This window comes from Rhododendron vialii, chromosome 1a (genome assembly GCF_030253575.1).
Source record: "Rhododendron vialii isolate Sample 1 chromosome 1a, ASM3025357v1".
Taxonomy (NCBI): domain Eukaryota; kingdom Viridiplantae; phylum Streptophyta; class Magnoliopsida; order Ericales; family Ericaceae; genus Rhododendron; species Rhododendron vialii.
The window spans coordinates 46,948,471-47,003,554 of NC_080557.1; the positions used below are offsets into that span (position 1 = coordinate 46,948,471).

At 38.9% G+C, this 55,084-nt stretch overlaps 5 protein-coding genes across 6 annotated transcripts; 3 read left to right on the forward strand and 2 right to left on the reverse strand.

Moving 5' to 3' along the window:
* The first annotated feature begins 423 nt into the window (after positions 1-423).
* Positions 424-3,150, forward strand: LOC131297980 (protein ANTAGONIST OF LIKE HETEROCHROMATIN PROTEIN 1). 2 transcript variants are annotated; one of them, XR_009190438.1, is made up of 3 exons: positions 424-762; positions 1,478-2,674; positions 2,778-3,150. XR_009190438.1 is itself a non-coding variant. In XM_058323229.1 (2 exons), the coding sequence occupies exons 1-2, from the start codon at positions 612-614 to the stop codon at positions 2,530-2,532; spliced, it is 1,206 nt and encodes a 401-aa protein (XP_058179212.1). In that variant the 5' UTR covers positions 424-611; the 3' UTR covers positions 2,533-2,731. The 2 variants fall into 2 exon arrangements, 1 of the variants encoding a protein (XP_058179212.1); XM_058323229.1 differs by lacking the exon at positions 2,778-3,150 and having other exon boundaries at positions 1,478-2,731.
* Positions 3,151-3,364: 214 nt separating this feature from the next.
* Positions 3,365-11,949, reverse strand: LOC131297990 (protein NETWORKED 1D). Its single transcript, XM_058323241.1, has 5 exons — positions 11,651-11,949; positions 11,091-11,174; positions 10,724-10,995; positions 5,520-9,409; positions 3,365-4,816 (listed from the first exon to the last, which is right to left on the reverse strand). Exons 3-5 carry the CDS (start codon positions 10,824-10,826, stop codon positions 3,671-3,673), a joined length of 5,139 nt encoding a protein of 1,712 aa, XP_058179224.1. The 5' UTR covers positions 10,827-10,995; positions 11,091-11,174; positions 11,651-11,949; the 3' UTR covers positions 3,365-3,670.
* Positions 11,950-19,927: 7,978 nt separating this feature from the next.
* Positions 19,928-32,004, forward strand: LOC131333777 (homocysteine S-methyltransferase 2). Its single transcript, XM_058368510.1, has 7 exons — positions 19,928-20,228; positions 28,799-28,855; positions 28,936-29,165; positions 29,634-29,763; positions 30,050-30,253; positions 30,925-30,996; positions 31,425-32,004. Exons 1-7 carry the CDS (start codon positions 20,049-20,051, stop codon positions 31,587-31,589), a joined length of 1,038 nt encoding a protein of 345 aa, XP_058224493.1. The 5' UTR covers positions 19,928-20,048; the 3' UTR covers positions 31,590-32,004.
* LOC131333781 (uncharacterized) lies at positions 31,749-33,339 on the reverse strand. Its single transcript, XM_058368525.1, has 2 exons — positions 32,791-33,339; positions 31,749-31,889 (listed from the first exon to the last, which is right to left on the reverse strand). The coding sequence occupies exons 1-2, from the start codon at positions 33,150-33,152 to the stop codon at positions 31,832-31,834; spliced, it is 420 nt and encodes a 139-aa protein (XP_058224508.1). The 5' UTR covers positions 33,153-33,339; the 3' UTR covers positions 31,749-31,831.
* A 6,174-nt stretch (positions 33,340-39,513) lies between these two features.
* Positions 39,514-43,245, forward strand: LOC131323395 (type I inositol polyphosphate 5-phosphatase 4). The gene is made up of 10 exons (XM_058355168.1): positions 39,514-40,196; positions 40,299-40,386; positions 40,746-40,814; positions 40,947-41,034; positions 41,128-41,232; positions 41,323-41,944; positions 42,026-42,219; positions 42,399-42,507; positions 42,658-42,806; positions 42,993-43,245. The coding sequence occupies exons 1-10, from the start codon at positions 40,167-40,169 to the stop codon at positions 43,216-43,218; spliced, it is 1,680 nt and encodes a 559-aa protein (XP_058211151.1). The 5' UTR covers positions 39,514-40,166; the 3' UTR covers positions 43,219-43,245.
* Positions 43,246-55,084: the final 11,839 nt, after the last annotated feature.

A 55,084-nucleotide genomic window follows, 5' to 3' on the forward strand; every position in this document is an offset into this window, starting at 1 on the left:
ACAACAATCGAAATGGGTTCAAAATAACAACTCTCTCACAACCAAAAACACTTACACAAAGTCACAAACACAATATACAGACATTCACATTCGTTTGGGGGCTCCACACTATCCGGTGTAGCGTGTGTGTGCAAAAAGTCTACGCGCTCAACATTTACCGCTCCCCCGCCACTCTTAATTTTTACCGTTCAAAATGTTTTGGACGGTTCAAATTTAAAAAAAAAAAAACTCTTTCAGGTAGAATTTTTTTAAAATTCGGACTATTGATTACCGAAACAGACGATGAAATGTTGAGTAGTGAAATGTGTGGGTCTCAACATGAATATAAGTGTATGTGTAAAAGTGTTTGTGTGGTTGTAGAATTTTTGCCAAAATATACGGAGATAGACAAAAAAAAATAAAAATAAACCTATTCTTGCAAAATAATTGGAGATAAACATCTAAAAATCATTTTTCTGAAAATTAATTTTGTAAAAGTTGGTTTGGAAGCCCTCGATCTCACTAAAATTGCAATCTGGCACCGTAAACTTCACTTTCTTTCCTGCAAAAGAAACTGATGCGAAAGAAATTTTCCCACCAAACGAACGAGCTGAGAATCTGTCTTGTGCTCAATGCCTCCTCTGAAGAAGATAAAGAAATCGAAACGGGATGCCAAGAAACTGAAGAAACGGAGAAGCGTAAGCGTAGTTCCCACTGACAGTAAAGCAGCCAATGACTCCGACTGGTGGGATAGTTTTTGGCACAAGAACTCTCCAACCTTAGGTTCTCTTTCTCCCTTCTTTCTTGTTTCATTTCGTAGTTAATTGGATAAACTTCGTATGTGCTTGTATTTTTGCATTTATTCATGTTGGGTCTCTGAGTTTAGTTCTAGGGTTTCATTATAATTCGTTCTCTTTCTATTGGGTTTTATTTGAGCAAACTCTTGATAGCTATCAAACTCTTATGGGTGACCAGCTTTAATTGGGCTCCCGCTAGTAGACGGTGGAATTGATCCCGGGATTAGGCTAGCCCAGAATCAGTGAGGTGCGCGTAGGTCTGGACACTTGAGTCATCAAAAGCAGATCATGACTTGCTTATGATCTTGATTTTTAGCTAGTTCACATTTGTTTCTTCTGGAACTCTCTCTCGTTTTTAATAGATTTTAACGTTACTCAGATTTTTATTATTGAAGAAACGGCAAGGACATCTTGTTTATCTGTGTAGATATGTAGACGAACAGACCAAATAGATGGATAGACAGACAGACAAAATAGATAGATTGATTGATGAGGTTCCTATACCCAGAATTCAAATGCAGAAAAGCATCCGAAAAAGTGTAGATTCAACCTAGTGTGGCTATAGCCATAGCATATTTTGTCCATACTCTGACATTTCTTGTCCATTTTCTGTGGTTTAATAGCTCTATGTATGCCTTTGTAGCTGTGTGCATAGGATCGTATTTACAGTTTTTCCTTATTTGTGCGAATTGAATTTGCAGAGTCACCAGTACCTTTTGATGAGGCAGAAGGATTCAAATATTTCTTTCGCATATCGAAGAAAACATTTGATTACATATGTTCACTTGTCCGAGAAGATCTTATTTCGAGACCGCCTTCTGGTCTCATCAACATTGAGGGGAGGCTGCTCAGTGTTGAGAAACAAGTTGCTATTGCCCTACGAAGGTTGGCCTCTGGGGAGTCCCAAGTTTCAGTGGGAGCCTCCTTTGGAGTTGGCCAGTCCACAGTATCCCAGGTAACTTGGCGATTCATTGAAGCGTTAGAAGAGCGTGCCAAGCACCATCTCAAGTGGCCTGATCCTGTTAGAATGGAGGAAATTAAGTCCAAATTTAAGGCATCTTTTGGATTGCCCAGTTGTTGTGGGGCCATAGATGCAACCCATATTGTCATGACCCTTCCAGCAGTTGAAACTTCAGATGACTGGTGTGACCAGGAGAAAAACTACAGCATGTTTTTGCAAGGAATAGTTGATGGTGATATGAGATTTCTTGATATTGTGACTGGTTGGCCTGGGGGTATGCCTATTTCTAGACTACTGAAGTTTTCGGGATTTTACAAACTCTGTGATGGTGGCCATCGCTTGAATGGAAATGCAATAACGACTCCCGACGGAGCACAGATTAAAGAATATATTGTGGGTGGAGTTAATTACCCTCTTCTTCCATGGCTCATTACACCTTATGAAAGTGGTGACGTCTCAACCGAGGTATCGGATTTCAATAGAATGCATGAGGCTGCTAGGTCGCTTGCAGTGAAAGCATTGTCACAGTTAAAGGGAAGTTGGAGAATCCTTAGTAAGGTTATGTGGAGACCAGATAAGCAGAAATTGCCGAGTGTTATCTTGGTCTGTTGTTTACTTCACAATATTATTATCGACAGTGGAGACAATTTACGTGCAGATGTTGCCTTATCTGGTCACCATGATTCGGGCTATGTCGAACAGTGCTGTAAGCAAGTTGATCCATTGGGGAAAACCAAGAGGGAAGACTTGGTTAAACACTTGCAGCTTAGCAAACAGAATGCTCTGCCCAATTAGTTTGCTTCCCATTGGACTTTCAAGGCCAATTGCGGTCATTTTGGTCTAGCTTAGTTTTCAGTCAGATCATCGTTCTTCAACTGTAATATAAACTGTGCTTTCATGTTGGATTTGATGAAATTTGAAAAAGTCGCTAGTCTTGGTAACCAAACCATCATTTGATCTGCTGGTTTTAATGTGAATTGTGGTTTATTTTACAGATTGCTAGTTTTTGGCTGAAATTTTATCGCATTCTTGGTTGGTAGGTTTTGTTGACAATGTGACAGAGAAGCCCTAGCAAAACAGTTAGATCCTCAAGAGTTGATGCAGGAGCTGTATCTGGTGTTTTTGTCCAAAAGACCAAGAACCGATATTCTATTCCCAGATGCCTGCTCCCGATAAACAGGAGTCTATGTCAGGTGCTGGCACAGGAAACAATCTGCAGTTCGTATAGAGGCGTGGTCTTTGTTCTTTTCAGGAGACAATTGCCAGGCCTATGTTAATTTGGCCAACCTATTTCCCTTGGTTTTTGATACACTCCTGTAACCTTTGATTGTGGAGCTAATATTCCTGAACTGGGGTTTTGGAAGAATTGGGATTGGTTTGGTAATTTACACTGATATTGCCCTACTGCCAAAATCAGCATGTTTCTTCTGCCCATGGAGATTCTGAATTTAGCTTGATGTGAAGGTTCAATAAAATCAATACCACTCGAATGACTTTGCTTAATAATTGAGAGGGGGCTTTCACTTTTTGGCACGCTTTAGTCCCTATGGCAAATTGTCATTCCGACTTGAATGTAACAAAATGCAGCATACGAAACCGGTAAGAAGTAAGAACAAGATTCTTAAAATTGTAGCAGAAAAAGGATTGATTTATGACGAAGCAGAGTTCCCAGACAAGATCAAAATTATTATCGTAAACTACAAAAAACAAAAGGAAACAAGCTCTCCTCAAGAGAAGCTTCTTATGATAGATAGGGCCTGACATATACAGCAGTTTCCCTGAACTATAGAAAGACAAAATCCTGCGATCAAACCAAAAAAACCCATAGTATTAAGTCTTGAAATAACTCTAGAGGGAACATTATACACAACACGAAAAAAGAAAAGAAAAAAGAAGAGCTCTACTGTTGTGCCGGGAAGATATATATAATAACTCAGTCTCCCCTCGTTGAAGGCTGGACACAAGCACAAAAAGCCGATCGCTTTTTCTTGTTGATGTTTCTCCCACCACCGTATAAATAGTCGCGTAGCAGAATCCTTCTCTTTGCTTCCGCGATTCTAGCCTTTGCTTTGAGCTCCTTTTCGCTTTCATCATCAAGTTTCAGCAAAACAAACTGTATTTTCTGTACTTCCAACTGCAACCGCCCAATTTTCTCAGACACTCTTCGCGCTTGTTCTGAAATCCTCCTCCTCCTGGCATTTCCACTCTCTTCTGAGTCCATCCCAGGTTTAGCATCAGCAGCAGAAAAGAATCCGTCTTCAACACTCTTCATCAATTTCCCATTAAGATCGAAAAACTTCATTATGGCCTCCTCAGCTTCTACCAGCTGCTCCTTCAGTGTATCACGATCGACGGTATCCTTACCCTCCTTTCCCTTTTTGCCCTTCTCAGTAATCTCCATTTTCCTCTTCAAATCTTGTACTGTGATTTGAAGGTTTGTCAATCTCTGCACATCAGAATTAAGCCTTTCCAACACCTTGGTCTTGTTAATTTCTCGACGGGGCTGCGAAAACGTCCTTGCAATCTCTAATTTGTCCACACCCAACTCCTTTTCAACCATTATTTCTGAATTGACTTTTTTACCCTTCTCTTGCTTTCCCTTCCCAACGGTAAGATCAATGCTTCCATCCTCATCAGCAGCATCCCATGACTCGAACCTCTGACTATCAGACCTCTGACTATCAGCATTATCCCATGACCCAAGCTTCTGACTACCAGCATTGAGCCTCTCTCTCTTGCTTACCCCATAGGATGAACATTCGGATATCTGATCGAGTACAATGTCCTTTGTCAGAAGTCCATTCTCCGATTCAGAGATCTCATGTGGTCGCTTGACATTTTCTGGGTTTGAGCCACCTTTCAATTTTAACTCTTCAATCTGTCTCATTGCAGCCTCTAGCTTGGTATTAGCGCTGATGTTTTCCTTTGTCACGAGCTTTTCTATTGCAATCAGTGCTTTCTCAACAACTTTGACCCTTTTTTGCAAACCCAGAAACTCTGACAATTCATCTGGAATCTTTTGATCTGCACTCAATTGTTCACCGTATTCAACATGATGATGGCTCGCCAATTCAGTATCCTGGAAGAAAGAAGTTCGAAAAATTACTTGCAGCAGTTAGACCAGAAAATTATCTCGACTACCTTTTTGGCTTACAATGGATGGCTGAAGCCAGAAAGTGAGAAACTAAGCAATCACTAGTGTGTAAATGGTTTAGCATACACACGTTTTATGCTCTGGGATTTATCTAGGTACTGGATTAGACTCGAGTAAATCATAAAACTGTTGGCATATTCCTTGGTCCAAAATGCGCAATCTTTGTACTAGCATGTGCAACTTCACTGATGTTGAACTCTCTAACGAATTATTTTAATTTAAAAGTCAATAGACTAGCTATGTCTAAAGGAACTTACATGGAACCAGGCATGTAACTATGCAAGGAATTCATATGCCAAAACTCAAACAACTAGAAAGAGTGCTTGGGATTTTAGGCTCGATGACATGACCAACCGACCAGTGGTATGGCTCCAAAAGACACTATTTCTCTGGCAACCTGCCGACCAAAATATCAACACAACCTATACAACTAGTCAACTACAGCTTTTTGAAGGAGGTTCAAGGTAGAAGATTACAGAAATGCATACTCAGACATACAAATTGGTTGTCAACAAAGAAGTAAAAGACAAAAGACCCAATAGTGAGGAAAGATGCCACAAGCAGCAGTTGCCCTTGTAGATTTAATGCGTCAGTTAAATTCAAATATTCATACGAATCAACAGTGTACCTTAACTTTCTCGTCGTTGGTCTCCTGAAGCTCTCTATGCAAACAGACAAGGTTCTCCAGGGAAGATATGCAATCCTTCAAAGAATTGATGGCAGGGGCATATGCAGCCAACTGAGCTTTAAGCACTCCATTTTCACCTTCCAAAGTGCTCTTTCTTTCTTCAAGCAGTTCTATGTGCGCATCTTTGGAAGCAGTTCCATCTTCAAGGCTTTTGCATGCTTCAGTGAGCTCAACAACCTTTCCTTCTAACACAGCCAGCAAGACAGTGGAGATCTGCACTTCACCAAAACACTTTGTGACCTCATCATGTTCCATTTTCATATCCTCCACTACTTTTTGCAACTCAGATTTCTCGTTTTCCATGGCAGTAAGCTTGCATTCTGCTTCGAAAAGTTTGACATCCTTTTGACTCAACAGATTCTTGCCACTTGCAATTTCATCATTCAACTGAGCACTGACAAATCTAACTGTTCTCAACTCATCCTCCGAGTTCTTCAACCGCTCCTTCAGATGAAAATTTTCATTTTCCACCTCTACCAATTTTCCTCCTATTGTTCTCAGATTGGCCTCAAGGGCACTATTGACACCATGAAGTTTGTCTAGATCTTCACCAACCTCTTTCAGTTCAAGAGATTTCTCATTAATAACATTCTGGAAAATCAAAGAGAGGGTGCTCAGAGACAATATCTCACCAATGATAGAAAAATTTTCCCCTTCAAGAGTACGATTTTTCCCCTCCAAGTTCGAGAGTTCCTTTGTCAAGGTTCTCTTTTCTTCAAGTGCATTTAAGTTCTCCTTCTGTAAATTCTGGCAAGCCCCATGCATATCTGAGAACTCCCCATGAAGATTCTCTAGCTCAGTTGTTAGTACTTCCTCTTTTTGGTCCCTCTCCCTCAGTCTTAATCGAAGTTCTTCATTCATTTCAAGAAGCTTGTTTGCCTCAAACTGCAATGCAGACAACTGTTCATTCTTGATTCCAAGTTCCTTATCAAGCCAGTTTCTTTCCGTTTCAAGGGTTGTTGCTTCCAATTTTAGATGCCCAAGCACCGTTACAAGAACCGACATCTCAATCGCCAGCTGTTGATTTTCATTCTTTGTATCTTCAAGTTTGCTTAGCATGTGGTTCCAATAAGTTTGGTCCTTCCCAATCTTATCTTCACACCCATGATCTAGATGAATGTCGAAAGCTCTCAACAGCTCAAACATCCCAATCCTAAATCTACTGGTTTGATCAGACAAGGATTTCACTTCCACCTGTTGCTCAAGATTCTCACGCTCTAATTCAGAGATCAGCTTTTCTGACAATTTGGATTCCTCCAGGAGCTTCTGAAACTCAATTGACAGAGACTGGCTCTTTTGTTCCAGATCACGTACGCATCTCTGCAAAATGAAAATCTCAAGCTGGTATTTCATGGATTTATCTAGCTCTTCTTCGAAATCTCTCCTCCTGCTGTGACCTTCTTCTTGTAAGAGACATATCTGGTTTGTCATAAAAGCCAACTGTGTCTCACTCATTTGGGCAAAACTCAAATTTTCTTGCTTTTCCAAATCCAAGGAAACACGTAGTTCTTCTATTTCACGAAGTTTGGACTCTTTCTCTTCCTCCAGAGCTGAGTATTTTTCTTCTAATTCTCTATATCTTTTGTCAAGGTCTTCTAATCTTAGCCGAGTCATTTCCACCTGAGAAACTAAGGTAACCTTCTCATGAATAAGACCAGACTTCTCATTTTCAAGCAACTGGCATGAATCTTCCACGCTTTTTGATCTTATCTTCAACCCTTCAAGTTCATCTTGTGCATCCGAAAGGGAATTCCCCAGAAAGGTGTTTTCATCAGAGAGTTTCCCCAAATTCCCAGTTGTCATCTGTAACTGAGTCATTACAGTTGCCTTCTCAGAAACAAGATTAGATTTTTCTTCCAGAAGAGATTGCAAGGACTCTTCCAGTGCAATTATCTTGCTTTTAGCCATTTCTAACTCAGCACAAGCATCTGAAAGTGACTTCTCCAAAAGGGCATTTTTCTCAATAAGCTGTTCCATGACTTCCAACTTCTCCAAAAGGGCTACTTTCTCACTTCTTTCTATCTCCCATTTTTCCTTCAGGCTCGCATTCTCGCCCTGCAGCTCCTTAACTGATGATTCAAAATTCTCTGTGCTGAAGCCTACTGCCTTAACCTGGTCCATCGTAGCCTGGTGATTCCAGTTCAGCTCCTTCAATTCCTCCTTAAGACAGTAAATCTCTTGTTGAAGAGCATTCCTTTGATCCACCCGGAGCTCAACCTCCTCTTGGAGTTTCCCTTGGGTATCCCTCAAGCCAAATATCTCATTTTGCATATCTTTTATCGACATTGTTGAAGACAAGTTAATCTCATTGAGGCTCTTGTTCTCCTCCTTAAGCTTCATGGTTTCATCCTTCAAACTGCAATTATGAGTTTCAGCATCCCTCAAGAGTAGGGCCCCATTCTGGAGCTCGGCAGCCAGAGTCCTCAAGTCTTCCTGAGTTTGACAGTGCAAATGCTGTAAAGTTTGGAAAGCAGTTTCAGCCTCCACAAACCGCAATCGCTCTTCTTGCAAGCATGCCCACAATCTTCCTAACTCCTTCTGCTTCTCCATAAGTTCTTCGCTTTGACCATTCACTTTCACGACCAAAGATTCCAACTCGGAGTGAAGAGACTGATTCGATCTTTCCAACAGAGCACATTGTTCTTCTGCACCCTTCAACTTAGCAACCCCACTTTCTATTTCCCCATTAAGCCTTTTTGCCTCCTCTTGAGCGAAAATGATTTTACTCTCTAGACTTGAAATAGTCTCCAAGCACTTCTGGTACTGAATAGCAGCAGATTCCTTCTCTTCAGTCAACTTCACAAGAGCTTGCTTTATGGTTTCTACTTCCATTTCAGCTTTGTTAGCTCTTTCACAAAGCCTTTTAGCATCCTCGTCGGCAAGCAGTAACTTGTTCTCCAAACTCGAAATCGTCTCCAAAGATTGTTTTTGTTGGTCAAGGTCTTGCTTTAGGGCTTGAGCTTCGTTTTCAGCTTTGAGGGCCCTCTCTTTGAGCTCCCCTGCATCTTCTTTGGCATGAGAAAGAATGTTTTCCAGATTGGCAATTCTTTCTAAACACTGCTGGTACTGAGCGAGGCTAGCTTCTTTTTCAGCTTCTAATTTAGCAAGAGCTTCCTTCAATGTTTGAACTTCACCTTCGGCTATGTTTGCTCGTTCATTAAGCGCTTTAGAATCCTCATGCGCACGAGATATATTGGACTCTAGCTCAGACAATTTCTCCAAACTCTGTTGGTAATGAGCTAACCCAGCATCCTTTTCAGCTTCTAATTTGGCAAGGGTTTCCTTTAATGCTTGAATTTCCTTCTCACATTTCCCCACCGGCACAGACTCAGAAAAGTCTCGATTTTGGGTCATTGTTTCTTCTGCCTCATGAAAATTGAGTCCTTTTCTCACCCTTCCAGACCCAAATATGTCATTGAACTGTTTCAAACCCTTTCTATTCCGTACTGAATCGGATTCATCAGTGAAAGCCCCGTTCTTCTTTAGAGCATGAAAAGGAGATGGAGTCAGTCCTGAAGCATCCTTATGGAGATCATCAGGATCAAAAAATGCATGCATTGGGGGTGGCATATCAGGCGTACGGGGATCCGTCTCAGAATCATCAAACGGGCCTTGATTTGGAAACACTTCTGCCATAGTCCTGTGGGCCTGCCGAAGCACCCCAGTTGCATTATCGTATCTTTCAGCCAATGCACGATATGCTCTGTAGAATTCTTCAACCAGTTTCATAAGCTCTGGACGTTTCTTGTAGTACATCTCCGCCCTCCTTGCAAAGGAATCAGCATCCTCTTCAATAAGTTTGATCATAGCTTTCACTTTGGCATCCATATCTGTACAAACCAAAAATCAAGAAACTATTTAGAGGGATCACAGCATGGTGAAGGAAAACAATACAAAATGAATGAATTGCAAGATTGCAAAATTGTGAGGCATGACTTGGAAAACATGGAGATGGAAAAAAAAAACTCCCACATATCCTAGAAACTACGCAACAGGAAATCTCAATTCCAGTTACTACATTACATGTGGTCTGACAATGTCATCAGTCAGACAAATTGAAGTATCATATCAGTCAACAAAATATTAGCCATAGACAATTCACCAGAACGAACATAGTTTATCACAACTTTTTTTATCCATTTAGATAGCATTATTGGTTTAAGTAAGGTTGAACTGAAAACATTTGAAATAAGGTCACATCTGATGGTGCAACCACAGGATCGAAATCCATAATGATGAAGCAACGACAGGTCACATCTGGATGCCAAGCTAGTAAGTCCCACACTAAGAGGCTGACAAATTTGTAGTACAGGATCAAAATTCAGTGTGACACTTAAAAGATACTATTAAGGTATCAGCTTTTCCTTATCTAGGGCAAAGGAATTCAAACTTGTACTCAGGCAACCACACAGTGAGACCAAATAATCACCTCCGGTTCAATTAGTTCTTTTATAGCACTACACCACTTCCATCCCTGATTATCTTTGGTACATACTAGCCAGCACTGATTTTGATATTACACAAATTACTGCTAGTCTTCCAGATAATAGTCAATTAAAGTTAAAGCAATTTGGGAATAATCTTGGTTGGATTTACTAGCTGTTCTACAAATAACATCATGTAAGTATGCATCTATAGGCTATAAATCACATTTTTAGAAGAAGATCTACAGAAACAATTTTTATACTTCTTGGTACACGTATAAACAACATTTTGCACAGGCGCATCAATTGTATCACATGTTGAGACAATGCTTAGAGGTAGAACTAAGCAAATAGGTCACTGAATGAGTGTGCAACGTAAGCCGCTGTCATCATGGTTTAGCTAGATATGACAGATTGCACACAATCAATAATCATGTGAGATTCGTGGACAGAAAGAGCAATGTTTAATGTAAGCATCTGCCATCATGATTTAGCTAGATATTCATATAATACATTTGAAATGAACATAATCATTTGAGTATAGTGAACAGACACATCATGTGCTATAAGAACCAAAATCCTACGAAAAACAAAAAAAAAGAAGAAGATGAAATTCGCAGCTTGCCAGATGCCTCCTTTCAAACAACTATAAATCCCACAAAAACCATTTCAACTATGAAATCATCTTTCAATAACCTGAATCTGGACAGAAAGCTATACCTGTAAGATTCTCCTGAAGCCATTTCGAATTTTTGGGGCTTATGTGGCTATCCCACCACCAAGAATACATGCGTCTAGATTCCGGATGTTTGAAGGATGCCATGACTCCAAACAGATGCTGTAAACCTCGAATACCAACCGCGCGAAAGCTCAATTCACCAATACAGAACCCAAGTAACTGACCCAACTACCACCAGATGTCTAAAAATGCTTTGACAACCCAACTGCCAATTACTGAACAGAATCAAGTTTTCAAGCTCCCCTCCTTTTACCTAGTAAAAATATTTAACAAAAATCAGTTCCAGAAATCCATAGAGAGACATATAGAGACCATGATAGAAAGAGCATAATTCAGTGTGCAAATTACCTAACAGAAACCAAAACCAAAAGCAGAAATCACGTACTACCAAAGAGTTGTTGCCTTCAGTTCACAGATTAGTCAATAAGTTACCTGATCAAGCACACCACAAATCAGTACAAAAGGTTATATATAATCAGAATTTCTTTTCTTTTTTCCTTTTCTGCCATGTGATCAACCGTTAACCGTTGGACTACATACTGGGTTCAGATGATCAGAATTCACCCAGAATTTCTAGAAATTACAACAACAAAAAAAAACAAGATGCTTCATAGGAAATTGAGTATTTTGAACAGCAGAAACGACTTATGTACGATCAAGCAAAAGTGAAACAGTATACTTCATAAGATCACAGACCCACAAGAATTATGAAAAAGTAATCAAAACCCAAAAGACAAAAGCCGTGATTAAGTAAATCTAAAGGAGAAGGAACCAAGAAACCGTGCAAAGTACGCATGTATACATGTATCTACACATATACAGAGATGTACTGATGTACACGCAAATAGAAATACGCCTACCAGAACAAAGTCTGTCTTTCTTTTTCTTTTCTTTTTTTTGGCACTCACCAGAACAAATCAATACTGGGTATTTGATTTGCAGCTGTAGGAAGCGTCTCCAGCTGCTCTGCCTTTCTTATCACCCCATTGACGGATCTGACTTCTCTCTCTAAAAAGTCCCTCTTTCTTTCTCTCTCCATATGTAGAATCTTTTTGGGGTTCTATGCTGTGCTGTTCTAGCAAGGTTGGAGGAGCCTTTGTGGAACTGTCGAATGGGAAAGAAGGGCTAAAGAAACAAGTAGGAGTACAAAATAAGGAAAGAAAACAGGCTTAATTACAGCATATTTCCTTTCTAATGCCTCTCTCAAAATCTTTTTGCCAATAGTAACTCCAATGAGATTTATGGAATCATTAAATTTCGAAGGAGACTATTCGCAGCCCCGTATTTTTTTCTTAGCCCGTTAAATTTTTTAATTATACTCGACAGTTAGTTACCGAAATTGAGATACATTTTCAGCATACAATTACCTAAATATAATTAACAGCTATTTACCGAAAATGTATGTTCGGCAGTTGTTTACCGAAGGATGAACATATTTTCGACATGTAGTTACCGAAATATAATTTTGTTTTCAACAGCTATTTACCGAAATGTTATGTATGATTTTCAACAACTATTTACTGAAATGTAGTGGACTAAGGGAGAAAATACGGGACTGCAAATAGTCGCCCCATGAATTTCGTAGTTAATGTACAATGTGTGTTTTATTTATTTATTTCTGAAAAAGATGAAAAGACAGGTCTGCCCTTGGTTAGAATATCGAAACTGTTGGTAATTCCAGAGGTTGGACTGCCCCCCACCAATGTTGGTGGTCAAATTTCTAAGGAACATTATTTTAACAAACAAAATCTCATAATGCTTTTAAAATATGTTTTGAGAGGTGTGACGATATGATTAGGACACAAGTTGTTTTTAAGAGTATCTTAAGAAGAAAATATATGATTAATACAGAACTTTCAAGTATTGATTACGAATGTTGCTTTTTTTATTCAATAAATTGAAAAAATGCAAGATGGTAGATTTGATTTTCCCCCAGTGGAAGTGATAACGAATTTTTAAACGGAAGTTAGTTTTATTTTCCCATTACAAGTGAGTCAACTTAATTTCAAATTTTAAAATTAATCCACGCGAAATGGTGTATATGTATATGTATACATACACACACATGCATATATAGAGTCCGGATCTTATAAGGGATTCTGCACGGTCTTACCGTGCGAGACTCCCCTTTCCTAATCGAATTGCGACGATCCGAGCCGCTCAAAGTGATCAAAACGTGATTTTAAGGGTACCCTTACGAAATCAGAAAAAAAAATGATCGGGAAGAACTTGATCCGAACAGTTTTTTATTGAACGGTTCAGTAAAAAACTGCTCGGATCAAGCCCTTTCCTATTATTTTTTTTGCTGATTTCTAACGGGGACCCTTAAAATCATATTCTGAAAACATTGAGCGGCTTGGATCGTCGCAATTCGATCAGGAAAGGGGAGTCCCGTGCGGTAAGGCCGTACACACACACTTAAGCTAGGTAAATATGTTAAAAAGAGAAACAATAAATCATCAAGGCAAAAGCCAATCCAAGGCCCTCCTAAATAACTGCTTAATAAACAAATAAAACAGTTTAGGCCCACCCCAAATAAAATGACAAAAAGTATCATTGAATTTCAGCTACCCTGGTGTAAGACACAAACTTGATGCATCATCTTGAGCTGGCCCTGGTCCTATCATCATCCAATAAATGGATCCACAAATTACCAGGTACCCATATTCCAATTCTGCCACGACCATCTACTCGCTTAGATCTGATCCACCCTCCACTTATACGAATGTGTCTGATGGATTCGACTCAGTGCTGATTTGTTGTGGCTTTTCTTCGTTTATTTGTTTTATTTTTGTTTTATTCTGGAATAATTGTTACTGTAGTTGTAATCTTTTTGTTTTAATATAAATGGTATGATCTTTCGCTAAAATTTTTTTTTTGCCACGACCAAGAAAATTTGATAAAAATATTCTACAAGGGCTCTCTGTCAGGATGATTTTCAAGCTTTTATTTCAAGACTCGATCACTATTTTTGAAAATAGCGTTTTAGTTTTTTTTAATATTCAGAGACGGAACTAAAATTTTAAGTAACACCTGTCTGTGAGGAAAAAAGAAATACTACAAAAAAGATGAAAAGGGCCCTGCCTAAAATCCATACTGTCCCACAATCTCTGGAAGGAATTAATACTACCGTTATGTTACCGATTTCCTGTTTTAAGAAATCATTCTAGACTATTGTCAACGTCCACATACGGGTGTTATTTCCAGCGATGCTATCCGCAGAGACGATTTGCAGAGAACTACGCATAGAAAAAGGCGTTTGGCTTCATTTCGGGTCCCGAAAAAATCTAGAAAAATATCCATAAATTTTTAAATATTATTTTTTATGGGGCCCTGTAAAAAAATCAGCTCCAGCGGATATCGATAAGTATTACTTTTGGATTCGTAGGTGCGACCTACGAATCCAAAAGTAATACTTATCGATATCCGCTGGAGCTGATTTTTTTACAGGGCCCCATAAAAATAATATTCAAAAATTTATGGATATTTTTCTAGATTTTTTCGGGACCCGAAATGAAGCCAAACGGGTTTTTCTCTGCGTGGTTCTCTGCAAATCGTCTCTGCTGTTAGAATTTTTGTATTTTCCAGTATGTTCCAGGTATTAAATTATGTTAATGATCTCTGTTTTTTTGAACGGCATGTTAATGATCTCTGTATTGACCATCTCGGGTGCTATTAACTCCTTCAGGTCGGCATACATAGCATTTGTTCCGATTTCAAGTGAGGTTTCCGCTAGTGTACAGCGGATCTCTGACGGTCTTCATAAATTAGTTAAGGTGTGCATAAACCGACCCAATGAGAAAAAATGGGTAGGGGAAACCCAGCCTTTAATAACCTTTCCCAAATTAAATCATGGCATTCACTTACGTAATAATCACACCACGTTTGGTATTCAAAAACGAATGAATACGTGGGCATAGTTGACACGCTGTGCCAGCCTTTGAAAAGTAGACTTGGGAGTTGGGTCGGTTTTGGCGGTGGCTGTGTGGACCCTAACAAAAATTCTACTACACCACGATTAGGGAGTAATTTTCAGTGGCGGGTGGGTATCACGTGGTGTTCATTCGGTACATTTGAACCATCCGATGCGATTTTGGACTGCTCGGATTTGAAGAGAAAAAAAAAAGAGAGAAAGAGGGGGGATGAGAGGAGAGAAAATATTTCAATCTGAACCGTCCAAAAGTGCATCAAACGGCTCTAGAGTGCCGAACGGGCATCACTTGGGATATACCCGCTCAGTACTGAAAAATTTCTCACGATTAGGAACCCCCGTGTATCATGACTCAGCAGCCTTATTCGACTTCACACAATGACCAAAATGCCCATGGGAAAAAAAATTCATACTACGAGCAATTTTCAGAAAGAGTGAGCAATTTTGTCGGGGCTTTGTTATGGTCTGACAGTTTCTGCTCCATCTATGATTCCAATCTTGTTGCCGGTGAACGGTCCTGATAGATCGATCATCACGTTTTTCTAGGAACTCAGTTGAAGCATGTGGTTCTTCTGGTTGTCTCATCTATTTCTCAATCTACCAATTCGAATGTATTTCTAATATTCTCATTTTGGATATAGAGTTTGCGAAGAAAAATAATTTGAGAAAATGGGTTGGGAAAATGATACGTATGTAGGAGTAGAAAACATTTGTCTGTCCATGTTTTATTAATTTAGGAACAAATAAGACTATATTGACAGGGTTTGGTATTATATGCTTTCAATCGTTAGTGTTCTTTTTGGACTCTTTGTATGAAAAAGACCCAATAGGTGAACATGATAAGAAGGTGCATTGAATTGTTGGACTGTCTGGTGTAACAATGGCAAACAAATCAATAATAGAGTTTGATTTTTATAGGAAAAGCTGGCTAGCCTATGTGGAGGCTTTTTATTTTTGGCAAACTATGTGAGGCTTTGTTTGCTAGTTAACCAAATTGCACTGAAATGGTTTTGTCGAGGATAAAGTGATAGAGCAATATGCGCACAACTTCGCAAACACAACTTCGGACACAGTTACATTTGAAACCGTTCAATACACGGAGTTGTATTTTAAGAGGAGAATTATCACTTTACTCTTGTATTTTTAAAAAGTGAAGCTGATCACACAAGGCGACCCTGTTGTATTCCTTTAGCAAATTTGAAAATTCCAATTAATTTACGAATGGAGTACAAGAGACGCAAATGGCCTCTTCAAAGTTGACGGGCCAAACTGTTCTTCGCTCAAACTATAGATCGAGGGAGTCAAAGGTGATAGTAATGGCCTTGTGGGTGTGGTTGCGAGAAACATGGAATCACTACGAATGAATGATGAAGAGAAAGGCAATAAAAGAAAAATATATGTACGAATCCCGCGAAAATATATGTGATAAAGAAGGGTGTGGGGACATCAAGTGACGGTGCTCCAAGACCAGTGGGAGTGTCATTTATCCTCGAAAGCTTTTTAAGGAGGCTCAAAACTCATCACCCACCAAACCAAACCCATTAACGAGGCAATAAAAAGGTTCATTTATCCTTGGAAGCTTTTTAAGGGGCTCAAAAGACCAATCTAGTCTAGCTATATACTATATTTAGCCCTTCTTCAGAGCTCATCACCTGACCACCTACCAAAACCCAACCCAATAACTTCGGCTATTTTCCTCTTTGTTTCCTACTCCATTGAAAGGGATGGCATAAGCATACATGTTGGTGGGCCTAATCGTAGGAAGAGTTTCATTTCATTTGGTAATTGAGTAGCTATCAATATACTCGATCCATATGTATTTTCCTTATTACTTTTTCGTTTTCGTAATTTGGTATGAAGAAGACAAAGGCCATATTTGATTTTGAGACTAATAAGTAGTGGAGTAATAACTAATGAAGACTCATTATACCATCGATCCAAGGTGATTATATATATATATATATATATATATATATATATATATATATATATATATATATATATTCACTAAAGTACTTTAACTTTCGAGAGATTGATTATGCATTTGGTGATAGTGTCCAAGGCACATAAGGTTAGAGCAACTGACCGAGCAAGTACAACAGCGACTACTTACGTATGTTAACAAGTGAACATGCATTACACGTTTTTCGTTTTAGTTAGTTAATCATGTATATCTTTCAAACAATATTCCAACGATCAAACTTAACAACTTCTTAGCAACACATCAAATTTTGGCCATTGGATAATCAAAACTATGAATCTTTTGCCAATAACCAAAACCTTCTCTCTCTCTTTCTCTCAACAATGTTTCGAAGAAAAACACTTTTAAAAGAAGTTTTTTTTTTTTTTGGCAAAAATAGTTAAAACTGTTTTTTTTTTAAACTGTCAATTTTTTTTTTCAAAAACTGTTATTTAAAAAAAAAACTCTTTTTTTCAAAAACAGCTTTTTAAAACTTTTTCGGAAAAATGTTTTTTTCAAAATAAAAGTTTTCAAAAAATTACTTTCTACTTCTAATAACATGCTTTTATTAGTTTGAAAACTATTTTTAAATTTTTTTTATACGTTGATAATTTTTAGATTTTTATAGGTTGAAAAGGTGATGTGGCAAATTTTGATTATTCAATGTTGATTATGCCACTGTGGACATCTACATTGCTAACCTTAGTAACCTCTTAAATGAATAATCAAAAGGTGATGTGACAACTTTTGTTATCCAAATTTGATTAGTCCACTGTGGATGCTCTTAGTATTGAGTGAATAGTGTGACTCAACATAAGAAGAGAGGTACTGTGCCTAATGTTAAAATCCCAAAGCTCTATTGAGTAAGTTGAATCTCTAGTTTTATGGCTGGGCTAGTTAAAACGGAGAGAAATGACCGTTTACCTATGCTGTGGGTGATACTCTTAAATTGTAGTATCAAGCTACCAAGGACGCTAAAATTCAACCTCATGGTTTTACGTTTGACAAACAAATAAAACACAATGTCAACCCAAAGAACCCTATTGCACCCAGGATAAAGGGAATGCCCCTTGTCCTATCACACATTTACGTGAAGTTCGCAATCGTGGACGACACAATAACGTGTGCTTTTGGGGCATTACACGACGGTGCCCATAAGCGCACTCGGTAAATTTTTATAGGGCAAGTGTGTTTCTCTCCCAAGGCAAAAGTGTGGAAGGAAAGAACTACATCATAGTGCTATTATGGTGTTGGGTGAAAGTGTAAACAAAGTGAGGAAAGACCCACTACAGGCCCAACCCCCACCCAACAGCCATAAGAACATCAACTGCCGATCAGCTTTTTTGACACTCTTTTAATGATGGAAGGTCCAGCCTTTAAAATGGGCTGTTGGAATAACTCCACATACGGACTAGTATTTATCATGGCTCTCTCTAGGTCGCACTGTCTTCAATTCAAGTTACGCGGCAAAAACATGTCCACAAGCCAAGGAATTCATAATATCAGATCCAAAAGAGGCTCGTTCAACAAAAAGTTTGGCTCGTTAAAAAAGGCTCGGCTCGATTAAAGAGTTGTTAAATGATTAAACTTGGCTCGTTAAGGCTCGAGCCAAGCTCGAACGCAAGTTTTTGGCTCGTTTAGTAAATGAGCCAAGCTCGATCTCGAAAAAGTTTGGCTCGGCTCGTTTGCGGCCTTGATTCGAGAGACACAGTCCTCGAATATTTATATTTTGATCTTAATAATACCTCCCCCCCCCCCCCACCAACAACTTCTACTAATTTCAAGAGCAGTAGACTATAGCTGAATCGTTGCCCCAGTAGTCATACATTGGGCTGGGTCAAGAACTAGCCTCCTCCCCAAGGGCCATCATCAGGCTGGCCCGTCTGTTTGGTGGGCTCAGGCCATGCTAAAGTTCTAAAGGCCAGACGGGCTTTGTGCGGGCTTTGGATCGGCAGGTCAAGTGATGGCCCTTACTCCTCCCCAACCCGGCCCAAATTATACTACTCAAAAAAGAGCTCTGGGATTTAAGCCCACAACCTATGGGTGGTTGGGTTGTGGAGTAAAGGGTGTTATATATTGTGAGTCCTGTACCCTATGTCCCTATCCAGTTCCTCCTCTCTTTTGGAAAAAATATGGTTCACTTGGACGAAAATTAAGGCTGTCAAGATTCAAATGATCAAGAAAGAAACCAAGAAATATCGAGGATGTCAAGATTCAATGTCAAGAAAGAAACTACTCCAATATGTTAAGGAAAAAACTCAATTCAAGATATTCAAACTAACATGCACAGATTAAACGAGAGGCTCCTCTACTGAATATTACATGGGTATTCGCTGGTAACGTTATAGTGAAGGGAAGGATGTGATGGCATAACAATATGCATGCAGACATGTACGAGCATTGCACATGACAAACGTTCGCATGAGGAGGAATTAGGTATCAATCATAATTAACTTAGTGCTGCACAGACCATGTACATGTCTAATTCATGCTCATCCCAAATGCAAAATGTCACCAGTCACCACCTTATGAATTAGGTATCGATAGTTGTTTGTGTTTTCAACAACCAAACTTGACCAAATTTTTGAATCAAATCAAAGAAGAAGTAAGAATTCTGATACTTCAAAAAGGACCAATTCAAATCAACAAGAATTACTAAACAGAAATACATTCTAGAATTAGTTTCAAGTCTTCGAGTCCTTATGAACAAGGGTATATTTTTTCATCAAAGGTGTCTCCGAGTCCTTATAAACAAGGGTATATTTGGAAAATGATAATGCCAAAACTATTTTTGTTAGTGCCGAAACTCTAGTATAGAAAAAAAGCTTATACCATGTGCATTGTACAAGATTTTTATGCACTAGAATTTTGGCACCAGTAAAAATAATTTTGACATTATCACTACTTTATTTTTGGAATGGTCCCTCTAGTTTCAAGCAAGTCTGAGTTCATTCCCTAGTATCAATTGCAATGCTTTTAGCCCCGAAGTTTGGTTAATGTACCTATTAGGTTCAATTGATAATGTTTGCATCCCAAATTGATGGAAAAGTGATAAATTAAGGAGTTGAATTGAGAGACATGGTTATGTCTTGAAATGTCAAAACTGCCCTTCATTAGGCACTTTTCCGTCAGTTTGGAAAGGAAATGTTATCTATTAGACCTAATAGATACGTTCACCAAATTTCAGGATTAAAAGCGTTGTAATTGATATTAGAGGACGAAACTGAGAGTTGGTTAAAACTAGAGGGATCATTTTTACAAGTTACCCTGTAAACAAACAAGGCAAGCTAGCTAATAGCCTGGTCGTTTTTTGTGCTCTACTTCACTTTCACTTAACTACTCCCGTATGGCCGTATCGGTATAGCCAGCCCAGCACAGAACCAGGCCTTTCCCGTCGGTGCCGTCTTGGATAGCCATGGGACCAGGCAACGTGGAGCCGACGTCGTCGTTGATGACGGATTTACTCCGCAAGGCTGGCGGATTCGCCGTCATCGACGGCGGCCTCGCGACGGAGCTCGAACGCCACGGCGCGGACCTCAACGACCCTCTGTGGAGCGCCAAATGCCTCCTCACTTCCCCTCACCTCGTTAGAAGGGTACCCTTCTTCCCATCTTTCGTTTATATGTAGCAATTTTCAATCGAATTCGCTATCTGCGTTTGTTTTACGCATTTATTGTATTTAGTCTAGAGTTTCTTGACAATTTGATTCTGTTTTATTTTGCTAAGTTTGTTCAATGTTTGTATTCGAAATGCGATAGGAAAAGAGCTTGGCTGATAAAGATTCTTAATTTTGATGGGTTCTCACCTTAACAAATAATTCCCTTATCAGGGCATTTGTTTTCCAAATTTTTTGTCAAACCAATACGAAATTCAAAACATCTGTGTTCTTTTCTTGAGTTTTCTGGGCAACCAACCAGCAATTTATCATTCATGTAAAATAAAATAGTACGAATTGTTCATACCAAACTATTTGGGTAAAATCAGAAGTACGTCATATTTGTGTTCATTTTTATTGGTTTGGGTGACCCATCTGTAGGGCTGCAAACGAGCCGAGCCGAGCCGAGTTTTAGAGTGTTCGAGCTCGGCTCGGCAAAAATTTAGTTGGCTCGAGCTCGGCTCGAGCTCGTGACGAGCTGCAGGACTCGAGCTCGAGCTCGGCTCGATAGGTATTTACGGAGCTCGAGCTCGGCTCGTTCGGCTCGTTTATGAAACAAATATATATAAATATATATATAAATAAATATAAATATGTAAAAATATATATATAAATATGTAAAAAAATATATATAAATATATATATATATATATTATATAATCGAGCTCGCGAGCCAATTCGAGCCGAGTTTCGACTAGCTCGAGCTCGGCTCGTTTATGAAACGAGCCCAGGACTCGAGCTCGAGCTCGGCTCGTTTTTGTCTTGAACTGAGCCGAGCCGAGCCGTTATCGAGCCGAGCTCCGAGCCGCTCGCGAGCGGCTCGGATCGTTTGCAGCCCTACCCATCTGTTTCCCAAATTGTATTTTGGGTTCTGCTTGTAGTATGTGTTATTTAAGTCTGTGATATTTTTTGCCTGAAATACGTACTTCTAAGGTGGGTGTTTGTAGTTCTTTCCATACTGCTGCGATGAAATCTCTTTGTATGTGCCGTGGCATTATGAATGAAATGTCCGATGTTTAAAAAAAAATGTTAGAAATTTTCAAAATAAAAGAGTCGTCGTTTTTTGGTTTTGGAAAATTCCTTTGTTTCCTTAGAATGCTTGTTTTTCCTCTTTGTGAGCTTTGTCCCACATTGGTAAGCTGAGAGATGTTGGAGTGGTATATATTAGGAAACATTCCTAATGAAAGTAACTAATGATCTAGTGTGGTGCAGCCCTTTGGTGCTTTGCACCATACCGGCAGAGCCGGTACACACTCACACACGCACGCGCACGCGCGCGCGCGGCGTGGGCTGTGGTGCATTGTGGCGCTTTAGCGGCGCACTTTGCACTTAGCACGTCAGCGCTAGGCGCCTTATTGTCTCAATGGGTGCGTAGTGGCCTATAAATAGACCACTACTTAGCAGAATCCAGTGTTCATAATATACACACATAATCCGAATCTCTCCCACATCTCTCTCTATATTTTCTAGCATTCATTCTGCGTTCTGTTTTGCTGCAGAAAATAGAACACAGTGGTTCTCGGTTCCTATATTCGTTCAAGCAGATATTCTGTCCGTTTCGTTAGTGCAAACGAAAACGGAAAGAACATCAAGTTCGGGCTTCGATTTATCTTGAAGGCAGGTTTGTTGTAACCCTTTGCATACCGGAATTGGTGGGGGCAAATACTGTCTTTAGGAAAGCAACATAGTCGTAACTCGAAGCGTTTTTCAGTATTTGTGGAGATTTCGTCAACAGTTCAGATTGCAGCGGCCAATTTTTCCAACAATCTAAAGACAGTATTCTGCGATGGCGATGTCTCTACAGAAGATGACACAAGACTTTCTGAAATTGGAGCGATTTGAAGGTGGGAATTTCAGGCGTTGGCAGAAGAAGATGCACTTCTTGCTAACGACCCTGAAAGTGGTGTATGTTCTGACTACTCCGAGTCCGGAGATACCAGAAAATCCAGATGATGAAACTATGGAGCAGGCCCGTGAAAGGGGCAAGTGGGAGAATGATGACTACATCTGTAGAGGACACATTCTCAATGCACTGTCAGATGCACTGTTCGACGTCTATCAGAATTCAATGACGGCAAAGGAACTTTGGGATGCACTTAACGATAAGTATCTTTCTGATGACGCTACAAGTAAGAAATTTCTTGTTAGTCAGTTTATGAATTATCGCATGGTTGATACAAAGCCGGTCATTGATCAGTTGCATGAGATTCAGTATATCCTCAGTCAGTTTAAGGTTAAGAACATGCATATGGATGAATCTATTGTTGTTTCCTCTGTTATTGACAAACTGCCTGCATCTTGGAAAGATTACAAAAAGGAACTCAAACACAAGACCGAGGAATATACCCTTGATCAGTTGGCCCAACACCTTCGGGTGGAGGAAGAGACAAGGCGTCAGGAGGGTAAGGATAATTCTACTTCCAAAGTACATGTGGTGGAAGAAAGTTCCAACAAGAAACGCAAGAACAGGGACGGTGATAAGTCTTCTGGTAAGTGGAAGAAGTAGAAGCGGGATCCTACCGACATTGGTTGCTGGCATTGCGGCAAACCTGGGCATCTTAAGAAAGATTGCAAAATCCTGAAAAGGAAGAACTCTGGTGGAAATCCAGGAGCATCTGGGGCAAAGAATTATAAATTCATTGCTGTTGTTTCCGAGGCGAATATCCTCGATGATGCTGGAAGTTGGTGGGTTGATTCTGGTGCGACAAAGCATGTTTGCAATGACAAGAGGCTCTTTACTGAGTATAGTCCTGTTGCAGATGGTACCGTTCTGTTCATGGGAAATGCGTCAACTGCATCAGTTAAGGGAAAAGGCAAAGTGGACTTGGAGTTCACTTCTGGCAAGACGCTGACTCTTACTGATGTGTATCATGTACCGGAAGTTAGGAAGAATCTTGTGTCTGCAAGTCTACTTAATAAGTATGGCTTTAAAGTAGTGTTTGAGTCGGGCAAAATTGTTGTGTCCAAGGGTGGTGTGTTTGTTGGCAAAGGCTATGTAACCGAGAGAATGTTTATGCTTAATATTAATAACACAGTTGTTTCTGCTTATATGCTTGATTCTTTATCTTTATGGCATACTCGTTTAGGACATATCAGTACAAGGAAAATGGATTGCATGATAAAATCTGAACTAATTCCTAAATCTGATAATGATATGGTTGATAAATGCAAGATTTGTTTGGAATCAAAGATAACCAGATTGCCATTTCCTAAAATTGAGCGGACTTCTTCATTACTTGAATTGATTCATAGTGATGTATGTGATTTTCATAGCACTCCAACTAGAGGCGGAAAACTTTATATGGCAACGTTCATAGATGATTATTCGAAATTTTGCTATGTCTATTTGCTTCATTCTAAAGATGAAGTACTTGATAAATTTGTTGCATATAAGACTGAAGTTGAAAATCAATGTGGTTTGAAGATAAAACGTCTTAGGTCTGACAGGGGTGGTGAATATCACTTCCCTGATTATTGTGAATCAGTAGGGATAATTCATGAAGTAACTGCACCTTATACACCACAACAAAATGGAGTGGCCGAAAGGAAGAATAGAACTTTATGTGAGATGGTAGTTGCTATGCTAAGCAATGCAGGATTAAGTAAAGGTTTGTGGGGCGAAGCCATACTTACCGCTGCTTATATCCTAAATAGAGTACCTCTCAAAAAGTCTAACATTACTCCATATGAACTCTGGTCAAAAAGGAAACCAAACTTGAGTTATTTTAAAACTTGGGGGTGTAGAGCGATTGTGAGATTGCCGAGACCTAAAAGGAAGAAACTGGGTCCAAAAGGAATCGAGTGTGTATTCCTTGGATATGCTTTGCACAGTAAAGCATATAGGTTTCTAGTGGCCGAGCCTAATGATGTTGTGTCCATCAACACCATCATTGAATCTTGAGATGCAGTGTTCTATGAAAACAGATTTGACAAAATTCCAAGGTTAAAATCTAGTAAAGATTTGGAATCTAATAAAGATTCGGAAGAGTTTCCTTTGATGTCCGAAGAGGACAACGAGCCTTTAGAGGTTCCAGTTGAAGGAAATGAACCTGAGGAACAAGTTGAATTGAGAAGGAGCAAACGAGTTCGGATAGAGAAAACGTTTGGTCCTGATTTCATAGTTTATCTAGTTGAAGGCACTAGAGAGACTTCATGTGCTCACAATGTATTTTCACTTCATGTTGAAAATGATCCTTTGACATTTGAGGAAGCAATGAAATCGCAAGACGTGGCTTTCTGGAAAGAGGCTATCCAAGATGAGATGGACTCTATCATGGGTAATAATACATGGGTTCTGGCAGATTTACCACCTGGTTCTAAGCCAATTGCTTGTAAATGGATTTTCAAGAAGAAAATGAAAATTGATGGAACTATTGATAAGTTCAAGGCCAGACTTGTAGCCAAAGGCTTTACCCAAAAAGAAGGTATTGATTACTTTGATACCTATGCCCCGGTTGCTAGAATCTCAACAATTAGAGTTTTAATTGCTCTTGCTTCTATATACAAGTTTGAGATACACCAAATGGATGTCAAGACTGCATTCCTTAATGGTGAATTAGATGAGGAAATCTATATGAAGCAACCAGAGGGGTTTGTTGTGCAAGGTTATGAGCACAAAGTTTGCAAGCTTATAAAGTCTCTTTACGGACTTAAGCAAGCACCTAAGCAATGGCATGAGAAGTTTGACAAAGTGGTTATGTCAAATGGTTTTACAATACACCAATCTGACAAGTGCGTGTATAGTAAATTTAATGGCAAACGAGGAGTCATTATCTGTTTGTACGTAGATGATATGCTTATTTTTGGTACAGACCAAGAGAGCATTCAGAGTACAAAAGTATTTCTTTCTGCTAATTTTAGTATGAAAGATATGGGTATTGCTGATGTAATATTAGGTATAAGAATTAAAAGAAGTGGTGGTCACTTGATTCTTTCCCAGGAACATTACATTGAGAAGATTTTAAAGAAGTTTAATCACTTTGAAAGCAAACCGGTGTCTACTCCGTATGACTCTCAATCGCCATTAGATCTTAATGAGGGGAGAGCGGTGTCACAACTAGAGTATTCTAGAGTGATTGGCAGCTTGATGTATGCCATGACAAGTACAAGACCGGACATTGCATATGCGGTTGGGAGACTTAGTAGGTATACTAATAATCCTGGGCATGTGCATTGGCATGCAGTATATAGAGTACTGCGGTACCTCAAAGGGACTATAGATTATGGAATAGTCTATAGTGGATATCCTTCGGTTCTAGAAGGATACACTGATGCTAGTTGGATTACTGAGCAGAATGATCACTCGTCAACGAGTGGTTGGGTGTTTACACTTGGTGGAGGGTCAATCTCCTGGGGATCTAAGAAGCAAACGTTGATAACAGACTCGACCATGGCAGCCGAGTTTGTAGCATTAGCTTCTGGTAGTAAGGAGGCAGAATGGCTGAGAAATCTGTTGCTGGAAATTCCAGTGTGGCCTAAGCCTATGCCACCTGTATCGCTGCATTGTGATAGTCAAGCTACGTTGTCGCGAGCGTATAACCAAGTGTATAATGGAAAGTCCAGGCATATTGGACTAAGGCATAGCTATGTAAGACAATTGATTGTTGATGGGGTGATAACCATTGATTTTGTTAAGTCAAGTCAAAACTTGGCGGATCCTTTTACGAAAGGCCTTGCAAGGGATTTGGTGTTGAAAACATCAAAGGGAATGGGACTTTTGCCCAATTAGTTTAATCACTCCTGGTGGAAACTCAACTCAACCGGTTGATACTCTCAATCTCTTGAGTTCAATGAGAAACTACACCATATGTCGTGATTGGAAACACTTTAAAGCTATTTTACACATTCCAAGGTAAAGTGTTTTGTACCTATAATGTGAAATACAAAGGAGGTTGAACTACTTAGTTCTTAATAGATTGTTTTGTGCTAATGTTATAGGAGCACGGATAGCAATCTACCTATATGAATGTGGAGGTGGTGCCGCTTCCTATAGGTCACAGGGGCTAGACCTTAGAGCGTTCATGAAATCAAGATAAAAGACCCAAGGCTAGTTCACGGGTCAACCGATTGGGATATCTGCACTATTTGGAGGATTATGTGTGAGACACGTCCGGTTGGTCGACAGAGGACAACTAGTTCAAAGACACGTCTACTATGCTGCCCTGACCAGCTTTGATATGTTTTCACTAAGTGAATAGTTGAAGTCGTAAGACACTATTTATGTATGCATAAACCTTGTAATAAGAACCGAGAATATTTCATCTGTATTTCGAAAATGGTGGGGGATTGTTAGAGATTTTCAAAATAAAAGAGTCGTCGTTTTTTGGTTTTGGAATATTCCTTTGTTTCCTTAGAATGCTTGTTTTTCCTCTTTGTGAGCTTTGTCCCACATTGGTAAGCTGAGAGATGTTGGAGTGGTATATATTAGGAAACATTCCTAATGAAAGTAACTAATGATCTAGTGTGGTGCAGCCGTTTGGTGCTTTGCACGATACCGGCAGAGCCGGTACACACTCACACACGCACGCGCACGCGCGCGCGCGGCGTGGGCTGTGTGGCGTGGGCTGTGGTGCATTGTGGCGCTTTAGCGGCGCACTTTGCACTTAGCACGTCAGCGCTAGGCGCCTTATTGGCGCCATTTCTTATTGCGAGTTGGCAGTAAGGTGGCGTTAATCCGATTGGGTGTGAGTGAAACAGCACACCAGTTCGGTGTGACTGGGTGTGACTGATCGATCTAGGCCGTAGGATCCGATCCAACGGTCAGATTAGATCGGGTGCATACCCATTCTCAATGGGTGCGTAGTGGCCTATAAATAGACCACTACTTAGCAGAATCCAGTGTTCATAATATACACACATAATCCGAATCTCTCCCACATCTCTCTCTATATTTTCTAGCATTCATTCTGCGTTCTGTTTTGCTGCAGAAAATAGAACACAGTGGTTCTCGGTTCCTATATTCGTTCAAGCAGATATTCTGTCCGTTTCGTTAGTGCAAACGAAAACGGAAAGAACATCAAGTTCGGGCTTCGATTTATCTTGAAGGCAGGTTTGTTGTAACCCTTTGCATACCGGAATTGGTGGGGGCAAATACTGTCTTTTGGAAAGCGACATAGTCGTGACTCGAAGCGTTTTTCAGTATTTGTGGAGATTTCGTCAACAGTTCAGATTGCAGCGGCCAATTTTTCCAACAAAAAAAACTATTGGGTACATGGTTTAGCTGGACCCTGTCAATTATGGGCAAATTTGTTCTAACACTTTGTCCTTTTGGAACTCAAGGTGTTATTCTGGTAAGTGGTAATAACTAACAACACGATACTTTTTCTTGGATCATGGAGTAAGATTGTTTGGATACTTCCATAAGACATTATGTCAGAAGTGAAGTGAATTGGAAGGTTGGACCACATGTAAGATAGCCTTGGACCACATGTAACAGAGCTTCTAGTAAAACACATGGCCATTCACTGAACAGTATGGTGCAGTAATGGTGGCTGTCTCGTTTCCAGGAAAGTATACAAACAACTTGACAACTGTCTGCAAAAAATTGTTTATGTTCAAAATAAAATTCCTATTATTTTCCCTTGTATATTTTTGCATTCTTTTATTTACAGGACCACAATGGTTCACTCAAGTGTGCGTATTCACAAGTTAGGACCCAATATCTTGGAAGTTAGAAAGTTGAGTTGATTTCACTGATTAGTTCTAGTTCATCCAACAGGCAAAAGCAACTTCTGAAGAATCCTTTTGGGATGGAGTAAGGAGTATGCAATTCATTTGAACTTCAAAAGTTGCCCTGTAACTTTAAACAATGCGGAGAGGCATGCTTTGCAATTGGAATTTCTGCATGCCTCACCCTCCTATTTCTCAACTCTCATCGCTTAGCACCATATTTTTGTCTTCCTTCCCAGTAGAGTTTTGTTCTACGTGCTGTTTGGGTTTCGTCCTATGGTTCTATCGGTTTTCATTTGCTGCTTCTTTTTTTTATGAGTCTAAAGATGTCAAACAACAAAAGTACTTAAAATGTCGCATCTTATTTTTACTTCTAAGTACTTAAAAGTACTTAAGAATGTCACATATTGAGCAAGCTTAATCGATTGATTGGTAAGGTTAAAGAGTTACAGTCGAAAACTGCACTTTAATCATATTGTTACCAATATTATGGCAGCAGCGGATGGAAAGTTCTCTGTTTTCACATTAGGCTGTCATGAGCCTCATCATAGGATCACATCACTAAGGTTAATGGATGAATCCTACGGAACTTATGAAAGGTTTGCTTTATGTGCTTCCTCTCTTTGGTTTTAGCCTTTCAGGGGTTGAGTAGGTTTGTGTTTTTTCTTTTTTTTTTTTGGGTGGGGGGTGGGGGGAGTTCAGACCAGCAGATGCATATGGTACTATAGTGAGCATAATTTTGGAGTTGTGGATGTAGTTTTACGGGTTTAGTAAGACAGTTATATAACACTTTAGTTGTTTGCTATCTTAGCATAATACTACTGATTTGCTCAATGGATCAGGTACACCTCGATTACCTTGAAGCTGGTGCTGATATAATCATTACAGCATCTTATCAGGTTTTAACAGTGTCCCTTAACACACGCACCCTCTCTCTCTCACAGATACTTAAAACTAACTTTTGACTGTATTTTGATAGGCGACCATTCAGGGGTTTGAGGCCAAAGGCTTTTCTCAAGGAGAGAGCGAAGCCTTGCTTAAAAAAAGTGTCGAAATTGCTCTTGAGGCACGGGATATTTATAATGGACTATGTAGTGATTGTGTCTCTGATGGTGCTGGTGATGGGAGAATCCTCAAACATCGATCCATCCTAGTTGCAGCTTCTGTTGGGAGCTATGGGGCTTATCTAGCAGATGGTTCTGAATACAGGTGAGTTGAGTCCTGCCTTAACCTCATTGTGTCAGCTTTTGTTTTTTCAGTCTTGAAATGACTTATATCTTGCACTTTACTACTCCTTGTCATGCTCTATATATAAATAGTATCTTATCACCTCCTTGGATGTAACGTCTTTGGATCTTTAATTAGTTTTCAACTCTAAATGCTCAAAGCTTGAACAAACTTTTGGCATGTGGGAATGTGTCACATGGAAAATTCGGAATCAGCAAGATATTCCTGTTTGTTTATGGTGTCCATGATACGCCAAATGGGCATAACAGCTGTTTTCACCTTACCACCAGTGAGCATGTATTGTAATTTCGTTCTGTATATGACAACTGTATATCTTTGAGAACAAGTTTGACGGCCTCAACTGCTATCAGCGTCTCTTCTGTCACCTATGCTTATGATTAGTAGAGATTTAGCGTAAAATGTTCCTCCTTTCACTGCGTCCTTTTGTAGTGGGAACTATGGTGATGCAATGAACCTGGAGTACTTAAAGGACTTTCACCGGAGAAGGGTTCAGGTTCTGGCAGATTCTGGTGCTGACCTAATTGCGTTCGAAACAGTGCCAAACAAGCTAGAAGCTCAGGTATTGGTAACTTTGGTTGTTTGAAATTTTAGTAACTCATTGCTTTTTCCTAGAGAAATTATAACCTAGGTGCCAACTCTATCATTGTCAGTGTATGGCTTCAGACAATAACGGCCGATTTGGTTTTCTAGTTCGTTCAATTAGGGTTGCCCTGTTTGGCTGTTTTATGCTTTGGGCTGGAATTTGTTCTCTGAGAATAATGCCTAAGAGTACACTCTTAGCATATTACGCATTACAATTGGTGCCTACTTTTTTGATTCTGGTGATAATTTTGGCACTCATCCAGGCTTATGCTCAGCTTCTTGAGGAAGAGAAGATAAAGATTCCTGCATGGTTTTCTTTCAACTCTAAGGATGGTGTTAATGTAGTCAGTGGTGATTCTTTGCTCGAATGTGTTGCCATAGCTGAAGCATCAAAGAAAGTTGTCGCTGTGGGGATCAACTGCACTCCACCTAGGTTTATTCATGATCTGATTTTGTCTATGAAAAAGGTATTGTTCTGATTTCTTCTGTAGATATTTCGAGTTTTAACTTATCTCTGTCGTAGAATTATCAGCTATAGGTCCATTGCTAAGTTAAACATGCAAAATAATCCCGTCATGTCATTAGAAACTCTTTGAATCTTTGGTGCGCATCTTTTCCTCATGGTATTAAATGGTTCAATAAGTAGCATTATTACCATCTTTTTTACTACTATTCTTTTCCGTGGAAGTACAAACAAAACAAAATGTTGTTGGTCTTAAACTTACTACTTGGAATATTAAGATTGGGCACAGATAAGTGTTATCAATTGCATGCTAATTCCCGATGCTTTCAAACTTTGAAATTTTTGGCTTCACTCTGTAAGATTGTCTACAGACTCTATACAACTGGTTTGGACATTATCTTGTTTTGAATGGCTTGGATATCAGATCTAATGGTAATGTAGCAAAATTGGTTTTCCTTTGCTCAACTTCTCCATGCGGATAATTGATTTATTTGTCTTTGCACAACTAGGATGTTATTGCGCAGAAGTGGTGTTTTTCACTTTTCTATGCCCAATAACCATTAACCAGGATGTGTATGTTTCTATTTCATGTTTCCTTTGAGTAGTCTAAAAATGTCGAGAATTTTTTATTCTGTTTTGCCTTTGGCAAATCGTCCTCATTTGGTATCTGTGCAGGTGACGTCTAAACCAATACTCATATATCCAAACAGTGGGGAGAGATATGATGCTGATCAAAAGGAGTGGGTGGTGAGTTCTTTTTCCCAAGGCCAACAACTTGTGTTTTTGAAGAAATTGGAATGACTGCAAATTTCAGTTCGTGAAGAATTTGACTATGTGCAATAATGCTTCAAGAGTTTTCATATATTTTTCCCCCTTCTCTGGATATGCATTTTTCCAATATAGTTGAATCATGAATGTCTGTTATTTACGTGAGCTAACCCGGCATTCCTATGGACCATTGAGAGCCAAAAAGTGACATTCCTTCCCAAAACAAACACCCACCCACCCATCCACGAACTCCCAGTGAATCTGTACTCAATTATGGGTTCTTTAGAAGATTCAAGGAATTGAGCAATGTGCCAATCCGTCTAGTTTTTACCCCGTTTCAAATATTTTTGAACCTCTGCAGTCTGTGTTTGGTATGTTTTAAGTGATTACCATATTCAATTTTGCAGCAAAATACTGGGGTTCGAGATGAAGATTTTGTCTCGTACGTTAACACGTGGTGTGAGGTTGGGGCATCCCTTGTTGGAGGTTGCTGCAGAACTACTCCAAATACCATCAGAGCAATATATAGAACCCTCTCCAACAGATCTGCTGCTCTATCTCCTCTCAAGTGATCCTGCTGATTAACTTAGAACATGGAAGGTACTGATGGGGTTTGCTGTAATTGATTTCTCTCCTAATTGCAAGAATGGAGGAGAGTCCCACCCAAGCTAACATAGTTTAGGGATGAGAGAATCTTTTATAAGCAGCTTAAGGAGAAAGCCGGTTAATGTGTTGATGAGATACGACCTGCGTTACACACTTTTTTGTGTGTTTTGGTTCTAACGTCAGTGAGGGCATGTGTTTAAGTTGGTGATTATGGTATACATTCCATCTGCATTCTTTCCTGTATTTCTTTGGGACTTTTGATGTACCTGTTTGGCTGGGATTTTGGCTAACTTTGGAAATTTGATTGTATGCGAACGTACCAGAAAATGCTTGTAATTATCCTTTTTAGATATCAACTTATAAAAAGTCAAACTTAATCAAGCGATTGTGATGTTGGTTCAATTACCTCAACGAAGAGGATTTCTCTATTTAGAAGTATTAGAACGGCACAACGATTCACTGGAAACTTGATAAACCAAAGAACAAGCAAGATACTTTGATCAATTCAAAACGAACTTACTTTCCAATTGATTCTCCAAACTTCCACTAACGAATAGAATGAGTTACAAAGTGATTACTACTACAAACTATTTCGAACTTAAGTCTAAGTTCTTCTAACTACTGCCTAAATGGACAAATCAAGCATAGTATAGCTGTTTGTTTGATGATTTGTCAGGGGTCTTTTTCTTCCTTCATCTTCTATTTATAGGTAAACTTTTGAGTCTTCTCCGCATTTTCTCTTTCCCACCTGATTGCCTTCAAAGTCGTCTTGGTTTTGAATTCAAACTTTCCCTCCATGATCTTTAACTGTGGTGATTCAGTTTAATCCATCACCCCACTCGCCTGTAACAACATCGTGTTGGAAGTGGGCAGTTATATGCTAGAGTTTTAATTCCTTTGACTGTGTCAATTGTAACTGCCTTTTGTTTGAATTAAATTATTCGTGCCTCTGAGCTTCGAACTGCTTATTTTCTAAGCTATTATTCGAGTGACACCTGGCAATAATTGTCATTATCTATTAAAACGACACTAATTTGATCAGAACATCATCGTTCTTTTAATTATGTGATTCCATGTATTTCAGTCTATGCGTGCTCTATTTTGTCTAAAATGAATGACCACTTGTTACTAGTTGATTGGGCCAATAAATTCTCATGCAAACAGTACCTATGTTCCCACTGATAGCACCATTTAGCACCAGCCCATAAATGGTTAAGTACGCAAATTATAGGTAGTTGGAAGGATCGAACATAATTAATAGAGGAACATTGAAAACAAAAGTCCTCAAGGGCCGGCTGCATACCAGCAGCAGCTCCTTGAGGATAACATAAGCCATACACAAAAACAGAGCGATCTGTCTGAATACAAACTTCAAGGGATCCTCTGAGCACAGGCCCACCGAAGAGCTGCCATGCATGCTCGAATCTCGACCATTCCGCTGAGGATGCAAAACAAAGCTCCACCTGCGCCGACACCCACGTGAACCCAGGTTGCTGCACCATGACCTGAACCAGCAGCCAAAGCTCCATCCGTAACAATAACTCGGCTACCACTCAGAGTTAGGGGTGGGAATTTCCGACATGACATGAGAACACGACACAAACCCAATACGAAGTTAGCGGGTTAGGGTCAGCTATTTCTTACATGAAATACGAATGTGACACGACATGATAAACAGGTTGGGTTAGGGTTGGGAAAATTCTGACACAAACACGACACGACGCAGGGTGAGAATTTATGAAAGGACAGGACAACACGACACGAACTAGACATGAAATTAGTGGGTTAGAGTTGGCTATTTTTTACACAGAACACTAATTTGATACGACACGATCACACGAAAAGTTAAACAGGTTGGATTAGGATTGAAAAAATTCTGATACAAACACAAGCTGACAACGACACGATGCCCACCTCTACTCAAAGCACAACCCTCCCTCCTCCAGACATACTACTAACCCTCCCCTCCCTTTGCCATCCCAAAAAACTCCACCACAATCATACCATATTTGATTTCAATTTTGCTTCTAATTTCGGGTGGGATCATCGAGTAAGGTTATGTACACAAACTTATGTCCACAGATAGAACATGTATTTGAATTCGTTTGGTGCACGTGGAACCCTCATTATTTTATAGTATTTACGTCAACCGAGTAATCCGGATCCCAAAGTTACAATTTAATTTGGTTTTAGATGAGTTGGTAGTTAACAATCTAATATAGATTCTGCCTTGCATGTTTTGTATACTCTGGTATAAGGAGTTGTTTGGCAGCAGTTTGAAAACTGGATTCATTTGGTTTTTTTTTTTTTAGTGAAAATATTGTTCTGTCTGTGGGGAATTTTTTCAGTTAATTGCATTTCTCTGGGATTTTTTTTTTTCCGACCAAATATAAACTGCATATAAATATATAATATAGACAAGGAAAGGGAATGCCTGAGAACTGCCTGAGAAAGGGAATGCAAGGAAGGAACAGGTTGGTGGTTGTATCGTACACCTTACTTGGGACCCGGGGACCTTTGGCTTGCCGAGCACATTCGGACCATCTATCTCAATAATTAATAGTTTGAATTGAAAATAAATTTTTTCAGGAAAGAGTTCGCATTTTAATCCGGACCACTGAAAATACTTTTGAACGATCCAGATACGCTCAGCAAGGTACTTGGCAGCGTCTTGCTTAGTAGCATCTCCCAACCAGCGTCTAGTTTCACCAGCGTCTTGCTTGGCTGGTGAAACTAATTCAACGAGAGGGTCTGTTCATCTATGACCCAGTCAGTGTACTGACTGAAATGAACCCTTCATCAAAGGCTTTACGCTAGTTTGAACCTGTCCACACACCCCGAGTCAAATCAATGGTGTTCCATTCAATTGAGCATGACGGTAAATAAGTGTAAAGTCCTCGCAAGTTTGTTAGATCGTTAACTTCACGATTTCAAAATCAATCATGATATGCATAAGTTTGTCAGTTGTCGTTAGCACTTAGCATAACTCTTATGCTGCCGAGCGGCATTCCTGCAAAACGATGCCAAGCGGCCGATCCGGCCGTTCATCTTGTCACAGACAGCTGGGATTGAATTTAAGCGCATACAAACCTGAGCCGTCGATTGCCGAAATTAACGACTAGATTGGTCGCTTTGCATACAGAGGTGCTTGGCGGCACCCCCATTTCCATGCACATAAGAAGCAGGGTGTGCTTTTGGAAAATGCCTATTTCCTTTGGCAGATAGTAGGGAGAATGACACAAGGAGAGAGCACAAATCACCAGTACTTAAAATGGTTGTGAAAATCTGTCTGAGAGAGAAGAAAAAAAAAAGAAGAAGGTGGGGAGTATTGGGCTTAAGATTGTTTTTTTTTTTTTTTTTTCAAAAGCTGAAAAAAGCAAAAGAAACAGAGTGAAAATCAAAGTCTCTCCCAAGAGAAGAAGATACTTTGCTCAAAGTACGTCCATCCTTTAACTTCGACGAGGGCAGTTCTGGTAATGAAAAAAATCAGTTTGAATAACAAAATAACAGGAAATTCCTCAGGCTATCACACAATCTTGAAACCTTGATTTGGCAGAGAGAAAAATACTCGGAGCCGTATTCGAGGGGCGGTGTGGTATAGGTAGTTTCTGTGGAACGAGAAAGCTGATGGAAGTCGATTAGGCACTTACCGATACATGTGGAACGGAACAACTAGATGTACTCAAAGAACTAATAATTGAGGCGAAACTCAAAATAGTCGTCATACAAAAGAAAAATAGGGTAAAAGTCGAAGGGGGAGAATTGGTGAATCATGCATCAATCATGTAGCAATTGATTGAATCTATCAATTAGTATTACTTGCTTTCGGGCATGTAGTGCTTTAGGAATCTCTATCATCACGCATCTACGTAAGGCTCACGACAAAGTGTATGGTGGTGGCAGTTCTCCAGAAGCACCACGTAACAGTTCTCCGAGCACTGAATAATCACTCTCTGCTAGACAGCATCCTAATGAAAAATGGATTTGCATCAAACAGTCCCTCACTGGGAAAGTGAGAGATTTGTGATGGCACCACCCCCGTTTCTTGTCCCTCTAGACTAGATAAGCATTTACCACTTGGGCCCCTTTTCCACTTTGTTATTGATTCACTCCCTAATAGCAACAATTCCATTTACTGATCAAAACATTATCTGTGTTCTTTTGCAGGATAGAATTACCTCGATGAAGACCTGAATTGTTTTCTCCTTACAATCAAGGTATTCGAACTTCTATCGAGATGTGATTCTATGACACGGACTTATTTTTCCCCCTTACTTAACTGGTGGAGTAACATTTTTAAACTGTTACCGAGATGTCATTCTATCCTATGGAATCAATAGCAGATGGTATCTGCAACTTCGGTATATTCTCTGTGTCTTTTCATTCTCTGCGGTGAAATTTTCACATTGAGGAGAATACGAAACCAAACCCTACCCTAGTTTGTTAATTGGGATCATTGGGCGTGTTTGATTGCAGATTTCGTTTTGAGGGGATTCATAATGAGGTGAGACTAGGATTGAGATTGAGAATGAGGTGAGATTATTAATGAGGGGATGAATCATTTATTCATGTTAGTTTTGCACATGATTAGGATTGGGATTGGAATTGGAATTGAGAATGAGGTGGAATTGTAAATAACATATTTGTTTTGGATAAGATTAATATTGAGATTGAGATTGAGGTGGATTTTTAAACTGGTTTTGCTCAATCCCATGGGGACGGGATTTGTAATAACACCTCCCATGGGTTGACTAGTCCCATTAAATGGGGGGATTGGTATTCCCATGGGATTTGTAATCCATGGGATAAAAATCCAACTAAACACACTTTTTGAACTGCACTTCACTTTCGGAGTCCTATCCCAAGCCCCAATCTAGCTATCAAACATGCCCATTATGTCTTGATTCAGTGATTGATTGCATGGGTTTAATGATAAAAATGGGAGCCCACAACACTCACCCATATGCTTAGCACAACTAGCTAGGATGACTAAGACAATTAGACTAGTCTTGAGAGCTATACCAGGGATCTAAATGTTTAGAATGGTAGTGGAAGCTTTTCACTAGGGCAGTGGGTTGTATGTGGTGGTTGCTTTTTTTCTTTTTTTTAAATACAGGGTGTCTCAAGTCAGCATGCATGCACCTTGGGCTTATTTTTACAATCCTTTCAACAGTCTTTTCCACGTTTACAAATGAGGTGAGGTAGCCCCATAAGTTGTTGACAGGAATAATCGAACATGAGACCTTTGAGATGAAACAAATCCATAAGTTTCGGGCCAAGATCACCGGTCCAACGTACGTGGTGATGGTTAGGTACCCCTTTTGGAAGATTAGGACTATAGGGCTCTTTGGAGTGTTTTGCTTGTCAACACTAATTACTTTAATCCAACAATATATAATAAACTAATACACAACTTGATTTCTTAAGAACCTTGAAAAGTGAGAAACTAATTCTAAGATGGGGAACCGGCTACAGTCTCCCACATGTGGCATGTGTATTAAGATTAGTCAATTAAACCTCGAGAGCTTAATCCAAGAAGTAATTAGTACTACTTTGTTGAAGCTTTAAAAAGTTGAAATATTCCAGATGACAGATAGTTGCCCAAAACCCTAGGAAATGGATGGGGCTGTGGGTTGAGTTGAGCCAGAGTTAAAGGGTCTCCAAATAGCCTAGCAAGATCCTACATTAATGTGATTCTAAACTTTCCCAAGGGAGATGGGTTATGAGGCTGGATGTGGAGGTGGAGGTGGAGTCTCGGCTGTGGTCTAGTTTCGATGATTTGAATTGTTTATTTTATGTTATGTTCGTAGGGATTCTGTGATGTTGTAGGCCCGTCTCTACAGTTGTGTCATGCGGCTGATTTGGTCATCCATTTCGGCGATAAACAGTTCGTATTTTAATTCGACAATGAACGGTTCTCATCAATAGGAGCTCAGATTAAATCTGAGCTGTTTGTGCCGAAATGAACGGCCGAATCAGCCGCACTACAACCCTGTAGCATAGTGCGGCTTTGTACTACAGAAAACCCCAATCCTATTTGTAGACTACAGTTGAGTAATTTACAAATTAAACTAGTTGAAGAATCTCAACTAAAGTGATCCCAAAAATTAAATATGAGTGGTTTTTCGAAATCCTACTCACAATCATCCACATATTTGAAGACAAAAGATACGAAATCTAGGTTAGATGATTTTTTTTTTTGTGTGATAAATATACTCAAATAAATAGATAACGAGTTGCACCTGTTAAAATAAACTGAAAACAAGCTGTCCTCCTTGAAGCACAAGTTCTAAAACAAATGACAAATGGATTTGCAAATGCAACATACACAGAGAAACCCCCCCCCCCCTCTCTAAAATTTGGGACCATTGCCTTTGCTCCCAAAGACACTAGCCTAGATTTGGCCAAAACACAACCAATTTTGCTCAACAAACAAACACATTTGTTGGAATGGGAATTAGCATTTCCAAAATATAAATGGTACACAATTAAAGCCCCAAAACACCCAAAAAAAATTACCTCAAAACCCCCAAAAATCTACTTTGGAGAAACAACCATGGCTCTTGTAAAGAATCTTGATGTATTGAAACCCTAAAAAGTAGTACAGTAGTAGTAATAGAAGTTTCAAACCCCAATGAACCCCATGTTGTGGAACAGAGTTTGCTGTTAAAAAATGCCCTATAAAACATTCCATGTAATCTGCAAAAACATGCCCACAACCTTAGAAGCTAAGGAAGCCCATATGGGTATGGGCTCATCCCATTTCATTAGTACTTATCACTCAGCCTCATAAAAATGAACATTAGAAATTAGATTTTTTTTTTTCCCTCTCTCTTTCTTTATGTGAAAATTAAAGCAGAGGAGTAGTCCTTGTGGATTCTTTCTTCTTTGAACTGCTTTTGGGGTTCAAGGAATAAAAAATGGGAAGATGGGCAGTGCTTGGATTTTAGATCCCACCTTTACTTTGCTGACCGTGGGCAGTAGTGTAGTACAGAGAGAGAGAGAAACAGATTTGATGCAGAACACGGGAAGAACCAATTCCATAACCATCGAACCAAGTCCCGAAAATTCAAATGATGTTTAATTTTAAATTATTTAATTTGGCAAAATTCGAACGAGTTCGGAATAGATCTAAACTTGGTGGATTGACTTATTTTCGCGCTCCGGTCTAAACCCTAAAAACCCTAGGGAAAATGACAGCCCAGGACGTGTTTTGATAATTGATACCCGCTAAGGACATGCTAAGAACAATTGTTAATGCTGAAAATGTCATTGGCGGGTATTAATTATCAAAACAAGTCCTTGGCCGTCATTTTCCCAAAAACCCTAAACCCTAAGTTGGTGATCGATGGTGCTTTTCGGCTTAATTTCTTCGTTTAGGCCTTCAATTGCGTTATTTTGCTGTTTTAGAAAATATTTATTTCGTTAATAACTCTTAGACCATAATTCCTTTTAAGTTGATTCTTTTTTGAAAAGTCTTGTTTTTCTTTCCCGTTTTCAGTTTTAGAAAAAACCCCAAATTCTGGAACTTTTTATTTTCCAAGTTTATTTTTAGGGTTTCTAAGGCTTCGGCCTATATAAAGGTTTGTAACCTAGAGTTTATGTACTACTTTCAATCAATAATATTGCAGAGTTTCTCTCTTACTTACTTGTGCGCAAAATTTACACGTTACGACGAATTGTTTATCTTATTTGAACTAGTACGCTGATTAGTCTCTCATAAATTTTTTACTGCGTCAAGATTTTAGTGAGAGAAAGAAACAGGGGCTATTTTTACCCCCAAAAAAATAAAGAAAGAAAGAGGTGGCTGCGCCGGGCACGGCGGGCAGGCTTTGGGTGGTCTTGGGTAACCAAATAGGCAAATACCACACCCATTTCCCCCTCACTTTAAGCTGGGTCGGCCTTTGATTTTCGCGAAGAGAGAGATAGAGAGAGAACTCCCCTGCGCTTTATTCCAATTCATTATACTACACTTCTTGTAACTCAGAACGAGGTTGAGAAGACTCTCTCTCTCTCTTCATTCATCTTTATGTCCCCTACATTGTCTTGTTCTAACAACAGAATCTCATAGTAGTAGTATCACTTCCCTACATTAGTGTTGTACCTCTCTGTTCCGTTGGTCCCTTTGAATCTCTGTGTTTTTTTTTCTTATTTCCTCTGTTTTCTCTCGACTAAACGTGGTATAGACAAGACAAAAGAAAACACTCCAACTGGGTTCTTTTGATTTGACCTCGTGTTTCAATACCCAGAAACCAAAAAGCCAAGAAACTCCGATTTCCTTCTTTATTTCAATTGTTTTCTCTTCATTACCTAAGTAAAACAGAGGACCCCTTTCTTGTTGTGTTGAGCAAAACAGAGCTTCTTTTCTCTGTTCTTGGCTCTTTTTATATCCAGGGATTAATTCAATCCCTGTTTTGGTGCTCTTTTAGATCAAGAATTTGTTTACTTGCTTCAGTTCAATTGTAAGAGAAGCAAGAAACAGGGGTTTTTTTCGTAGTTTTGTACTGTGAATGAGTGATATCTCCATATGAAGCTGTGAAACAATGAGAGATGAGAACTGCAAGAAAAGCAAGGTGTGTTTGGCAAATGCAAAAATCCAAAAATAACCCTCTTCGATTTGATTATTGACATTGCTGCATGTGAGATTTTTCTGACTTTTAGCGGTGTTGGTGAAGCTTTCATGGCCTAAGACCCTGGTCAAGAAATGGCTCAATATCAAGAGCAAATCCGAAGACTTCCATGCGGACGACGTCGTTCAACTAGGTATTCCCATTTATTTTCCTTCTCCATTTTCTTATGATCCAGTTCTAGCTTAGGGTTCTGAAAAAGTTTTGGGATTTGGGGATTTTGTGACATGAAACAAAAATGGGATTGTCTCTGTAATTTTTTCACTGACTCGCTGTAGCTTATTCTGCATCAATCGCTGTTTGTGTAGTACCAAAGCATTTGGATTTTAATGGGTTCAATGATTTTTACATTTCTTTGGTTTCAACTGGATTGATTTTGTTGTTTTCCGTATGAATACTTGCGCAATTGATGCAGTACTAGTGGAAAAACCACAGCTTTAACAACTTTAATATGAAGTACTTGTGCAATTAATGGTTTTTGGTTTGCTTTTTCAGGTGGTGATGAAGATTGGAGGACCAACTTCTCAGAGAGGGAGGCATGCACTATCAAGAAAAGCAGAACAGGTACGGTTTCAGACAACCAATATTTCTCTGGACCACACCCTCATTTCCCCCTGAATTTCACCCAATACTTTTCAAAACTTTTTAAACCATGTTTCTTGATTTTCTTGATTTTTTCCCCATTTGAATCCACAGATAGATCAAGTAGGAGGAACTCTGATCGTGCCCGGCGGAGTAAGATTGACCTAGATGCCTCCCTAGTACCAGATGTGCACAATTATAGGTTTCTTCAAATTCTTATTCATTCTGGAGTAGTTAATTTACCTGCTTTTATAAAACAGTTGGTTTGAATTTTATCCTTTTCATGTGAACATAGGATATTTGTAGCAACATGGAATGTGGCCGGAAAATCTCCCCCAAGCTATTTGAATCTTGAAGATTGGCTTCATGCCTCTCCTCCTGCTGACATTTATGTCCTTGGGTTAGTTTGATTGATCCAAAATTCGTTGTGCATTATCTTGCATTTGACAATGCCTCCTTTGAGATATATAATTCCATATTTTGCCATTAGGTTTCAAGAAATTGTTCCTCTAAATGCTGGTAACGTTTTGGGCACAGAAGACAATGCCCCGGCTAAGAAATGGCTATCACTAATCCGAAAGACCCTAAATACTCTTCCTGGCTCTAATTGTGGTTGCCAAACGCCTTCGCCAATTCCCAATCCTATTGTGGAACTAGATGCAGATTTTGAGGGGTCAACAAGGCAAAAGGCCTCATCTTTCTTCCATCGTCGCTCATTTCAGTCCTTAAGTCGTAGCATGAGAGTCACAGGTAGTGACATGTCCATACCACAACCGAGACTTGATCGTAGATTCAGTGTTTGTGATCGCGTTAGTTTTGGGCAAAGGCCAAGTGACTATGACCCAAATTTCAGATGGGGTTCATCAGATGAGGAGATTGGGCCTGGGGATTCACCAAATACCACGTATTATTCGCCCGGCTCATGCAGTGGATTTATTCCCATGGAGGATAGACATAGAAATGCAGGGCAATCAAGGTACTGTCTGGTTGCGAGTAAACAAATGGTAGGAATATTTCTGACAGTATGGGTAAAGAGAGATCTAAGAGACGATGTTCGCAACATGAAAGTTTCTTGTGTGGGAAGAGGATTGATGGGTTATCTTGGAAACAAGGTACATTGTTTGCTCTCCTGAAATTTGACTTCAATATAAACATTTGAGCAAAAATCAGAACCCTTCGCTTGGATTTTGCAGGGTTCAATTTCGATTAGCATGTCTTTGCACCGAACAAGCTTCTGCTTTATTTGTACTCATTTGACCTCTGGGCAGAAGGAAGGTGATGAGCTCAGAAGGAACTCCGATGTACTGGAAATTTTAAGGAAGACAAGGTTTCCAAGGGTTCATGGTACGGGGGACGAGAATTCCCCTCAAACAATCCTTGAGCATGAGTGAGTCCCTCATTAGCTGAATTTTGATTAAATTATTGCAGGCCTTTTGCGTTGATTGATTGAAACGTTTTCACCATCTTTTCAAATTTGTTATTAAAATTTTCTGAACATGCACTATTTAAAAGAAACTTACTCTTCATTTAGATCGAATTTCTAAGACATGTTTTCTCTTGGCATAGTCGAATTATTTGGCTTGGGGATTTGAATTACCGGATTGCACTATCTTACCGTTGTGCAAAGGCTCTTGTGGAGATGCGCAACTGGAGGGCTTTGTTAGAGAATGACCAGGCATGTCAAAAAACTTGGGACGGATTTCATTATGGTTTTGTATTGGTTTTATTATGTTCCTTTTGGGGGTAATTCTTGTGAAAGCTCTAGTCTTCAAAGCCAAAGCTTAGAAGTGTTCGAGTTTGAATCCTTTTTGGCTTTTATCAGCAGCTTCGGATAGAGCAGAGGCGGGGACGTGTTTTTGAGGGTTGGAATGAAGGAAGGATTTATTTTCCTCCCACTTACAAATACTCAAACAATTCAGACAGATATACAGGGGATGATATGCATCCAAAAAAGAAGCGGAGAACACCCGCATGGTAATCTTTTTTATTCCTCTCAATCAAGAAAGTACGATGTAAGTGGTAAATAGAAGTTCTACTTAAAAACTTATGCGGTGGGAAGAAAACTGCGGTGTGGATCATAGTTTGTGGAACTGTAGAAAAGCAGAAGTTCTGTTATATTCTTCAAATATGAGCAACTTATCTGGATATTTGCATGTGAAGGTGTGATCGGATACTATGGCATGGTAGAGGCCTTCAGCAATTATCTTATGTTCGTGGGGAATCCAGATTCTCAGATCACAGACCAGTATATAGCCTGTTTTCGGCAGAGGTCGAGTCTGTCAATCGTAACCGAACCAAGAAAAGCATGAGTTGTGCCAGTTCTAGGATTGAGGTTGAAGAATTGTTGCCGTATCCCCATGGGTATTCTGGCCTTAGTTTCTATTAGGGAGTTCATCCAAATTCGTGTAAGATCTCTCTCTCTCTCTCTCTCTCTCTCTCTCTCTCTCTCTCTAGTAAGTGTATATGCTTTTTTTTTGGGTTCCTCTTTTAAGATTTATTCTCTTTTGTTCTGTAGAGAAGACAATTTTGCCAGCAAGATACAAAGCAGTCATATGCTAAAGGATACTGAACATGGGCCCGGTACTAGTTAATTCCATTGACTGAAAAAGCAGTTTCCTTTACGATTTTTACTTTTGATTTCAATTGAAATCGTTTGTGTGGACTAATTCCAGGATTAAGGAAAACGCCCGAAATCAGAAAAGAATTCAAACTTGGTTCATCATTTCAACCTGATCATGCTCCTTCGTCGCTAAGGTAATTGCCTAACCTTTGCTTTGATTCTCTCCTATGAAATTTGGCAGAACGACTCGATTTTTGGATTGTATGGCGCACCCAATGTTTATTTTAAGCTGAATAACAGAAAGGTGAACTTCTGTTTGGCCATTGAGACTTGTTGGGCTATCTGAATCCAAATTCCACATTAAAAGAGCAGAAGTACTGTGTGGCCTGTATTCTGAAATTGTTGTAGTAAACCAAGTCTTCGTTGAGTTTAGTTTAGTTTTCAATCTGGTAAGATATCTTTTGCTTGTCATGAACAGGTTGTACAAAGAAACTCTGCGTCCGTAGATATTGTGGTAGAGATGTTAGTTGCCTGCAATAAATAGAAGGTTGGACTATGTTTCTTCCTTTCTTTCCCAAGAAGAACTTATTAAACGGAGGTGAATCCGGACCGTCCAAAACACTCTTGGACGGTCCAGATTCACCCCGCTGTAAACAGCTTATATATCTCTTCTTTCCCTTCCTTTGGATTTTAATACCCTTTTCTAATTGTCTTATTCCTTCCCAAAATCCCAAACCGATAATTCTGCAGATAATTACTAACTCCACGATTTGCACAATACTTTTCATCTCCAACTCTCCTGGTTTGTTGAGTCCGATGAGAAGAGGGCTTGCAACGGGTAGCACAAAGCCTTTCAAACATGCTTCGTAATTATAGGTAAGCAAACTCCTGGTTTGTCGAGTCCGATGAAAAGAGGGCTTGCGACGGGTAGCACAAAGCCTTTCAAACATGCTTCGTAATTATAGGTAAACAAACTCCCATTGTTCTCATTTTATCACAAAATGTTGGCTTATTTTTTTCTAATAGCTTTTTTTTTTTTGTTTGTTCCTTTCATGGTTTTGCAGGATGAGCATATTTGTAGCTGAATCTGCCAGTTGCCTTGTTGATTTAAACTAACCACATTATTCTTCACATTATAAAAGTGATAGGGAATTATCTTAATAATGCGAGATAACGATGACCCGTGAAAATCATGTGGGGACATTTTTTTTTTGTTTTTTGTTTATCTTTCTTTTCTTTTTCTTTTTTCTCATTGAAGGAAAAAAGCAATGGGGATGTCAAGGATATTAATCATTGCAGTGTTCAGTGATCAGAAAAAGAGAAGTTGAAGCTGTAAATAATGGTTGTGGAGCTTCTTTACCTGTTGCTGTCAATGATTTTTACTGAAAGGATAAAAAAAGAAAAGAAAAAAGGGAGTAATTCACCTGGTGACATCTTCTGCTACTGTTCCATTTTCTGTTCTCTATTTAAAGCTTGGTAGTGATGAAAGCATGGAGCAGCTTTGTTGATCTCTTTCTTACTCCATGTTTATGTCAGAGAGTAACTGGGAATGCCATTCACACAGTTTCAAGGGAGGGAGGGTGGAACTGGGTGCCACTGCTTTAGTTCAAACTTCAAAAGGCAACCATGTTTGCCATAAAGACGTTATTGCCCCTGTAATGTCCATAATTTGCGAACCATGTAGCATCCAAGCTATTCATTGCCGAGATGAAATCTAGACCATTGGATTGCCGAACGAATGTCTCGAATGGTGCATAACACGGTACTATGCATCCCTGCCCAATTTGCTTAAGAAATTTGTAGTTTGAACTTCAAAGAATTGCGGATAAAAGATAAATAAAAATAAAATAAAAAAAAACTTCAAAGAATTGAACATTATGCCGAGTGAGTGGTTCACCACTCTTCCTTGTCTTGAGTTTGACTGTTTGAGTTCTCATAGGGGATTTGCTCGGCTCCATGTTTAACCTCTAACCCACTAATTATTTTTCATTTTTTCTAATAGGAGTATTGTATACATGGGGTTAGCCGGGGAGTTAGTCCACAAGGAAGGAATCCGGAAATTATCCATAACTCTGAACTCCAAACGTCTCTATCGAGGCTCGAACTCTGATCTTGTTTGTAGGAGTATCATGAGATAACCGCTAGGCTACAAGCCCTTTGTTGTTATAGCATTGTGGCGCACATCGATTGGAACGGTTTAGTTTTAAAATTGTAGTTGTTTTGTATCAAAACAACATGTCTTTCAAAGGTGTTATACATTGGCTGAAAGGATTCTTTTATTCAAAATTAGCCGGTTCAGGTCGGGGGGCTATTTACACTCTTCTGATTAAATGAAGGAAACCTGGAAGTTAATTTCTTCTCGAAAGTGCATTTTTTGATCTATTCGAGGGTTGAATTGCAAACTTTTTAACCAGAGAGGGTGAAAGATTGAATAAAAGGAAGTGAGGAAGAAGGGGAGGATTAATGCGCGTGGGTTTTGTTGTGACAAGACATGTCCGTCTCCGCTGGTTTTCCGTGCCCGCAGTAACCACTTGTCCACCTGATGTATGCGAGTTCTGCCGGGTGGGTACCACGTCACCCGGCTGACGTGGTGTCCAAATGGGCACATCCGAATCATCCAAAAGTGTATTAAATGGCTCAGATTGAAACACTCGTTCTCCTCTCACCCCCACACTCTCTCTCTTCTTTCTTTCTCCAAATCCGAGCCGTCCAAAACCAAAATGGATGGCCCGGATGCACCGAGTGGGCACCACGTGGTACCCGCTCGGCACTAAAAAATTTCTCTATGTATACACACGCTTGTTTTTTTCCTCAATATTATATACATCAGAGAAGGTTAGTGGGAAATTAGTTTGTCAACAACTCATCATTTTTCTCTCTTCAAATTAGAGCCGATCCAAAATCGAAATGGATTGTTCGGATACACTGAGCGAGCACCACGTGGTACCCGCTCGGCATTGAAAAATTTCTCGATGTATACACACGCTCTTTTTTATTCCTCAATGCTATATATATTAGGGAAGATTAGTGGAAAATTAGTGTGCCAACAATCGAAGGAGGTTCGATGTCTCACCATAGACTCAAACTCCAAACCATCACTTTGCAGGGCAATTGATACAATTAGATGAGCCACACCAATTCACTATGGATTGATGTAAACACTCACAAATTCTCTCCCTAGAGTTCCATCAACTTATCTCTTAATAATACGAGGTTTTAAGCCCTAAAAAACGATTTAAGAACACATTTATAAGTTCTGTTTGCGTCTAAACTTTTTTTTTCTAAGAAACGCTGGACCGGTACTCGATGTAAACCGGCCCGGCCCTGTACAGAAACAAGCCTATGTAAATACATGCAGAAAAACAAACCTAGGTCGAACGCCGGCCCAGCGCCTAGCAAGAGCCGGTTCGACTCTCCACTAAAATTAGGCATCACGCTTACATCTCTCCTTGTTTTTTTTTGTTTGTTGTTGAAATACTCCTTAGTATTGCGGCCTTGTTCGTTTGAAAAATTCAAAATCGCTGGGCACAGTTTCCAGTAATAATGTTACGGACACAATACTTCGTCACAATACCAATATTTAACATATTCATTGTTCATATTTAGAATCATATTTAGCACCCCTTTTTTCCTCTTTCACAGAGGTATGGGGATTTTCATTTTCTTTCTCCTCCTCGAAGGTATGAAGATTTTCATCTTAAAATCAACAATCGTAGAAGCTTTTTCAAATTTCTGAGAATACAAATTCACCATTCAAAAAAAAAAATACAATTTCTCTATGTATAAAAATTTGGGTTTAAAAAAATAGAAGAAAAAATCATAATGCCACCCAACACCTTTATCCACACATATTTTATGAAGTACACTAGCAACAGGCCTCACAAAAATCATCGATCGATCAATAAATACTCTATACAAATGTATTTATACTTCTCAAATTGAGAGAGAGAGAGAGAGAGAGAGAGAGAGAGAGAGAGAGAGAGAGAGAGAGAGAGAGAGAGAGAGAGAGAGATTGGGAGTGGGGAATTGTATATATATATTTTTTATGAAGGTCAAAAGGGTAATTTCACTTTCCAACTCACCTAAAAAATTGCTGACTTTTATAAAAATCACACATTTTTTGCACTTGTAAATTAATTTATTACTAGCGTTTTGTCCGTTTAACGTGTGGAACCACAGAAAAAAAATTCTCATTGTTTTTCATTTTATCCTCATGCTTGAAACGGGCACAAATGCTAATAGTAATATATTGTAATGATGCGACTTGAGATACCACGTGGCGTGGTCCTATGACCTCCAAATAATTTGTGGTTAGGATTTGAGTTTTGTTTGCGACGCGCTTTGCCGCAGAGCCAATTTCTGGGGGTGGGGAGAAATTTTTCAGTTTCTGATAGGTACCACGTGATGTCCATTTAACACCTTTGAGTCATTTGATGCGATTTGAATGACTCAAATTTAAAGAGAAAAAAATGAGAAAGAAAGAGGAGGGATGAGAGAAGAGAGTATATTTCAATTTGAATCATCTAAAAATAAGTTTGGGAGTGTCGAGTGGGCACACGCGAGATATATCCACTATGCACTGAGAGCATCGTCCTTTTCAGAGGGAGGGCCCAAAAGCACGTGGCAAGCTAGGGGCGACCTGCGGACAAAACCATGGGCCAGACATGTTCTGCCAAATGGTAGCTGAGACCAATCAAAATCATAGGTTTCGATTTTGTTTGTTTTTAGTACTACTACTAAAAAAGGAATCGATTTTCACGCTTCATTTTACTCCATTTTTATTCGAAAATCCTTTAAGTACCGACCGGTATGTATAAATATATATACGAAAATAGAGTGTTTGAATTGAACACCCTACACACGTCGGATGTCATTGAATCTTGCGCGGGCCCTCTCATTTTTTTTGTTAGAATTTTTGGACAGCTCGGATCGGTCATCCGGTAGCCGGAGACGGCCCAGCGCGGCCGTCCCTACGATTTCCCTACGGGACCGGTCGGTACCTATATAGCGGTGTGAAATTACATGATTTTTTTTTTGTGAAGAAAAAATATATAAAGGGTAATTTTATAATTTTACATGAATGAAGAAGAAAAATGAAATGCACTTAAACAAAAGAAGAGTCTGAAAATCAATTTCATTTAAAAAATCATTAAATTCAGAACTTCTTAATTAATTACTGTATTACTACTACATAGTACGTACCCGTTCCACTAACACTTTTTTTACTTTTAGAAAAAGGTGCACGTTTTGTACTTATTTAATTTTTTCGCGTTTGTTAACTTGTGCTAAATTTTGTGGATTATTGAGAAACGAATCGAAAAAGTAATTTTTTTTTATTTTTACCTAAATATTTTTTAAAATAACCACTTAAGAAGAAAAAAATCAACTTTTTCTTTACTGTTTTTTGGGCTAAACGGCCAAAACATTTTCCATTTCCAGGAATGTTCGGACGTTTCCAGGGATCGGGAAATCCCAGAAAAGCCTATGATTCCAGACAGATTTGACAATTTCTTTTCTCTTTCTTCATCCATGCATTGGAAATACCGAATTCACCTCAACGTTGCTTTCTTCATTTTTCCCTTTTCAGGACATCTACTCCTCAGTTCCATATCCATAGTTCATTACAAAAAATCGTGTTATTTTTTAAATAAAAAAATTTATTACTTTCATGTATAATTTTTTAAACTTTTTCGCACTAAAATTAAAGTACTAATTGTGATCTTTAATATGGTGCGAAAAAATTTAAAAAATTATACACGAAAGTAGTTAATTTTTTGATTTGAAAAATGACGAGAGAGAGAGTGTGTGACTCTCAATTTGAAACAGAATAAGTATTTGTTTTAATTCGCTAATCAAAAGATTAGTGATAAGATGACGGTGGAAATGGAGTCCTTTTTTTTTTTTTTGTCCCTTTGAAAATTCCAAATATATAAGAAAACATAATTATTGCATGCCTAATCACCACATTAGCATGCCCATTCTACGTACCATTCAATCATTGTTTTTTAAAGTTTTTTTTAGTACTATTGATTTAAAAGTAGAAGGGTAAAATAGAACTTAATTTCATTAACTATAATTCTTTCGGTTTGGAAGTAAGACAATATTTTTGGAATAACAAAAGTGCTAACTGGAACTAAAAAATAAGGACGGAGGAAATAATAACAGTACAGAATTCACGAATCCAAATGTAGGTGTGAAACAGTGAAAGAGCTTTGCCGTGATTGCTAGTCCGGCCCTTGAATGGACCCTCCAAAATTCAAAATTGAAACTTCTCCGAACGGGAAGGGATGAGCTAAAAACACATCTGTCGTTAACATAAAATACGTAAATATTGAAGATAATTAAACTCCAATAAAACTTCTCTCGATCAATTCTTTTGCCCTCCTTTTATGTGTGTGTGTGTGTGTTTTTGATCAATATTGGTGTCACCATGTTAATAATCCTTACAAATCGTTAGACATCAAGTCTTCATTTTAGACGTACGTCTTTTCAATTAACGATACTTTTTTGCGACTTCACCACGGTAGACATAAAAAAAAACGTAACAAAAAATGGCGGTATATATACTTGGATGCTTTATTTGCGTACCGTAAATTTTATAGACGATCCTCTCTCTCAAATTCTTTATTTAGTCATTTGCTTTTATTAATGAATCATGCACGCTTTATCAGTTAGATCACTAGGTTCATATTATTCAGTTCCCTGAAACCACCTCATCCAAGCTGAATCACGTCTCCATGCACCGAGAAATTTTTCGGTGCCGGATGGATATAATCCAAGTGGTAGCCGCTCAGCACATTCGAATCGTTCAATATATTTTTAGACTGCTCGAATTGAAATCCTCTCCCTCCTCTTACCTCAAAACTTTATCTCTCATTTTTCTTTCTCTAAATTCGAGCAGTCCAAAAACGCAATTAATGGCTCAGATGCACCGACCGGACACCACGTGCTACCCGTCGGGTACTGAAAATTTTTCCCCATGCACCTTTATCAAAAGTACTACTACTAGCTAGCTAGTACTCCTATAAGACATGCTGCATGTAAAAAAAATGCAATATTGAAAGTAGAAACCCTTTCTCTTATCTTATCTCTTGTCAGTCCCCTCACATGCATATTGCAAGTTGTAAAGGAACAAAACTGCTTACCAAGGGGACCAACACATCAATACATGTGGATGATCAAATTATGGCATGATCCGAGTACCTACAATCCTCAGATTAGGCTACGTTCTTGTAAACTAATAAGTTTAATTTATTTTTTTTACATTTTGTAAGTTTTTATTTAGATTTTTGTCGTACTTTTTGGGTTAATAGTTTGTCTTGACGAAACGAATCGGAGAAGTATAAATTTATGGACTGATGTTGAAAAAATTCAAACAAGACGACATTTTAGACAAATAAGATAGATATTCGATACTTTTTTCGTTTTTAGTGAATTTTTTTGCTTTTGGTTAAAATTTTATACTTTTTAGATTATTCTTGTCAAGACGGATGATTAATTTAAAAAATATAACGCAAATCTAACAAAAAAATCAAAAAAGACAAACAAAATACACAAAACGAAAAAAATAATTAAGTTTACAAAAACGTAACCTTAAACTCGATTTTTTCACATACATGGTTTACACAAAGGCATATGTCTCTTATGGTGTCCCTGCTGAATGGGGTTTGAGCCATTGTAACCCGCATCTGTCTCGATCCCTCCCCCCCGAGACATGCACACCACCACCGCACACCCCCCCCCCCCCCCAATGCCTCTTATGGTGTCCCTGCTGAATGGGGTTGGGGTTTGAGTCATGGTAACCCGCATCTGTCTCGATCCCTCCCCCCCGAGACATGCACACCACCACCACATGTGGATGATCAAATTATGGCATGATCCGAGTACCTACAATCCTCAGATTAGGCTACGTTCTTGTAAACTAATAAGTTTAATTTATTTTTTTTACATTTTGTAAGTTTTTATTTAGATTTTTGTCGTACTTTTTGGGTTAATAGTTTGTCTTGACGAAACGAATCGGAGAAGTATAAATTTATGGACTGATGTTGAAAAAATTCAAACAAGACGACATTTTAGACAAATAAGATAGATATTCGATACTTTTTTCGTTTTTAGTGAATTTTTTTGCTTTTGGTTAAAATTTTATACTTTTTAGATTATTCTTGTCAAGACGGATGATTAATTTAAAAAATATAACGCAAATCTAACAAAAAAATCAAAAAAGACAAACAAAATACACAAAACGAAAAAAATAATTAAGTTTACAAAAACGTAACCTTAAACTCGATTTTTTCACATACATGGTTTACACAAAGGCATATGTCTCTTATGGTGTCCCTGCTGAATGGGGTTTGAGCCATTGTAACCCGCATCTGTCTCGATCCCTCCCCCCCGAGACATGCACACCACCACCGCACACCCCCCCCCCCCCCCAATGCCTCTTATGGTGTCCCTGCTGAATGGGGTTGGGGTTTGAGTCATGGTAACCCGCATCTGTCTCGATCCCTCCCCCCCGAGACATGCACACCACCACCACACACCCCCCCCCCCCCCCCCCCCGAGACATGCATATATGTGTACGATATATAATTATATAAATGGAGCTTGTATCGGAGAGAGTACCACTCTAGCTATAGTCTACACTTCATGAGTAGTAATATTTCATAACGTCATGGGCTACCTAGCTCTTGTTTTCGGTCTAACCACTGCGCTTGCGCTCTGAATCTCACTCTCGTAGATTCTAGAAGTCACAACGTGTTTCAAAAACTCTTTTACTCTTACGCTTGCGCACACAAATTATGTAACTTAGGTCTACAAAGTAATGCAAATGGGCCTCGTGGTGATGTAGATTGTAGGTGTTGCGTCCATGGTGCATGGAATGGGTATGTACTTAAACTACAACTACCCACCTCAGTCATTGGTACTTGAAGCAGACCCACCCAACCACCGCCATTGATTTAAATTTGCATTTTTGTTTGGTTTTTTCCCATGACATAACTCCAAGACAGAGTACCTTAATGCAAATTACTAATCGAGTAGTACTAAAATACACTGATCAGGTGATCAGTGATCTTGTCAGGTGGAGTTTTACTGAGCAAAAAGTGAATTTTGCATGTTCTTATTCAAATAAAAAAATTTATTTATTAGTTTTGCATTAAATTATTGTGAATTATTGATTAGTCTCGACAAGAAAAATTAGAAAGCCTAACTTTTTGTACCTTTACCCAAACATTTAGGGAGATATCCACTTTTTGCACTTTTTTAGCTTAAAAGTGGGTATTTCCAAAACTATTAAGACAAAAGTTTTTTTTTTTTCGATTTTTCTTATCGAAACGAAGCAATAATACAAAAAATCTGGCGCAAAACATATGGACACGAATTTTTTTTAATAAGAATAAAACTTCCAAAAAAAATCTTAAAAATTAAACGGAACTCAAGTAAGAAGTTGGACTACAGTACAGTACTAGTAGTAATATTTGGTACTTCTGCTGCTTGTTAAACAAGTCATCAGTGCGCACCGACAAAGTACTCTCTCTCTCATCACACGCACAACCACATAGAGAGTATGCCGTTACGGAACGACTTTTTAAAAAATAAGTAACTATTTTATATTTTTAAACTCAAAAGTAAAATAAATAAAAAATAATTTTTCAATTTTTTTTTCAATTTTTTTTGCACTATATTAAATTGCAAAAGATTTCAATGAAATCTATCAAACAAGATCTATATTAGTAGAAAAATTATTTACGTAAGCACATAATTTTTGAGCTTAAAATTGCATTCTTAAAAAATAAGTATTTATTTCACTTTCGAGAACGGGCCTGATTGTATGATCACTAGGCACATGAGGGGTAAAGTGGGGCTGGATCCTGTCCATTTTCCTGGGACCAGTTTGGTCCATTTGACGCATTGGAGTCATCCAAAAGTGTTTTGGATGGCTCAGATTTAAAACAGTATTTAAAAAAAAAAATTAAAAACACACTTTAAATCCTAACCGTCCAAAATACTTTTAGACGGCTCGGATGCACTAAAATGAACCAAACTGGTATGGGGAAAATGGACAGGATCCGAGTCCGGGTAAAGTGCGTGCAGTCAGAGTCAGTGGTGGTGTTTGTGGGGGTTGTGTGTCTTCGTGAACAACCAGGCATTGGCAAGAACTCTACAAATACCTTTCCCCTAGTAATCTCAACTCTTCTCTCACTTTCCAAGTTTTATGACGTCATGCCGAACACAACTGTGTGTCTGTCTGTATCGAATGGTTCCATACATAATTATGTTCAGAGTGTGTTGTACTAATCCGTTTCAAAACACCTTTTTAAAAAATAAATACTTATTTTATATTTTCAAACTCAAAAATAATGTCAATGAAAAATAATTTTTTAATTTTTTTTTCACCGTATAAAAGATATCGATAAGATCTATCAAACAAAATCCATATTGCTAGAAAAATTATTTACATAAACGCATTATTTTTGAGTTTGAAATTACGTTCTTAAAAAATAAGTACTTATTTCGTGTTCTACAACGGGGTTAAGTGTGCACCTAAGAACTTTTGTTTCTCTTATTATATCCATCGAAATTGAATTTGACCAAAGATGACAGAATATGAGACAAAAAAGAAGGTAAAAAAAATTGAACCCAGCCAATTTATGAGTTGGGTGTTTTAATTGAAAATCACGTATCTAAAGATCACCATCGGGCAGAAAAAGGTAAAATTACGCATAAACCTCATTGTTTATATGTTTTGGACATCGAGACACCCTAACATTTAAAATCATCCATTGAGACCCCATCATCTTTATGAAATAAAAAATCGGCCAACTCTATTAATGGAATGAGAGAAAATGACAATTCTACCCCTCAAAACTTGTCCACACTGACCCCCTCATCTATAAAAAAATTGTCCACACTGACCCTTTCATTGTAACTGTCTTTTGGTAGAAGTGTGCTGATTGGTTAGTACTTAATAATTATAGATGAGGGATGCTTTTGGGCATTTGTAAAACAAAAGGTGTTCGTGTCCAAAACGTTTAGCTGAGGGGTCTCCATGTAATTTCACAAAAAAAAAAGAAAGAAAAAGATAAAAAAGAGAGAGATCGGTGACAAGAGCCCCCATTTTCTCGGCGGGCCCAGTCTGAAGAAATTTCAAGCAAAAGGTTGACCTTCTTCCTTCCCAGTTCCCATGGCCTTCTTGTTTCACAAGTCAATCATAACACATGAAACTCACACATCAAATCTCAAAAATATAACTATACCTAAGATGATTGCGTAAACGACAACACACCTCTCATCATTCTTTTTTTTTGGTCAAGCGGAAAATCACCTCTCATCATTCGTGAGACTATATTATTGACTCGTGTGGGAGATTTTGTGAGCTACTTCAAATAAGATTTGATAGGTTTGACAAGAGACTAGAGAGAGATATCATCTAAAGTGCTAGAAGATGGTGAACGGGCGGTTCGAATGGTTACGGTATTGTGCACCACTCACACAACACCATCTCTAATTCCTATTTTAGTCTCAATCAACTGAATCAAGTTATATATTAGTGGGTTATATGGAGCCCTTTCTTGATTGAGAAAGCCCACGTTATCATTTAAACGGGCTAATGGGCCCATTGAATTAAAGTTGCAGATGGCCCTTTTTTCACAGAGCCTACTTGTTTTCGAATGGGTTCTCATTAGCCTATTGG

What these genes read in the sequence shown, in the direction of transcription:
- LOC131333781 (XM_058368525.1), bottom strand. Translation starts at nt 33,152, where the DNA reads ATGGAGCTTTGGCTGCTGGTTCAGGTCATGGTGCAGCAACCTGGGTTC. An exon ending in TGCTATCAGTGGGAACATAG is followed by an intron (nt 31,890 to 32,790) that starts GTACTGTTTGCA and finishes CCAGCCAAACAG; the next exon opens with GTACATCAAAAGTCCCAAAG.
- LOC131333777 (XM_058368510.1), top strand. Translation starts at nt 20,049, where the DNA reads ATGGGACCAGGCAACGTGGAGCCGACGTCGTCGTTGATGACGGATTTA. An exon ending in CCCCTCACCTCGTTAGAAGG is followed by an intron (nt 20,229 to 28,798) that starts GTACCCTTCTTC and finishes TCAATGGATCAG; the next exon opens with GTACACCTCGATTACCTTGA. An exon ending in CTGATCAAAAGGAGTGGGTG is followed by an intron (nt 30,997 to 31,424) that starts GTGAGTTCTTTT and finishes TCAATTTTGCAG; the next exon opens with CAAAATACTGGGGTTCGAGA.
- LOC131323395 (XM_058355168.1), top strand. Translation starts at nt 40,167, where the DNA reads ATGAGAGATGAGAACTGCAAGAAAAGCAAG. An exon ending in TATCAAGAAAAGCAGAACAG is followed by an intron (nt 40,815 to 40,946) that starts GTACGGTTTCAG and finishes TTGAATCCACAG; the next exon opens with ATAGATCAAGTAGGAGGAAC. An exon ending in CAAACAATCCTTGAGCATGA is followed by an intron (nt 42,220 to 42,398) that starts GTGAGTCCCTCA and finishes CTCTTGGCATAG; the next exon opens with TCGAATTATTTGGCTTGGGG.
- LOC131297980 (XM_058323229.1), top strand. Translation starts at nt 612, where the DNA reads ATGCCTCCTCTGAAGAAGATAAAGAAATCGAAACGGGATGCCAAGAAA. An exon ending in CAAGAACTCTCCAACCTTAG is followed by an intron (nt 763 to 1,477) that starts GTTCTCTTTCTC and finishes TTGAATTTGCAG; the next exon opens with AGTCACCAGTACCTTTTGAT.
- LOC131297990 (XM_058323241.1), bottom strand. Translation starts at nt 10,826, where the DNA reads ATGGCATCCTTCAAACATCCGGAATCTAGACGCATGTATTCTTGGTGG. An exon ending in GCTTCAGGAGAATCTTACAG is followed by an intron (nt 9,410 to 10,723) that starts GTATAGCTTTCT and finishes TGGTTTGTACAG; the next exon opens with ATATGGATGCCAAAGTGAAA. An exon ending in CCAACGACGAGAAAGTTAAG is followed by an intron (nt 4,817 to 5,519) that starts GTACACTGTTGA and finishes TCTTTCTTCCAG; the next exon opens with GATACTGAATTGGCGAGCCA.